This window comes from Hippocampus zosterae, chromosome 17, assembly GCF_025434085.1.
Source record: "Hippocampus zosterae strain Florida chromosome 17, ASM2543408v3, whole genome shotgun sequence".
Taxonomy (NCBI): domain Eukaryota; kingdom Metazoa; phylum Chordata; class Actinopteri; order Syngnathiformes; family Syngnathidae; genus Hippocampus; species Hippocampus zosterae.
This window is the reverse complement of record NC_067467.1, coordinates 13,572,284-13,643,509: the sequence shown is the minus strand read 5'-3', so window position 1 is coordinate 13,643,509 and position 71,226 is coordinate 13,572,284. Positions and strand designations below refer to the sequence as shown.

Genomic DNA, 71,226 nt, shown 5'->3' with positions numbered 1-71,226 from the left:
GTTGAAAAATATTTTTCAATGTGGATGCAGAAAAAGAGTATGGATTGTTAAAAAATGTTCTGCCAAAAAAATCAATGTATTGCTTTATTTGAATATGTTTTTTTTGCGATAATATAAATATGAAATGCGTCATCAATACATACTGAAAAGAAAAGTGCTCATTCGATACTTCCCTTGAAGCAAGTGAGTGCAAAAAGTGCTGAAGGTTTTCAATCATAATGTGAAAGTTTGCAATTGTACGCATAATCATTTGTTTTTTATTCACTTTGATTTGGTAAAAACACACTGAATTGTGCATTGAACTAATCTAATCAACTGGCATGAAAAAACTATGTGATGACATATAATTAAGTCAATGTTGTTATATTTGTTTATATGTGCGTGTGTGCGTGTGTGCGTGTGTGCGTGTGTGTGTGTGTGTGTGTGGAAGTGGTTCAAAGATCTGGATTCAAGTCTAAATTGGTTGTTTATAGTGTCTTTTCTGAATAAAAGTAGCTCATTCAAATCTGTTTTTGTTTATTTGTTTTGTTAAGGTATTATTCCTCTCTGTCAGTTGGAAGAAACAATGTGGTACGCTGTTGAAGGTATTTCCTGCTCACTGTGATTACAATCACCTTTAGTGTCCCTCACGGCCACCACTTTTACAGCCCCCTCCTGAGGAGATGTTTAACATCAAAAGAGGAACTGTTATCTCAAGTATCTGTGTTGCTGCCGTCACATCAAAGCTCAGACTTGAAGAAAATAGGGGTGGTGGTGGTCTGGTCTCATTTCACCACTCGCAACTTCTTCCAGCCACATCGGGCCAGATGACATGTGACTTTCTTTGTTTCTGGGATTTGCATGAAGGCGTAACTGCACACCTCTCATGATCATACTGTCTCTATATATTCTCATGACTGTTTTTTTCTGAAATCTGAAACAACTGCAGAAAAAATAAAGTAAACCCTTCGAAGGTACTGTTCATCGACTCCAGCCTGTATTTAGATCATGTATTTAGACCAACATCCTCATCATCCAAAATTTAACGAACATGCGGAGGAAGAGAAAGGCCTCTCTCCCCATACAGTTTACAATTAAGGAATATATTCTTGAAACAAGAAACCAAATGTTCTCTTTCCTTTTTGAAGCTTTATTTACGACTTTGTATGTGAAAGTCCATAGAAAGCTGTCAATTCTCACAGTTTAAAAAAAATCTTTAATCACAAAAATACACTCCTTATGTAAACATTTCTTACATTAGTTTAGAGAATATCCATCCATCCATACAACCATCCATCCATCCATCTTCTACCGCTTATCCGGGGCCCCGGTCGCAGGGGCAGCAGCTTAGGCAGGGATAGCCCAGACTTCCGTCTCCCTAGCTACTTCATCCAGCTTTCCCCGGGGGATCCCAAGGCGTTCCCAGGCCAGCTGGGTGACATAGTCTCTCCAGCGTGTCCTGGGTCTTCCTCGGGGTCTCCTCCAGCTGGGACATGCCCAGAACACCTAACCAGGGAGGCATTCGGGAGGCATCCAAATCAGATGTCCAAGCCACCTCATCTGGCTCTTCTCGATGTGGAGGAGAAGCAGCTTGACTCTGAGCCCCTTCCGGATGACCGAGCTTCTCACCTTATCTCTAAGGGAGAGCCTGGACACCCTGCAGAGAAAACTCATTTCGGCCGCTTGTATCTGTCACGTTGTGCCCGAAGCGACAGAGTAACCGCTTTGTGCGCAACAAACTGGAGATAAGTGGACCACCGAAATAGCAGACACAGAAAGGAATTTTGTCAAAAAAAATGATATTTATTAGAACACAAAATCCCCGTCTAAACGGACAACAGAAAATGCTGGTCAAAAACAGAACAAGGAAATAATTGTAACGAGGCAATAGAAAACGCTTGCGGGAAAAAACGGCGAGGAGAAAATTTAGGCACAGTACTATGATCACTCACGAGAGGATATTTAAGAACGCAAAAATTGTCAATAGTCTTCAAGGCAATGTTTTAACCGAGAAGGAATAGGCAATAGCAATGGGACGCCGTGGAATACTCCGGCAGTGACTTGACTGCCGGAGCGCCTAAATATAGCAGGTGCAATCGCCTACAAATGGGAGGCAGGTGTGCAGGCGGCAAGCAAGAACGCCTGGCCCCTGCTGTCAAATACGGAACGTGACAGTATCCAGCATCTCGTTCTTTCGGTCACGACCCATAGCTCGTGACCATAGATGAGGGCTGGAACGTAGATCGACTGGTAAATTGAGAGCTTCGCCCTTTGGCTCAGCTCCTTCTTTACCACGACAGACCGATACAACGTCTGCATCACAGCAGCCGCTGCACCAATCCGCCTGTCGATCTCTCGCTCCCTCCTGCCCTTACTCGTGTACAAGACCCCAAGATATTTAAACTCCTCCACTTGGGCAAGATCTCCTCCCCGACCCGGAGGGGGCACTCCACCCTTTTCCGACCATGGTTTCAGATTTGGGGGTGCTGATTTTCATCCCAACCGCTTCACACTCGGCTGCGAAACGCTCCAGTGAGAGTTAGAGAGCCCTGCTTGAAGGAGCCAACAGTACCACATCATCTGCAAAAAGCAGAGATGCAATACTGAGGCCACCGAAACGGACCCCCTCAACGCTTCGGCTGCACCTAGAAATTCTGTCCATAAAGGTTATGAACAGAATCGGCGACAAAGGGCAGCCATGGCGGAGTCCTACCCTCACTGGAAACGATTCCGACTTACTGCCGGCAATGCGAACAAAACTCTGACATTAGTGGTATAATGACCGAACAGCCCATGTCAGAGGGTTCGGTACCCCATACCCACAAAGCACCCCCCACAGAATTCCCCGAGGGACACGGTCAAACGCCTTCTCCAATTCCATAAAGCACATGTAGACTGGTTGGACGAATTCCCACAAACCCCCCGAGGACCCTGCTAAGGCTGTAGATCTGGCCCACTGTTCCACGGCTGGGACGAAAACCACATTGCTCCGCCTCAATCTGAGGCTCGACTTCCTGACGGACCCTCCTCTCCAGCACCCCTGAATAGACCTTACCAGGGAGGCTGAGGAGTGTGATCCCTCTGTAGTTGGAACACACCCGCCGGTCCCTCTTTTTAAAAAGAAGAACCCCCCCCCCCGGTCTGCCAATCCAGAGGCACTCTCCCCGATGACCACGCGATGTTGCAAAGGCGTGTCAGCCAGGACAGCCCCATAACATCCAGAGCCTTGAGGAACTCCGGGCGGATCTCATCCACCCCTGGGGCCTTGCCACCGAGGAGCTTTTTAACCACATCGGTGACTTCAACCACAGAGATAGGAGAGCCCACCTCAGGGTCCTCAGACTCTGCTTCCTCCAAGGAAGGCATGCTGGTGGAGTTGAGGAGTTCTTCGAAGTACTCCGCCCACCGGCTCACAAAGTCCCAAGTTGAGGTCAACAGCGTCCAATCCCCACTGTACACAGTGTTAGTGGTGCACTGTTTCACCCTCCTGAGACGTCGGATGGTGGACCAGAATTTCCTCGAAGCCGTTCGGAAGTCAGCTTCAGCCTCACCGAACTCTTCCCACGCCCGAGTTTTTGCCTCGGCGACCACCGAAGCTGCATTCCGCTTGGCCAGTCAATACCCATCAGCTGCCTCTGGGGTCCCAAAGGCTGTAAAGGCCCGATTGGACTCCTTCTTCAGCTTGACGCCATCCCTTACTGCTGGTGTCCACCGGCGAGTACGGGCATTGCCGCCACGACAGGCACCAACTACCTTACGGCCACGAATCAGTCTGGCCGCCTCTACAATAGAGGCGGGGAACATGGTCCACTCTGACTCAATGTCCCCCGCCTCTCCCAGGACATGGGAAAAGCTCTGTCTGAGGTGGAAGTTGAAACTCCTTCTGACGGGATTCCGCCAGACGCTCCCAACAAACCCTCACTATACGTTTGGGTCTGCCAGGACGGACCGGCATCTTCCCCCACCATCGGAGCCTACTCACCACCAGGTGGTGATCAGTTGAGAGCTCCACCCCTCTCTTCACCCTTGTGTCCAAAACAAGCGGCCGCAAATCCGATGATACAACCACAAAGTCAATCATCGAACTGCGGCCAAGGGTGTGTTGGTGCCAAGTGTACATATGGACAACCTTATGTTTGAACAAGGTATTCGTTACGGACAATCCGTAATGAGCACAGAAGTCAAATAACGAAACACCACTCGAGTTCTGATCGGGGGGGCCGTTCCTCCCAATCACACCCCTCCAGGTCTCATTGTTCTTGCCCACATGAGCATTGAAGTCCCCCAGCAGAACGAGGGAGTGGCCAGCGGGAGTTCTCTCCAGCACATCCTCCAAGGACTCCAAAAACAGTTGGTACGCTGAATTGCTATTGGGTGCTACTGTCACGGTTATGTTTCAGTCTGGCCAGCAGGTGGCATCAGCGGACTTTTGGTGCACACCTGCTGCCAATCTATGATTAGTCTCAGTCTGTATTTAAGGAGCCCTCTGACATGCACATATCGCTGGAGTATTGTATTTCGCCTTGCTACTACCTTGCTCATTGACTCCTATTGCTACAGACCTCGTCGTGTTTTGCTTTTTGAACTCTTGGTGCTCAGTATTTTGTAAGTATGGTTCTTTGTTTGTGATTTGGCTCTCGCTTGCGTGTAGTGGTTACATTGTTTTTTGTTTGCCTTCGCGATTCTTATTTTCCCCCTTGCCTTTTGTGCAAGCGCTTTTTGTTATTTGTTTTTTGTGCCCTCTGGTCCTTGTTTTGACCAGCACTTTATGTTATTACTTTGTCGCTGCCAATTTTTGTATATTAAACCCTTTTGCTATGGAGACCTTGTTTGGTGTCTGCATTTCGGGGATCCACTTCCTTATTTTTGTTGTGCACGAAGCAATTATCCTATCGCTTCGCGCACAACGTAACGGCTACTGCTTACACACAAACAACAGTCAGGACCCGTCACCCAACCCGAAGGTGGAGGCAAGCTACCGGTGTGAACCCCAATGTACAGGCACTGAGCCAGACCTTGTTTGGTGTCTGCATTTCGGGGATCCACTTCCTTATTTTTGTTGTGCACGAAGCAATTATCCTATCGCTTCGCGCACAACGTAACGGCTACTGCTTACACACAAACAACAGTCAGGACCCGTCACCCAACCCGAAGGTGGAGGCAAGCTACCGGTGTGAACCCCAATGTACAGGCACTGAGCCGGGGGGCAAGGAGTATGCCGACACCTGCACTGCGCCTCTCATCGTGAGCAACTCGAGTGGAAGTTCTCTCGAGAGAACGGGTACCAGAACCCAGGCTGTGTGTGGAGGTAAGTCCAACGATATCCAGTCTGAACTTCTCTACCTCGCACACCAGCTCCGGCTCCTTCCCTGCAAGAGAGGACATTCCATGTCCCTAGAGCTAGCTTCTGAAGCCGAGGATTGGACCGCCAGGGTCCGTGCCTTTGACTGCCGCCCAGCTCACACTGCACCCGACCCCTTTGGCCCCTCCCATGAGTGGTGAGCCCATGAGAAGGGGGACCCACGTTGTCTCTTTGGGCTAAGCCAGCCGGGACCCATGGTTGTAGGCCCGGCCACCAGGCGCTCGCCAACAAGCCCCACCTCCAGGCCGAGCTCCAGAGGGAGGCCCCAGTGACCCGCGTCCGGGCAAGAGAAACTGAAGTCCATTTGTTTTATTCTTCATAAGGGGTCTTTTGAGTCATGCTTTGTCTGGTCCCTCACCTAGGACCAGTTTGTCATGGGTGACCCTGCCAGGGGCATAATGCCTAGGATCATTGGGACACACAAACCCCTCCACCACGATAAGGTGATGGCTCACGAATGGGATTAGACAATATCTTGCTTGTAATCAGAACATTTTACAAATTTTTGCTAATTTTTCTAAGGGGCTAGTTTTATATGCTAGTAAGAATTCTAACCAAATTTTACTTACCATATTGGTATTTTTTTTTTTATTAAAAGTTTAGACAATTTTGATTTAAAATGTAAACGTATCTGTAGATCAAATTTTCACATGAACAGTGACCGTGCTTCTTGGTTTATGCCATCACAGCTCTGTCTCTGTGCAGCTGTACACTGGAGGATCAGAGGCAAGCTACACATTGATAGCTCTCAAGTACCACATGACGAGAATCCTCACTATCTGTTGCAATGCATGTTTATTGGAATATTTTTAAATGTATTTTCAAAAATTATTTAACCACATCGGTGACTTCAACCACAGAGATAGGAGAGCCCACCTCAGAGTCCCCAGGCTCTGCTTCCTCCAAGGAAAGCGTGTTGGTGGAGTTGAGGAGGTCTTCGAAGTACTCTGCCCACCGGTTCACAACGTCCCGAGTCGAAGTCAGCAGCGCCCCATCCCCACTGTACACAGTGTTAGTGGTGCACTGCTTCCCCCTCCTGAGATGTCGGATGGTGGACCAGAATTTCCTCGAAGCCGTCCGGAAGTCGGCTTCCATGGCCTCACCGAACTCTTCCCACTCTCTGGTTTTTGCCTCGGCGACCACCGAAGCCGCGGTCCGCTTGGTCAGTCGATACCCGTCAGCTGCCTCTGGGGTCCCACAGGCCATAAAGGCTCGATAGGACTCCTTCTTCAGCTTGACGGCATCCCTTACTGCTGGTGTCCACCAGCGAGTACGGGGGTTGCCGCCACGACGGGCACCAACCACTTTACGGCCACAACTCAGATTGGCCGCCTCAACAATAGAGGCACGGAACATGGTCCACTCGAGCTAAATGTCCCCCGCCTCCCCCGGAACATGGGAAAAGCTCTGTCGGAGGTGGGAGTTGAAACTCCTTCTGACAGGGGATTCCGCCAGGCGCTCCCAACAAACCCTCACTATACGTTTGGGTCTGCCAGGACGGACCGGCATCTTCCCCCACCATCGGAGCCTACTCACCACCAGGTGGTGATCAGTTGGCAGCTCCGCCCCTCTCTTCACCCGAGTGTCCAGAACACGCGGCCGCAAAGCCGATGATACAACTACAAAGTTGATCATCGAACTGCGGCCTAGGGTGTCCTGGTGCCAAGTGAACATATGGACACCCTTATGTTTGAACAAGGTGTTCGTTATGGACAATCCGGGACGAGCACAGAAGTCCAATAACAAAACACCACTCGGGTTCTGATCGGGGGGGCCGTTCCTCCCAATCACGCCCCTCCAGGTATCACTGGTATCACACGGTATCACAGTCAAATATTGCTTAATTTAAAAAAAGACCACAAGAGAACTTTTGAGACGTGTGAATATAGAAAATTAACGCAAACATATAATGGAAATGTGGCATACATTTATATTCAAATGTTGTTTATTTTGAATTATATCGTTTCCACGGGTATGTGTTTCTGATTTCTACTACAGCCCATTATTCAGAGAGTGGTCATTCTATGTTGCTTATTTTGGGTATGTACTGTAAAAAGAAATTTATCAGAAGGTTGCAATGACAAACTCTGACCAGCAGAGGGAAGCTTCACTGCCTGCCGTGCAAGGCCAAAGAGGAGTCTCGTATTTTAACACGTTCCGGGGGAGACGGGGGACATTGAGTCCGAGTGGACCATGTTCCGTGCCTCTATTGTTGAGGCGGCCAATCTGAGTTGTGGCCGTAAGGTGGTTGGTGCCTGTCGTGGCGGCAATCCCCGTACTCGCTGGTGGACACCAGCAGTAAGGGATGCCGTCAAGCTGAAGAAGGAGTCCTATCGAGCCTTTATGGCCTGTGGGACCCCAGAGGCAGCTGACGGGTATCGACTGGCCAAGCGGACCGCGGCTTCGGTGGTCGCCGAGGCAAAAACCCGAGCGTGGGAAGAGTTCGGTGAGGCCATGGAAGCCGACTTCCGGACGGCTTCGAGGAAATTCTGGTCCACCATCCGACGTCTCGGGAGGGGGAAGCAGTGCACCACTAACACTGTGTACAGTGGGGATGGGGCGCTGCTGACTTCGACCCGGGACGTTGTGAACCGGTGGGCAGAGTACTTCGAAGACCTCCTCAACTCCACCAACACGCCTTCGTTGGAGGAAGCAGAGCCTGGGGACTCTGAGGTGGGCTCTCCTATCTCTGTGGTTGAAGTCACCGATGTGGTTAAAAAGCTCCTCGGTGGCAAGGCCCCAGGGGTGGATGAGATCCGCCCGGAGTTCCTCAAGGCTCTGGATGTTGTGGGGCTGTCCTGGTTGACACGCCTCTGCAACATCGCGTGGTCAACAGGGAGAGTGCCTCTGGATTGGCAGACCGGGGTGGTAGTCCCTCTTTTTAAAAAGGGGGACCGGGGGGTGTGTTCCAACTACAGAGGGATCACACTCCTCAGCCTCCCTGGTAAGGTCTATTCAGGGGTGCTGGAGAGGAGGGTCCGTCAGGAAGTCGAGCCTCAGATTGAGGAGGAGCAGTGTGGTTTTCGTCCCGGCCGTGGAACAGTGGACCAGCTCTACACCCTTAGCAGGGTCCTTGAGGGTATGTGGGAATTCGCCCAACCAGTCTACATGTGTTTCGTGGACTTGGAGAAGGCGTTTGACCGTGTCCCTCGGGGAGTTCTGTGGGGGGTGCTTCGTGGGTATGGGGTACCGAACCCCCTGATACGGGCTGTTCGGTCACTATACCACCGATGTCAGAGTTTGGTTCGCATTGCCGGCAGTAAGTCGGAATCGTTTCCAGTGGGGGTAGGACTCCGCCAAGGCTGCCCTTTGTCGCCGATTCTGTTCATAACCTTTATGGACAGAATTTCTAGGCGCAGCCGAAGCGTTGAGGGGGTCCGTTTTGGGGGCCTCAGTATTACATCCCTGCTTTTTGCAGATGATGTGGTGCTGTTGGCTCCTTCAAACGGGGCTCTCCAACTCTCACTGGAGCGTTTCGCAGCCGAGTGTGAAGCGGTTGGGATGAAAATCAGCACCTCCAAATCTGAAACCATGGTCCTCAGTCGGAAAAGGGTGGAGTGCCCCCTCCGGGTCGGGGAGGAGATCTTACCCCAAGTGGAGGAGTTCAAGTATCTTGGGGTCTTGTTCACGAGTGGGGGTAGGAGGGAGCGGGAGATCGACAGGCGGATCGGTGCAGCGTCTGCTGTGATGCGGACGTTGTATCGGTCTGTCGTGGTGAAGAAGGAGCTGAGCCAAAGGGCGAAGCTCTCAATTTACCGGTCGATCTACGTCCCAACCCTCACCTATGGTCACGAGCTATGGGTCGTGACCGAAAGAACGAGATCCCGGATACAAGCGGCTGAAATGAGTTTTCTCCGCAGGGTGTCCGGGCTCTCCCTTAGAGATAAGGTGAGAAGCTCAGTCATCCGGGAGGGGCTCAGAGTCGAGCCGCTTCTCCTCCACATCGAGAGGAGCCAGATGAGGTGGCTTGGGCATCTGATTCGGATGCCTCCTGAGCGCCTCCCCGGTGAGGTGTTCCGGTCATGTCCCACCGGGAGGAGACCCCGAGGAAGACCCAGGACACGCTGGAGAGACTATGTCACCCAGCTTGCCTGGGAACGACTCGGGATCCCCCGGGGAGAGCTGGAAGAAGTAGCTCGGGAGAGGGAAGTCTGGGCTTCCCTGCTAAAGCTGTTGCCCCCGCGACCCGGCCCCGGATAAGCGGTAGATGATGGATGGATGGATGGATGGATGGAGGAGGAAACAGCAGTGTTGAACCAACGTTGAAAATAAAATGGAGTTAGAATTACATTCCCGTGGGAAAGTGAAAATGCAAATAATTGCCGCGACATCGTCAATTATTCAGCTTCATCGAAACTTACACAGTCAATGAATTGTAAAGCAACAAAACCATAACAACAGTCAAACTAGAGAAAGAGCGAAGTTAAAATATTTGGACTGGGAAATACGTCTGAGGGTACTGGTTGGTTAAGTACTACAAACGTTGCATTTTTATCATAATTCCAAAGAGTGCACTCGTGCATGCAATAGTTTAAAACATTGTTTGTTTATTTGCTTTTTTTGTTTTCAGCATTTGGGCTACTTTGGAACAATGCATTCGAAAATTAAGTTGCTTTGTGGATGGATGGATTGTTTATTCGTCATGTTATGGTTTGATGGTGGGTTTTTTTGGAATGTACAAAACTCTCAATGAAAGATAAAATTTTGGGACATTTGACATTGGGAGTTTGTTTGATATGTCCATAGAAAGACAAATAGAGAAAAACAACAACAACAAAAAGAAAAAACGGAAAAAGAACAGCAATTGTTACTCCAATGTGACTGTAGGCAATTTACATTCAATGTTCCTCATGAATTCTAATTAAAACATAAATCATTTGAGACATCTTCATACAGAATCTGAAAGTCCATATTCAAGCCCTTGAAGAGTAACAAGGAAGCAAAATGGGAATGTGCTTCAGTTGTACACCAGTTAAGGGATGAATTCCTCCTTTTCATTCTCGTTTCTCATTTCATTCTCCATTTTTCCATTTACATTTATGTAAAGTATATGACATTGACTCATAATTATTTTAATCTTGCAAAATTTTATTATTTTGATTGGTAGATTAATCTTACCAATACTAATTTGGTCAAAATTTAGTTACTTACTTAGTACTTAATCCATTTTAATTTACGTCCATCTTACATGATTCCAAAAAGACCTTGTCTTACAACTCGAGAAAAATAGATGTTCAATTGTTTCCTCCGCATGAAAGCAAAAAGCACATGGCTCCAACTCAAACCCAAATCGTTTTTTCAACATGGCTGCTGTGTAATAACCATGTTGAATTGTAAATTGCATTTCTTATTGTATGTATTGGTACAATGAAGGCCAAAGGCGAGAAGAAATACTTTTTTTTAAACTCATGCATACACGAATCAAAATCCTGTGGCCCCCATGGCCTATTAGGAAAAATACATTCCAATCTACTGTATTTGCGAGTACCTAGTTTCATATTTGAACAATAATTGAACAAAGTGTGATAGTTGACTTGACTGAATTCAAAACTAGTAATCCATTAATGTGTTGTGTATAAGTAATAAGTAATAAGATAAGATAAGATAAGATAAGATAACCTTCATTTGTCCCACACTGGGGAAATTTGCAGTCTACAGCAAAATTGGGGGGGAAGAAAAAAAACTGTTTTATTGCACAAAATAAATGTTTCAGAAAGTACTGTACATAGTTCAATAAAAGTATATTAAAATATAGCATTAGCAATCCTGTATATTTGTAGAATAAATTAGCAATAGTATAGAGAACACAGTATAAAGTGGCTGTGCTATTTACAATGGTTACAGGTTTTCATGTATGTTTATTCAGCAGCCTGACAGCCGTCGGTAGGAATGAGCGGCGGTATCTCTCCTTCTTGCAGCGCGGGTGTAACAGTCTCTGGCTGAAGGAGCTACCCAGTGCTGTCAGGGACGGCTGGAAGGGGTGGGAGGGACTGTCCATCATAGCTTTTAGTTTAGTCACTCCAGTCTCTTTCTGTCCCGGGCCGAGATGCTGCCGGCCAGCAGACAATGCCATAATGGATAGCCGAAGCCACCACCGAGTTATAGAAGGTCTTAAGGAGTGACCCCTGAACCCCAAAAGACCTCAGTTTCCTGAGTAGGAAGAGTCGTCTCTGCCCCTTCCTAATCAGGGCATCCGTGTTGGTAGACAGATCCAGTTTATTGTTTAGAAGAACACCCAGGTATTTGTAGGAGGTCACCCTCTCTATGTCCGTACCATGGATGTTCATCAGTGCAGGCGAGGACTGTTTCCTGCAGAGATCCACAACCAACTCCTTAGTTTTCCGGCGTTGATCTGGAGGTGATTCTTCTGGCACCAGTCCACAAAGTCCTTGTCAGTCTCTTGTACTCCCGATCGTTTCCCTCTGAAATGAGACCTACAATCGCAGAGTCGTCAGAGAACTTCTGAAGGTGGCAGATTGGAGTATTGTGCCTGAAGTCCGAGGTGTAGAGTGTGAACAGTACAAAACAAAAAACAAAAAACTGAACAATAATGCAATGAGATGATATGCCATGTCATAACAGCACTACAAGCGAAGACGAACTCCAAACAAAATTTGTTTGACACCCCTGCCAATTCTTATTTTTATTTACCTTGGGATATGATTTACATACTTTTAAATTATTTGAATTGTATTCAATTGTGTTATTAGTATATGTTTATATAAAGCGAAATAGATTAGTGTGCTACTTTTTTCTAATTTTAAAACACATTACTACTTTTTTATGCTTGAATAATGAATAATTATAGTCTGTTTGAGGATTTACGTATCCAACACCAAGCAGGAGCGAGATACAAGTGACAGTTGCAAGATGGCGGACACATTGACGCAATATTCAATCAGTAAAACGGTATCTAGTTATATTGCCGGGAACGTTACAACCAACCATAAGTCTTTGCCCATGCGTCACTTCCGGTATTGCTGTTGGCGGGTAGACCGTTTGCTAGCTCTGCTGCAGAAGCTATTGTATTATTAAGCATAGCCCTTTGGATGGACAAAGAACTCAAACACCACTGAACATTGGGTTGCTTTTTAGTTCCACCTGCTGGAGCCAGGTCTGTTATCAGCTTTAAACAGTGCCGGAATCAGCAGTAGTTAATTAACCCGACGAGAAGCTAATTCAAGATCGCTGAAGTTTTCAACGAAAAGGTAAGGCTTTCGAGTAGAGAGACACGCCAACGCCATGTTGTTCCCGGCTGCAGGGTCTGGCTAGCTCTTTTTTGGGGGGTCGGGGAGATAAAAGTTTGTTTCACAAGCCCGGTGCAATTTGCCTACGCTTGTCTGTGTTATGTCTCATTATGGAAATATGCAATGCTGCTGTTGGAGCATGTGAAGATTGATCGCAGCCACCTATCCTTCCTGATTCAATGCAGCATTTGTACTGCGCTCGTGGGATGAGGCTGCCAGTAGTTTCGTATGATTTAAATTTCAATAACATTTAAAAATGTTTCTGCTTTACTTGTATAGTGGGTTTTCATGTGTTCAAATATATTCAGTGAAAGGACAATCTAACGAATCATACTTTATACAGCGGTGTAACACGCTCTGATAAGATGAGATATCCTTTATTTTTCCCGCAATGTGGAAATTACAATTACAATCAGACTTCAGAAAGAAAAACGCTGGGTAGGGAAAGAGGGGAAAAACACGCTGGAACTATCCTCTTCGGAGGATAATTTAAGTCCAGGATAAAAAAAGACCCTAGCACATAAATAAGCATATAACAGTTACAACAAGTCACAAGACATAACATGTAATGAGGGGGAGGATGAATGGGAAGGGGGGGGGGGGGTGACCGCGACGCGGCCGTCCTGACCAGCTGCACGGGCACACGTGCGCTCTGCAGATCGAACCACGTCACGGGGAAAAAAGAATCGGAGCGATGAAGACGGTGATAACAAGGATGTGTATGCGCGTGTGGTTGTCCAGTTGTGTATGTGTATGCGTGTACAGGTCATAGCTGCTTCGTCGAGGTCTTCTCATCATGAAGACAGTCATATGCTTTTCAGTCCATGGCCGAGAAGGAGGGGGGTGGTGGTGGGGGCCCTAGATTCCATGCGTACTTCCATCCAGGGGAAAGACCAGATAGTGTTGTTTGTTTTGGAGGGACGGCCGGCAACAATTTCAGTCAGCCTTGAGTCCGTGGTCTGTATCTCTTCACTGGTGCCGATCAGCTCGAATCCGTAAAACTCTTTCCACAGCGTGAATTCCAACTTCTCCATGTTGTTGTTGATCACGCGGAGTCGCTCAAAACCGCAACAATATTGCGGTTGAGCTCAGTCCCCGCTTGAGTCTGAGTGTTGGACATTCGCACCAAACCATCCAGAATGACCGGCAGCCTCTTCACTTCCAATAAAGCCGCTCCCTTCAGTTGAATTTAGCGATAGAACAGAAAGTTGCCAACACCAAACAGCAGCATACCTGTTATCAAAAGGCCAATAATGTAGATGTCTTCCACATCCTCCACGGACAGTATTGCCAGGCACACCGGTCTCCACTTTCTCCATGGATCCAGGGCATATCCGGCAGCAAATGTCCCCGGAGGGCAAGCAGGCTCCCCACTGCCTGCTCTTTCCGTCGAAAAAATTTTGTCGATTGCATCGAGAGACCAGCCAACTAATTCCATGGTTAGTTCTTCGGATGAAAATACGGTAGGAGGCTAGGAAAAAGTTAGACAAAGACTAAGTGGCAAGCAGTGAGAGGGTGCGGGGTGGGGGCAGGAGCTGTGCAAAAAAGTGTCCGCCTTCGTCGTGTAAACATTCACGTGGTTTATTGGAGTTCATTCATCTATTTAGTACAGTAGACACAATTGTTTTAATACTTACTAAAGCAACGGCTTGATAAAAAAACACTTGAAAGGAATTCTCGGGACGTGACAACGAAATAAAAATGTGGTTTATTCCCCAAGCAGGACCAATATCACCGGAAAGAGATGGATTTAAGGAACAAAACACTGTTTAGAATTTGTTATTATGTTCAGAATTGTAGAAGTTATGATATTTTAAAAGCTTCAAATAGTGGGCAAAAAATGTCCCCTTGTTTCCCAATTCAAAACAATGGAATGACCTGTGACTGAGTGTCTGCGAAGCGGTGAGCGGCTAGTTAGAAATAAGAGCAAAGAGAGGCTTCCCGACTTGAGATGAGTATAGGGACCGACTACATCTGCCATAAAATCAATTTTTGCACTGCGACCCTTGTCAGCCTGTTTTTTTGGCTGCCGTATTCCCACATCATCACTGGCAAAAGACATTGTCTGTCTCCATTCATGGTTGAGTGACATAAAAATGACACTGTATCATGATTTTCCCGCATCGTCCAAATTTGATGACACTTTGTTCCCAAATACTAATTATTTTAGGATATAAAATGGCAAGCTAACTCTTTTGTCCGGTGAAAGATGAGTTATCCCGCCGTGTGCTCGATAAACATGGAAATACGATGTAAAAATCACCCAATCGAACACTATATCTAAAATTAGATGCGGAAAACACATTAACAAGCCCAGAGCGCATTTTCCTGAGAAGCATGAAACAGTAAATGAGTAAATCGCTTGCTGAGTTCAAAAAAATAGTACAAACAACCTTCATCAATCAGAGTTAAAATGATAAATTCTAAACATGAAATATAATGATAAATCAGAACTAAGTTGATAAATGGAGAAAGGTATTGAAATATCCATTATGAATACAAGAGAAAATTAATACAAGAGTGCCAGGTTGTGTATGTATAAAATCCCGATACAAACCAAAAGTTGTAAAAATATCACGGTTAAGGGTAAAGTATGAGCCTTAATGGAGACTTCTTTCTTCTTCCTTTCTTTCATTTTTGATTGATATAAAAATGATTTATTAGATATAAACACATAACACGGGGTAGGACTAGATACGTTTTTTTACATCTTCCTACTCCCTTGAACATAATAACTGTGTTGAATGATGACTGATTTCTCTTTGATTTACTTTATTTTTTGTCAAATTATTACTGTACATGTTTTATGTTCAATAAACCAAACAGACCTTTGTGACATGATCACACGAAAATGTGGTCATGAAGGATGTTGGAAACGAGTCAAATGTCACACGCCGATAAAGTGTATTGGGCCGGCATAGAGATACGCAAACCTTCAAAGCAACCCAAACTCAGGAGAATGTCCTCCTCTCAGGGTTGCGCACAATGCATAACTTCCGAAAAAACAAACAGATTTCCAGCAGCCAACACATCATGCTTAAACTGTTTCCGGCCAACTTCCTCTAATCACTATAAGGTTTAATAATATTAACACACAAAAATTGCGTCGGGTTGTTTCTCTCATTCCCATCAAAAAGGACAGTTGCGTGGTCTACTTCTACTGTCTGAAGACCTGTCACGTTTCCTAGCTTGAGAAAGAAAACAAAACTTGCCCTAACAACTCCTACCGTGGCAACTTGATTGAACTGTAAATGCAGCCCAAAAAAAGTGGCTGGCGATGATAACCATGTGTTGGTATTGAGTACAAGTTATATCATTTTAATGATGCTGCCTCAACGGTTTTCTCACCTGAGCTATTTTTTTAACACTTTTTATATTGTCTCTTCCAATTTCTTTGGATCACTCATGGCCTTCCTTGTTGCACGTCAAGATGGCAACCATAGCAGTAAAGAAGGGCAATACAGAGGAAGAGGAGGAGCAGCCGCAGCAGCAGCCGTCCGCACTGCCTGAAACTCCAACGGCAACCACTGAAGCGAAGACGTCACCAGAGGAAGAAGAGGAGGAAGAATATGTGGTTGAGAAGGTTTTGGACCGAAGAGTGGTGAAGGGCAAAGTGGAATTTCTGCTTAAATGGAAAGGTTTCTCAAAGTGAGTCCATTATTATATTTAAAGAAAGGCACACACGTGGGACATGAACTGTGTTTTTATAAAAAAAAAAAATAAGAGGAAACAAGTCAAAATATATTTTGATTTGCATGAAACCGAGTTGACAAGATTGTAACCAGTTCAATTTGTCTGCACCTGCCCCTTCAGTGAAGACAATACATGGGAGCCAGAGGACAATTTGGACTGCCCAGACCTCATTGCAGAATTCATGCGGAAGTACAAAGAGAAGGAGGATAAAAAGAAGGAGGGCAAGAGAAAAGTCAGTGATGGAGCGGGAGGACCGGAGGAGAAAGGGAGCAAGAGGAAGAAGGAGGAGGTAAGGGGGAGGAGCTTCATAGGGGTGATTTCTCTGTATTTTGATACAGGCCGTATTGGTGTCTCTATTGACCAATCGCGCTCATAGATGGTCGCTATCGGTGTCTGAAAACCTTGATCGGAACATTCCTAATGGAATTTAAAGTTGAGAGTTTCATTGTGGTGGTGTATTAAGGTAAAAAGTTGAGAATAGTCAATGTCTGAATATTTATGGGACTGAGATCACGAAAGATGCATCAATCGTTGAATCAAATTGCAAAATGGCTAAAGATTTTCACTTCCAATGTGAAACTGGATGTTTCATGTATTTGTTTTCCCCTTCTCCAGGGCGAGAAGGTCAGAGGTTTTGGGAGAGGTCTACAGCCAGAAAGAATTATTGGCGCAACAGATTCAAGTGGCGAGCTAATGTTCCTGATGAAATGGTGAGTCCTCTTTCATTTGCAATTGATAAATGTTGAAGTTATGCACTCCGCTGAAAAACGTTGAGATGGAAAGGCTATGATTCCTAAAATAACTTTGGGTAAATAAATGAAAACATTTAGTTTTGAAAAAAAAACTGAACTGGGTGACATAAGATTATACATCACGATGATGAAAAGTTGCCGTTGTGCCACTTTCTTCATATCGTGTCTATCGTCATTTGACAACTGCATTGTCACCTACAGCAAACTGAACGGCAGTGGAAGCTTGATTTGATTGGCTAAATCAAGGGCGCCCGACCTTTTTTGACCAAAGGTCGACATTTCAGGCAACCGACTGACCGCAATCAACCCGCGACTGCACATGCACGCATACACACACACGTGCCATGATGCGCAACATGCAGAATGGCCCCGAACACAAACGAAACAGAAAAACAAAGTCGATACAAGAGCTTGTGAGTTTGTAAAAAGGAATCCGTGCCTACCTTAATCGAGCCTACCTGACGCCGCATAATGGGACGCACTTTGGCAGCGTCTTCAGTGCAACGTCACTGTCGTTGCTCACGTGTACCGTTTTAAAACGCTTCAAATTCCCATTCTTTGCCAGTGCCCTCGAATTGTACATGAAACAAACTGAATGAGAGTAATAAAAATAACTGCCGACGGCGAACAATTTACGGTGATGCAGGTCACGCGTCGCCATCGGTTAAAGGTGACCTCCTTTGTAATACTACAGTAATCCCTCGCTAACACGGTTCACCTTTCACGGCTTCGCTGTTTCACTGGTTTTTTTTAGTGCCGTTTTTTTCATGCTTTTTTTATAAACAGTGCATTGTGTTCTGCATCCTGATTGGCTAAGGGACTGACCAACGTGAACAGTCTCCGCATCTCGTTTCTGTACAGCTTGCCAAATTTACCTTTGCAAATTTTTGGTCTTTGGTTTCATTGTATCAGTGGCGGATGCTGGTCTGATGCTGGGGTAGCTCAATTTCAGCCTACGTCAAAAACTGTGTCCGTTAATTTATTCGTGAATTCTACTCTCCGTTCCAAAGAAATGAAAAGGATGCCTTCACCATAAGATCGGTGATTGCCTCATTTCGCTGTCATTCAAATAGAGATTCAGCCTCAGACAAATCATCCAATCATCACGCAGAAAATCCGATAAACGCCCACTGTCCATAGACTCCCCGAGATGCTGAGTGTCCAATGGGGAGGACAAAACCAGCATTTATCCAATGACTCGTCTCGTTTCAATGCATTGGGACAACCTACACTGAACTCTCTCGATGCCCAGCGTCCACGCGGTCGACGCTCAGCGTCCACACAGTTTAAAGTACAGTGAAGCTGCGGGGATAAATGGGAAAAGAGTTGCATCGTAAACAGTAATAAGAAGCTGATTCGGAACAAAAGTTGAGCACGTTGTAGTGCATATTAAGTCAATGACATGTCCACACAATTGTACGTACACACATCTGATTTGATCACTTTTTGACATTTTAGGGGAAGCTGAGCATCCCTTGCAGTCTAGAGCAATCGCCTATTAACCGACTGAAAGTGCTTTTACAGTTTACATATACAACCTCATTCAGACAATACTGTTGGTATAAGTGGCAGTCCCACAAAAAAAAAAGCAGCATCTCGCCTTTTAACTTCCTCCTTTCCCCTTCCCCCCATGCTTTTATTTAACAGGAAGAACTCGGATGAGGCTGACCTTGTCCCAGCCAAAGAAGCCAACGTCATTTGCCCCCAGGTGGTCATCTCGTTCTATGAGGAGCGCCTTACCTGGCATTCTTATCCCACAGAGGAGGAGGAGAAGAAGGAGGAGGAGAAAAAAAACTAGATAAGTGGATTTGGGAGAGGGGGAGAAAGTGAGAAGGTGCAGGGTTTTAATTACAAATACAGTACATAAACATGTAGAGCTTAGTTTATTGTAACAGACACTTTGGCAAGTGATTCAAGTCTAGAGAGTGGGTGCCACACTTTTTGTTACGCTGGTGGGGTTTTTGGTTTATTTTGGGGGCAGGGGGTTTTTTTTCCTGTGATGTGAGAATCCAAACTTCCATTTATCGAAATATTCTCTAACTTGTGATGACAAAGAATATGTTTTAAAGTGTCAACCATTACATTGTTTCAAGTGTTCTGCTTTCTTGCCAGAAGTTGTGAATAGCCCCAAATGGTGATGCAATGAAACAATCAAAACTCAATCTCACGCACTATGTGCAGAGCTGTCAATTCACGTCGGCCAAGCTCTGGCAAACAAATTGGTCTCTTGACTCAAGGCGCGTGTGTGAGACAAATGAAGATGGCAGACATTTTCAAGATGGCTGTGAAAGATGAGCATTTTCACAACGTACCGTATTTCCACGACCATAAGGCACACTGAAAAGTCTTGAATTTTCTCCCAAATAGACGGGGCACCGAATAAATATGTATGCACCGAGTTCCAAAATCTGTTAATGCTGCGCGACTTCAATGAGCGCTCCGCTTGACAGACTGATGTTGCGCAGGCGTGCTGCTTATCTAGAGGAAAGTCGGACGTAACTGAGGACAACTTCATTTCTAAAGGGCCGCACAGCAACGAGACCGACGACCACGCGAGGGAACTTGCCCAGCTGTTCATTTCAGTTACAGAAGATGAGAATCCAAAAAAATAACACGAATACATTGGTAAATACTTCAATAAAGTACATTCAAACTCAGTTTTGTTCCCACTGCCTTTTTAAAACCATACACGAGTTAGCGTGCATGCATGAGACCGTATTTTTTTTTAAACTGGAGTGTGTTTTGCCATGCCTGCATCCACGACGGTATTGGCCCGAATATAACACTGTTTTTTGCATTGAAATAAGACTGAAAAATTGGGGGTAGTCTTATATTCAGGGTCTAGACATTATACCCATTCACGATGCTAGGTGTCAATGAAGCGAATGCTGAACTTGCCTCCCCAAGTCAAGTCAACTCAACAGTATTTTAGAGCATTTTCAAACAGCCATCGCTGCATACAAAGTGCTGTACATGTAGCAATTTAACATGCACAATAACATTGTTTGTTTGGCCCAGGCCAAAGTGAACCTCTGCCACGAAGAATAAAATAAAAATACCGGTAGCACGAAGAAGATTAAAAAATAGCGGTAAGAAGGAAAAGAGACGAAAATAATAGAAGGGGTAACAGAAAATGGAGAAACATGGTGACAATCTGGAGAAAAGTGGGTCGAAGATCGGCCAGGTTAACCGGCAGCCGAGAAGAAGTTATGTAATTTACATTTCAAAAACCAGAAGCCATTCATTTACGAATGTGATTGCAATTTAGATTTAAATGAGGCAAAATAACATGCTTTTTCTCTCAAATATATTGTTATAATCATTTGTTTCAGATGTACTGTAATTATTTTCTGTATAAAAATTAATTTGGTGTACAAAACGTGTTTTTCCAATCTTGAGTCTTGAAAAAGAGGGGGTTGTCTTATAATCAGGGCTGTCTTATATTCGGGCCAATACGGTAATACAAGTGAGCCTTGCTTGTATGATCCATACAGAAATAGCACCTGTATCTTTTGAAATACGGTGCGCCGTATGGTCGTGAAAATACGGTAAATCGCCTTGGTGTCATTGCCACCAGCTACCCTGTGCCCCTTTTTTTTTATACCAAGGCCGTGTACAAATGTCTAGTGGCCTAAACACAGTGACCACAAGTTAGTTGCTGTGTCGTTGATGCCATCATTTCCAATGTGGTGACTCAACTAAGCTTGTACTGTCTTTTTCACCCAATACGGTGCTTTGAAATGTAATCGTTTTTGCTGGGATAATGTGAAAGTTGGGTTTTCCCGGAGTCAAAACATGCGACAATTTTGTTATCAAACCTAACGCCAAGTCAATAACAAAAAGCTCACGTTTTGAATCAATGAATCTCCCAAGGTTGAATGACTGATGCCAAAATTTCCTGCCTTCCCATTTTAAAAAGCGAAGTCTGAAACACTGATATTCAATATGCACAGTGAAACCAAAATAAAAAAGTATGGTTGTAGCAAAGGGTACTTTTGAGTTCATGGTTAAAAAAGACTGGCCAAGCGGAACGAAGCTTCGGTGGTGGCCAAGGCAAAAACCCGAGCGTGGGAAGAGTTCGGTGAGGCCATGGAAGCCAACTTCTGGACGACTTCGAGGAAATTCTGGTTCACCATCCAACGTCTCAGGAGGAGGAAGCAGCGCACCACTAACACTGTACAGTGGGGATGGGGCACTGCTGACTTCGACTAGGAACGTTGTGCGAACCTGTGGGCAGAGTACTTCGAAGACCTCCTCAACTCCACCAACACGCCTTCCTTGGAGGAAGCAGAGTCTGAGGACCCCGAGGTGGGCTCTCCTATCTCTGTGGTTGAAGTCACCGATGTGGTTAAAAAGCTCCTCGGTGGCAAGGTCCCAGGGGTGGATGAGATCCGCCCGGAGTTCCTCAAGGCTCTGGATGTTATGGGGCTGTCCTGGCTGACACGCCTCTGCAACATCGCGTGGTCATCAGGGAGAGTGCCTCTGGATTAGCAGACCGGGGGTCCTTCTTTTTAAAAAGAGGGACCGGCGGGTGTGTTCCAACTACAGAGGGATCATACTTCTCAGCCTCCCTGGTAAGGTCTATTCAGGCGTGCTGGAGAGGAGGGTCCGTCAGGAAGTCGAGCCTCAGATTGAGGAGGAGCAGTGTGGTTTTCGTCCCGGCCGTGGAACAGTGGGCCAGCTCTACAGCCTTAGCAGGGTCCTCGAGGGTATGTGGGAATTCGCCCAACCAGTCTACATGTGTTTTGTGGACTTGGAGAAGGCGTTTGACTGTGTCCCTTGGGGCGTTCTGTGGGGGGTGCCTCGGGAGTATGGGGTACCGAACCCCCTGATACGGGCTGTTCGGTCACTATACCACCAATGTCAGACTTTGGTTCGCATTGCCGGCAGTAAGTCGGAATCGTTTCCAGTGGGGGTAGGACTCCGCCAAGGCTGCCCTTTGTCGCCGATTCTGTTCATAACTTTTATGGACAGAATTTCTAGGCGCAGCCGAAGCGTTGAGGGGGTCTATTTTGGGGGCCTCAGTATTGCATCCCTGCTTTTTGCAGATGATGTGGTGCTGTTGGCTCCTTCAAACGGGGCTCTCCAACTCTCACTGGAGCGTTTCGCAGCCGAGTGTGAAGCGGTTGGGATGAAAATCAGCACCTCCAAATCTGAAACCATGGTCCTCAGTCGGAAAAGGGTGGAGTGCCCCCTCCGGGTCGGGGAGGAGATCTTACCCCAAGTGGAGGGGTTCAAGTATCTTGGGGTCTCGTTCACAAGTGGGGGCAGGAGGGAGCGGGAGATCGACAGGCGGATCGGTGCAGCGTCTGCTGTGATGCGGACGTTGTATCGGGCTGTCGCGGTAAAGAACGAGCTGAGTCAAAGGACGAAGCTCTCAATTTACCGGTCGATCTACGTTCCAACCCTCATCTACGGTCACGAGCTATGGGTCGTGACCGAAAGAACGAGATCCTGGATACAAGCGGCCGAAATGAGTTTTCTCCGCAGGGTGTCAGAGCTCTCCCTTAGAGATAAGGTGAGAAGCTCTGTCATCCGGGAGAGGCTCAGAGTCGAGCCGCTTCTCCTCCACATCGAGAGGAGCCAGATGAGATGGCTTGGGCATCTGATTCGGATGCCTCCTGAACGCCTCCCTGGTGAGGTGTTCCGGGCATGTCCCACCGGGAGGAGACCCAGAGGAAGACCCAGGACATGCTGGAGAGACTATGTCACCCAGCTGGCCTGGGAACGCCTCAGGATCCCCCGGGGAGAGCTGGAAGAAGTAGCTAGGGAGAGGGAAGTCTGGGCTTCCCTGCTAAAGCTGTTGCTGTTTTGTGTAATTGCGCATCACCACAATCAGAAAAACATTTGGAAAGTCAGCCGTTGTGTGTGACCAGTTTTCTCTCAAATTAAAGAGTGTTTGTATGACAAGTTGTTTGATGCTTCCACTCTGTTAAGTGCCATTTACTTTCAAGCCACTCTAGTAAATATAAGTAACTCTTGTGTAAATGCACTTGTAGAAGCAACATGCGGTTGGAAATAGCCACGCCATTGATTGATTGTGCTTAATAGTTTACCAAAACGGGAGTTCCTATTGAGCATCCAGCAGTTTGTGGACACCATTCTCAACAGTCGTCATTCACAAAAGGGGATAAGGGCACCAATATTTCATTGAACGTTGTTTCTATCTGGGGTGCGCAGCCTATGTTCCACAGTTCACTTTGTACTTTTGACAATTAATTTGTGATGTCATGTGACATCCTTTGGAAAAACATTAAACAAATCACAAATGGACTTTCAGAAATAGTTGGCCTTAAAGGTCTGTTGATTTTTGTTTTTTTTGCACTGAAATAGCTGTTTTCAAATTATAAAATTGAAAGGCACCTCATGAAACTAATCAGCCCCTGTGCAACTGTATTTTTATACTTTCAATAAATGCTTTTTTTAAAAAAAATGCAAACATCTTTGTTGTAAATCAGTATTACTTCTGAACGGCCTTGATTCTTTTTCTGGTTATTTTGCATGTATCTTGCATTGTCTCAATTGACTGATTCACTTTCAAACAATAAAGTTTTTAATTTTCTGGACTGCGGATTCTGTTGTGTACTGTCAACATTTCAGCCCACTCCCGGTAAGCAAACTGCTCCAGCTGTGAAGGGTGCCTTGACCAGGCTGGAACAGAAGTTTAGTTGCTTCTGAGACCAAAACATGCAACTTGATCAAAATGATCGCATTTTTTTTGCTATCCAGAATCAGGTAATTATTTTATGCCAATTTTTCAAAACAATATTGGATTGGATCACTCTGGTCCAGATACATTGTTTTCAAGATATTGAAATCTGGATTACTCGTGCTAGAAATGGGGCAACCATTTTCATGTGGGCAACATCCAATATAGAGAACAACGGGTCGAAAAGCCGACAGTGGGTCACTTGAAGTGTCTTTGATTTTGAGACTACACAAAAGTAACAAACATCCACTTGGATTTGTAATTTCTTTAATAAACACTCATCTGAGTCACAGCAACAAATAAACATAATTTCATTTTGAATAAATTGGAAGTTTCTACAAAAAAAAGTCGATGGGTGGGGGGGGGGGGCTACATTTCCAATCGTTAACAAAATACAGAATGTTGTTTCTTGGAAATTACGAAGATAAATAACAGAAAAACCGAATTAATCATCTTGCATATTGTAATCTATCTAGGGGTTTATTTCATGGGGAAAGGATAAATAAATATATGCTCTTTTTACTTGGCTATATTAAGGATTTATCTGCTTCATCACTGTAACAGTTGAATAAATCAAGTGCAAACTATGAATACAAGTAAGTACCACAAATGATATAAATTTATTATGTGACCAAGTTTTGCAACATTTTAGTCCAGAAATGCACCTTGAAATACTACCCTGTTGGGATCAGGATAATATTTTGTTTTAATATGATATCCACCTCCTACTGAAACACTTTGAACACAAATTGAAGATTTGATCCACATTTAAACGAAGATTGGATTTCATGATTCCATTTCAGAATCCTTCTTTCCCTTTTGAACAACTCAACTTTCAAGATTCGACCAAATCCGTCAACCATAATCCTGTCATATTTTTGAACAACTTGCCCCTTTAAGACACCTTGTGCCAAATGTTGCAAATCTGCCCCAGAACATAACGGAACAACCTCCATTAATCGCACAGGTCGGCCAGTCTTCTTTTCTATGTCTGTCTTATTTTTGCAACAGCAAACACAAGATCGGATGTGACTTGCTCAAGCCCCACGCTGGTTAATCTCAAGTTATTTCAGAGAACACAGACCTTCAAAAATCAAAAACAATTCAAGTGGTCACTAAACTACGGGTTAAATACATGTTGAAATTGCCTCGACATAGCTTCACATCTCCTGTTATTTCAGTATGGACCATTTGATCTGCTCCTTGGCTGATTGCAGAACCTGGAAGAATCACAAAGAGGTCATAGGTGACATCATTCCGCATCATCATAGACATTTCTGTTTGTCTATGCTGCATTTCTTGACACACTTCAAGAGGAGTTAAGCGTCTATGTATCGCCATAACAAGCCCTAACCACTAGATGTCACACTGACCATAATTTTTATTCACTGAGCAATCGCCAAGACAGAAGAACTGAAGTGGACCCCTTTAAATTAGTACCAGTTACATACTAATAAAATTGAAAAAAATAATCTGACTCAATCTCTCGTTTGACTCTCGGCAACTCAATTTGCTTGGGAAAATCTCAACACACACTCACACCCACTTTGCTACAGTACATTGAAACACTTGAATATCACAAATGTGACTATAGCTGCAAACAAAGTGTACTGCTCTAACTCGGGACTGTATATCTAAAATGACAGACTGTGTCCACACTGATCTATTATTACAGTACTGCATAGAAGCCAAGTGAGCCTGACACCTGGCATTTTTTGATAAGGTGCTTCAATGTACAGAAGATCAAATAAATTCAGTCACCATGGCCAGAAGAAATGCAATTCTTAATAATGCAATGCCTTTTACACTGCAACTCACCATTCAAAAGTTTGGAAGTTAGTCATGACTTAAATAATTCTCAAACGGGATTAAAACAAAGTACATGAATTATACGACAGTGTAGATTACTGTGAGGTGAGTAAAGACTTACGTTAGTCGTCAGAGCCAATTTCTCAGTAAAGTGCTGACAGAGTTACAGAAACGGAAAAAACAGAAACATGAGGCATTTGGACAAACAAACAATCTCAAAATACTCTACAGGCAAGGAAAATACAAACACAAGAAACAATGAAAACATAGATTCCTGCTTTAGAGCAAAGAGCTACAGGCATAGGCAATAAAGAACGAAAGCATTCTGGAAGAGCGGAATAGAATAAAGCTATTGCAAGTATTAGGTGCCTGTCAAGGCGGCAACCCCCAAACTAGCTGGTAAGGGATACCGTATAGCTGAAGGAGGAGTCTGACCAGGCCTTGAGGGCCAGTGGGACTCCAGAGGCAGCTCACGGATACCGGCTGGCCAGGCGGAGTGTGGCTTTGGCGGTCACCGAGGCAAAAAGTCGGCCGTGGGAAGAGTTATTTGAGGCCATGGAAGCCGACTTCCGGGCGGCTTCGGAGAAATTCTGCTCCACCATCCGACGCCTCAGGAGGGGAAAGCAGTGCACCACTAACACTGTGTACAGTGGGGATGGGGCACTGCTGACTTCGACTAGGAACGTTGTGAACCTGTGGGCAGAGTACTTCGAAGACCTCCTCAACTCCACCAACACGCCTTCCTTGGAGGAAGCAGAGTCTGAGGACCATGAGGTGGGCTCTCCTCTCTCTGTGGTTGAAGTCACCGACATGGTTAAAAAGCTCCTCGTGGTAAAGCCCAGGTGGATGAGATCTGTGTGGAGTTCCTCAAGCCTCTGGATGTTGTGGGGCTGTCCTGGTTGACACGCCTCTGCAGCATCGCGTGGTCAACGGGGAGTGCGTCTCTGGATTGACAGACCGGGGCGGTGGTCCCTCTTTTTCAGAATGGGGACCGGAGGGTGTGTTCTCACTACAGGGTTAATCGGTCCTTACACCACCGATGTCAGAGTTTGGTTCGAATTGCCGGCAGTAAGTCAGAATCGTGTCCATTAGTGGTTGGACTCCACCAAGGCTGCCCTTTGTCGCGATTCATAAACTCGATGGACAGAATTTCTCGGCGCAGCCGAGATGTTGAGGGGGTCCAGTTTGCTGGCCTCAGTATTGCAGCTCTACTTATTGCACATGATGTGGTGCTGTTGGCTACGTCAAGCTGGGATCTCCAACTCTCACTGGAGCAGTTTGTAGCTGAGTGTGAAGCGTTTCGGATGAAAATCAGCACCTCCAAATCTGAAACAATGGTCAGAAAAGGGTGGAGTGCCCTCTCCAGGTCGAGGTTATGATCTCGCCCCAGGTGGAGGAGTTTAAGTATCATGGGGTTTTGTTCACAAGTGAGGGCAGGAGGGAGCGAGAGATCGACAGGCGGATTGGTGCAGCGGCTGCTGTGATGCAGACTTTGTATTGGTCTCGGGCATTATAGGTGGGTTACACCCTGAACTGGTTGCCAGTCAATCGCAGGGCTGTGTCCAAATTAACAGGTTAGGTCTTCCAAAGGGCACATTTTCGGCCGCATGACATCACTTCTGTCGCTACTCGACCGCATGCAGTGTCCAAATCCACATTAAGCCTGTGCAAATTCACCACTATTTATGTGGTCCATGGAGGTTATATAAGGAGCAGCCTTTAAAGGCGACCAAGGACCCAGCCTGCGAATTGTCTCTCCCGAAATATGGAAACCGTCGAGTTGTGCCAGAGGTGACATAATTTAGCTGAACAATACAGCTTTCGAAGGACACAACCTGTGAATTTGGAAACAACCATCACAAACAAACATTCACACTCACAATCACACTTCGGGACAATTCGGAGTGTTCCACACTGACCTTCCGTGCATGTTTTTGATATATGGGCAGAAACTGGAATACCCAGAGAAAACTAACGTAGACATGCAGAGAAACCATGCAAACTCCAAACAGGAAAGCCGGACCCCGGATTTGAACCCACGTCCTCTGCTCTGTGAGGCAGATGTGCTACCCAGTCTGCACCGTGCCGACCCCATTATGAACATGCGACGGAGAAATGTAGTTAAACTAGTAACGCAATGTAAAATGCTGCTCCTGACCAACACAGCAAGTTTAGTTGCATGTTTGCGTGTGTGTGTGTGTGTGTGTGTTACCTGTGCGACACTTTGTTCAGATAATGAACTTTCATCAACCTATAAAAATGAAAAGAAACAAAAAATGGTGACAGACAGAAAACCCCCCAGAAAATGTAAAGCACAGAAATCTTTACGAGGGTCATATCAATCATATTTATTGGCTTATATTAGCAGTCAAACTATTTCCACACAGGTTTGCATCTCAGGCCACCACATGCTCAAAACATAAAAATACCAAAGAATGTATTCATAACTACACACAATGATTGATTTATTGATTTGTTTTGCCAAGGCCTTAAATTACTATTTCAAGTGATTAAGTACCTCAGTGGTAGAAAATGACCAAACACTGCAGAGAGTAACCTTAAGTTAAGCCTGTGCGCGCGTAACAAATGTTGAATTTTCAGGGTTTGTTTAATATTGCAAACAGTTGCAAAGACATTTGCCAAACTTTCCCAAATAGTTTTAATGGTTGCAGAAGAGGCTTTCATGTCACCATCAAATTTTGAACATGATCTATGTTTCTTTGTGATATGGGGAAAAAAAGTGTTTGAGACCATTAAAATTGTCGGTGAACGTCTTTGCGACCTTGAACGAACCCTGAATACAAAAAATAAATAAATACATTCGCAAGGTGCACACACACTTGCAAACTTCGTCGCTCAGTGCGATGGCCTTTTAAGACGGAGCAATTTATCTTCGAGCATGTCTAGATGTTTGTTTTTTTTTCCCAATGTGATTTCACAAACCCAAGACGGTATTAAGAAGGGATACTCATCCCAAGTATTAACTTTTCAGCTTTTGTTAGTCATGGCACTCTATGACCATGCATCCATCCTCTGTCCACTGGACTACCTTTTTCACCCTGGTTTTCTCTGTCTAGAGCAGCTGGTTCTTGTCTGTTTGTGCCTGGAGGTTACCAGTGATGTGATCAAATAGGACAAAACCATAGGCTGGTTCTGACACAAGCTGATGCCAACCAAAGACGACAGGGAGAAGATAAGTTGTAGAGTTTAAAGGAAGGATAACAATAGGAAAAGAGAAGAAGCCAATTATGAGAGTGGGATTTTCAGAGCAAGAACTTACCCTGTAATTGACCTTTTGGAGGACTTGTTGTGCATCACTCTCCAGGATCACTCTGTAAAAAGAATAAACTTCAATTCAGGTACTTTTGTAGAATCATAGTCAAGACAAACCGATATGTATCCGACATTGTGAATGAACTGCAATATTTAGAAAATATCTATATTATTGTCACAGGCAGTTATGCCACCAGAGTTTTATGGGCCTATTGTTTATGTCGCAGATGCGTATTTATCCACTCGGTTCGGTTCGGGGATTAAACTTGCTTTTCTAATAGTGCCGGTGACCCAAAAACTAGTAATCCTGTGGAAAAGGCCATGTAGTGGAGAAATCTTTATTGCTTTGGTGTTTTGAACATCGACATGGGGCTAGAGCCGTCGAATCGGGACTCTCCAATGTATTTTCATGACTGTTGTTTTAGATCCAACAAGTGTACCTCGGAAAAGTTTTTATGGTTGTAGTATTGTTGATGTTTTGTGTTATGTGTTGTATTTTTGTTCTTTCATGTAGAATGTTCTATAGAGAGTTTTGTTATAGCTGCAGCTGTTGTGAAAGCACTATATAAAAGTATCTGTGTGTGTGGGGGGGGGGCAAAGATATTTATCCCGGATATCAGGATTCTTACCCCCCGTCAATGATTTCATCAACGATAAGAAAGGCGCCTTCCATGTTTTCCAGGAAACACCTACGCTCCACATTTTTCCTGTAGAAAACAACAAATTCATTCATTCAAATTCATGTTCATGAAAGAGTTGCGTAGGGTTGCTCTGATTTCTAACATTTAAGCAGTTTGGATACAGTTGCGAAATTCCACCAGGATCAGTTCACATTTTTGGCTAATGTACAGCTTGTGATGCACCTATTCTCCTCCAAGAGCTAATTACTTTGTCATGATCAAAATCAAATACCGTACATTGTCACTGACATACAGTAAAATACTCAGGTATAGTATTATTTAATATGTGGATTAATTACCTCAGGATTTGATTGAGACACTCATACAGGCAGTTGAGTACAGACATCAGCATCAACTTGAGGAAAAGAAAAAGATCAGTTTAGGATGACCTATTTATGGTGGTGTTAATATGTTACAAGAGGACAATCCGTGGAAATCCAACATTTTGGTTAAGCTCGTGATGGAGAAAGACAAACTTCATATTATTCATATTAAATGATAATATAGACAGGAAAGTTAAACTTCGGGAGGGCAGCATGACGAGATGTCCTTCAGTTTGTTGCCGTGTCTCAATTCATGTGAAATCTACACATGTGAAATCTACACATTGAATGTTGTTGTTGAATCTTGTATTTTGCATATCATGTGAATAAAAAGTGGTCAGCGGGGGTGCGAAGGTGGGGTTTTCGATCTGAGAGGCAACACGACTTGCGTTGCGTTCGAGGAAGTTCGCCCCCTTTGCTTATCAGCATTTTCAGGTATGTGTTTGTTTCTCTTCCTAGGATCGCTGGAGCATCTCTTGCCATATTTTCAAAATCAATGCTGTGCTTTTGACCCTTGAACACACGTGATTGATGTTTTGTCCAAGGGCTTCCTTCATCTTGTGGCCTGAGTATGTCACCAACTTGAAACTGGATGCACCCTGCCTGCGTGCATCCAGGGAGTTGGAAACAGAGTCAACCTACTTTGGAAGAACAAGAGAAGGGACTTGCATTTATCACCAATGTCTGAGTTGGAGGTGCTATCACGAGGGTTGGTGAGTTTGCTCACGGTGCAAAAAAGAACGTTTTGGTTATTTGAGCTCATGTGGATGAGTTTTGAGTCATAGGTGAAGAGGGCATGGATAAAGACGGATTTGTCAAGTGGAAGGTCGTCAATGTTTGCTTGTAGATAGCGTGAGTCAGAACGTATGTCAAAATGGCGGGTTCTGGATTTTAGGTGGTGAAGAATGTCAGGAGAGAACCAGCAAGCTGAGTATTAAAAGGAAACGGTTTCGTTTAAGTAGGCTAATTGATCAAGGCAAGTGGAGGGAGAGTTGCCTGAAATGGGTGGGGAGGGGTTTGGGGGGGACAATAAGTGAGGCTGAGAAATTTTGGAGCTGGATGGATGTGATGTTTCAGAAGGATACTACACATCTGTCTTTTGGAACTGGAGTGGGAAGGTGGATATCAAAAATGATGGCCAGGTGGTTGAAGATGTGGCAGTTGAGGCTGGTGAGTTGCTGAATGCTAGCAGACTAGATCCAGATGGAAAACAGGCAGGACAGCAGCCTCCAAGGACCGAGTTGGGACACTCCTGCTCTCATTGAAATAATAGGCAACAGTGTGTCCAGGGGACTTAAGGGGAAGCATGGCAGGTGGAAAGATTTTAAATGTAAGAGAAGACCGGGGGATCGTTGTACGGTCAGCAGCCAGTGCAGAGAGAGATGGAACCTCTGACAGTGGTGATTGATAGTCATTCGTGTGGCAGTGTCTGGATAGCGTGTTGGATGTTGTCAGCAAGCACTGAGCTACCTTGCTTGTTTGGGTGAGCTTCGTTTGTGTGGTAGAACGATGAGTGTTTCCAAAGAAGATTTAAATGATCAATGAAGCTCGAATTAGGCGGCCTTCACAGTGCAGAGGTACCGGGTTTAATTCCAGCTCCGGCCTCCCAGTGTGGAATATGCATGATCTCCCCGAGCTTGCGTGGGTTTTCTCCGCCATGCATGTTTACCAATAACATGCATGGCAGGCTGATTGGACGCTCTAAATTGTCCCTAGGTGTGAGTGTGGGTGTGGATGGTTGTTCGTCTCTGTGTGCCCTGCGATTGGCTGGCAACTGATTCAGGGTGTCCCCCGGCTACTGCCCGAAGACGACTGGGATAGGCTCCAGCACCGCCCGCGCGACCCTAGTGAGGATCGAGCGGTTCGGAAAATGGATGGATGGATGGATGGAAGCTCGAATTGTTGGTTCAACAGGCAGATAGAAGCCAACTGCTCAAGGAGAGGATCCTGCAAGAATCCATACTCACGGTTGTAAGGGCGGATTGGAATTGGGAATGCATCCTACCTCATTCTCTTGACAGCTTCCGACCACATAGAGGAAAAGGTCTATGCTGCTTTTATAGACAATCGTCATTCCCTCCAGGAAAGCTATTTCATCTGGGGGGGGGGTCATCAGAAAAGGGGGGGGGGGGGATAGTGAAAAATTAAATCATAACAAAATATACAGAGTATATATATGGTACAGAATATAAGGTACATTATGTATTAAAACAACAGTACTACACTGAATAGTTCCATGCAAGGTTGGCCCGTTTAATCACAAAGGCCTGAGCCTTTATTTGAAACCTGAACGGGAAGCCACCATGCCGCCTTGCTTAAATATGATCAGACTGAGCTATTGTTGTTTTATAAAATCATATCAAATTACAGAAATATTTTTTTGTTTGTAATACGGATGTGGAAATATATTTGCGTGTGTTGAATTTAATGACTACAATATCTGACAAAACCAGTGCAATATTCAATATAATTCCAAAAGGCAGCACGGTGCACACAAAAGCAGGAAGTGACAAATTGTAACCTACTGTCTGCTTTGTGAGTCTTGTTGAAAATGTTCTTCTCAAAGTTCCTTTGGTCCTTCATGGAGGGGTAAAGCTCTGGGTCATAATACTAAGATAGGGCAGACGGAAAATGGAAAGAATTTAAAAAATCAGTTGAGACCATTCACACCGTCACTGAGTGGGAACTGATACCATGGTGCCCGCTCACAAGTGTGTACTATACATTTGATAAGTTAGCCACCTTTTCAAAAATGCCTTTCAATATACAGTATAATTTATGAACATAGTTGGAGGGTACTGCATTGTATATATTCCAGAAACCTCTAGTCTAATATAGTACTATAGTATGGTAAAAATATGTTCAAAAATCAATCAGGCCACACAGTATTTATTACCCTATTCTCAATGTTTATTATGGTTTTCAGTTTACCTTTGAGAGAAGTCTGTTGCCATCGTTGTCAAGAATGAAAACAGCTTTCACTGTGTAGAGGGAAGGTTCCTGCAAAGAACCATGATGCAAAAGTTTCATTTTTGCATAGAGAGAGGAAGTAAAACATCAAGGATGCGAGAAGCATTCCTGCCACCCACACAAGTTTTTTTTCTGATCTCCATATAAAATTTGCTTTTCCATTTCGGCCATCTTCTCATGTAGTGTGAATGATTTTTTTTCGTTCCAAGTCAGCAGCATGACAACACTGAAGCTGGTTACGGAGAGATTGCACTTGACCAGTTTTCAGAGATTGACATTTTATAACAAAAGGATGAACATGCTTTGTTTGAATTGATATGAAACAAAAGTTGCGCTGTATGGCGTAAGAAGTACCGTATTGGCCCGAAGATAATACGGCCCCATTTATAAGACGACCCCCTCTTTTTCAAGATTCAAGTTTGAAAAAAAAAATACTTTTTGAACACTGAATTAATTTTTATACAGAAAATAATTACAGTACATCTGAAACAAATGATTATCACAATATATTTGAGAGAAAAAGCATGTTATTTTGCCTCAATCAAATCTTAATATCTGAACATTTAAATATGTAAACTAAAGTGCAATCACATTCGTAAATGAATGGCTTCTGGTTTTTGAAATGTAAATTACATCATGACTTCTCCTCAGCTACCGGTTATCTTGGCTGATCTTCGACCCACTTTTCTCCAGATTGTCGCTACGTTCCTCCATTTTCTGTTATCTCTTCTATTGTTTTCTTCTCTTTTCTTTCTTACCACTATTTTTTATTTTTCTTCTTCGTACTACCGCTATTTTTATTTTTATTCTTCGTGACAGGGGTTCACTTTGGCCTGGGGGGTCAAGTTCAGCATTCACTTAAATCAGGGGTGTCCAAACTTTTTGCCAAGGGGGCCAGATTTTATGTGGTAAAATGTCGGGGGGCCGACCTTGGCTGACATTCTTTACATTGAACAACAATATTGTTCAACAAATTTTAGTAAGCCAGTCTGTTTCACATTTCCATTTTTATTTTAATTTCAACAATCTTAAGAATTTCTTTTGGTTCATTTGAAACAGGTATGTCACATGCAACTGCTTATTCACTTGACTTTTTCTTAAACAGAAGTCTCCTGAGTGCAAATTGATTGATTTGAAACATAAAATGTATCACCATGACTTTTCAATAGTCACAAAACCTTTGACTCGAACAACAGGGAAATGAACAAGCAATACACATATCCACAACTGCAAGGATCATTTGAAATATGACATATCAGTCAATATAAACTCGTGAGTGATGTCTCGTAGAGTGCTACTGCCCTCTAGTGTCTAAATGCTATTACTCATTTAGTGAATGCTATTACTCATTTAGCCACTAGAGGGAAGCAGTACTCTATGAAACATCACTCACCAGTCTACGAGACCTCAGTCAATGCAACACGTGTTCCATTGCGACCAACCTGCGGGCCAGACGGCACTGATTTTATGACAGGGGCCGAGGGCCGGATGAAATTCGACCGCGGGCCGGATTTGGCCCCCGGGCCGGACTTTGGACATGCCTGACTTAAATGATATCTGGCGCCATCTAGCGTTGTGAATAGGTATAATGTCTTGACCCCGAACATAAGACAACCCACACTTTTTCAGTTTTATTTCAATGCAAAAAACACCGTCTTATATTCGGGCCAATACGGTAAAAACACACTATCATGGCTGGCCGCTCACTTTCGACATCCCGGTGAACCACACTGTAGAGAAGGAGACCAGCACAGTAGCAACGCGCACAATGGGGCACCAGAAGTCGACTTTTACGGTTGTGCTTGGTTGCCATGGTAATGGACAGAAACTGCCACCAATGGTGATTTTTAAGAGGGAGACTGCCTAAAGCAAAATTTCCAGCCGGAGTCATCCTTCAGGCTAATAAAAAAAAGGCTGGATGGACGAGGAGAAAATGAGTGTCTGAGTTAAGTGTACGTAAATAGACCGCATGGGATGTTTTTTTGCCACGCCTCACCATCCCTGTTGGTCTTTGACTCCATGCGCACCCATTTCACAGCCACGTGAAGCAAACAAACTCTGAGTTTGCCATCATTCCGGGAGGCATGACGGAGGAACTCCAACCGCTGGACATCGGTATAAACAGGGTGTTCAAAGTAAAGTTGTGAGCGGCGTGGGAGCGATGGATGATGAGGTAGCGAAAAGCTTTACTAAAACTTGGAGGCGGCGCTGGGCAAGTTAACCCACAATATGTGAATGGATTGTGGATGCTTAGGCAAGCGAACGTGTCTGCTTGCACTGTCCGTGCTTTAGCAAAAGCCGGCATCATTTCTGAGGACCCGCACGGCAACGAGAATGACTCGAGGGAACCTGGTGTGTTTGATGGAGAACTTGCCAGCTGTTTATTTTGGATACTTAAGATGAGGACTTTGATGGATTTGTGGCTGAGGATTGACGAAAGAAAAAAAAATAACACGAGTACACTGTTAAATACTTCAAAGTACGACCGAAATCACGTTTGCTCCCGCTGCCTTTTTAAAAACATACGCGAGCATGCATGGATACTACTATGTATATTTTTTTAACTAACGAATGTTTTACCGTGCCTGCTTCCAATAATACAGTGGAATTATTATTATTTTATTAAGATTGTATTGTAATGCCCTTTAATGTGGACAGAAGGATGGACGCAGTCGCTGATGCAATCTGTTCGATTTTAATAAACAAAAGGAGCAATAACTCAATAAACACACATTCATCGGAGTTGCTGTTAGCCCAGTGTTTCTCAAATAGTGGGGCGCGCCACACATTGAGCAGGAGCCAACAGTTGCTGTGTCCTGCTTCAAACATCGCTTCGAAAAGCTGTGCATTGCAAAACGTGCTCATTGTAGCCATTAATCCAGACATCATCATTGATTAAAAAAAAAAAAAAAGCACAAATACTTTTATATATTTTTGTTTTGCTGGTTAAAGTTTTTTTATAATATTGTTCTCCTGAGATGTTGGTGAATAGTTTGAATGCATTATTAGGTATTGATTTTATGTAATTTTAATTTTCAGGATTCGTATGGTTTGACATGGTCAGTCAAAAAATATTTATATTTAAATTAAGGATTTAATGTAATTTTTGAATTTCAAATGCACTTTAAATCTTTTCTGTTCCAGTTACTAAAGTTATTCTTTGTTGTAAGTTGGTCCGTATTTATTTTTTATTCTCTTATACGGTAATAAGGATACAGTGTTATGCAAAGGTGTTCTTTTACAATTTTTTGTTTTGTTTTCCTCTTCCATGACATAAAATAATTGAGAACCACTGTGTTAGCCACAACTCACGCCCATGCGCTCTACACTCAGAATAACGTCCGGAGCCAATATTCGCCCAACCAGGCTCGTCCCTTCTCTGTGACGTAGCACACATACAAGAAACAGATATTATAGTATACAGTAGTCACTCGGCTTTGGCAAAACGTGACAACAAGGGAAAAGTAAGCAAACGCCGCTACGACAAGTGTCTCTCAGTTTCTGCTATTATATTAACTTTGCATATTCACTCGGATTTTGCAAAACAATAAGGAATGACGTGGAAAAAGTAACATGCATGGCAAATCTCGCTTCAACAAATGCTGCTCAGTTTCTGTGTAAAGCATACAGAGTCTGTAACAGGCCGCTTCCAGTACAGAATTTTCTAAATAAAGATATTCTATTTCAAAACAAACACGGCAGCAATTACAACGAATAAAGATCAGATTATTTATTCAACCCAACATTTTGGATTGAAGACAGCTGGGATGGTCTCCATCCAGCACGCCTGCGACCTTTGTGAGGGTAACAGCCTCAGATAATGGATGGATGGAATGTAGTGACCGTTTTATGTTGAATCCAGATTCATACAGTATGTTGATGTAACAAAAGACTCTTTCACTTTTCCATTTGTCAGAAGAGCTTTTTAGACTCGGGACAAAGTTCTGTTATGCACTGACTAGCATAGATTCACAGTCAGAGTGTATCACAGAACTTAGACCAGACACTTACAACTTACTTCCAGCCTGTATTTAAGTTTACCTCAGGGGGAACAAGAATGAAGATGAAGATAAATAACATAAATATTTTTTTCCTCTTTTATTCACCTGAAGTAACATTCTCATGTATCAAACAGGACTGAGCTGTTAATTGTTGTTTTTTTTATACTGTTCCTGACATTTGGCATTAAACTTAGAGGAAATGTATCGTTATAATGGAAAATTCAACTCCATGTCATAATTTCTTTATCGTAATCATTTATTAAATCATCATGACAGGAAATTATATTTTATTCTATTATGATTTTGATAAATGCATTTCAGATACAAACCCAATTCCAATGAAGTTGAGACAGTGTGTCAAACATAAAAACAGAATACAATGATTTGCAAATAATGATCAACCTATATTTAATTAAATACATTACAAAGTAAATATATTTAATGTTCAAACTGACAACCTTTTTTTAAGCAAGAATTTTACACACAATTTTTACACCCTTCAAAGAAATTAGATGTATATCTGGAAATGAGAGTTGGCACTTGGTATTAAGCAGAGGTGGGACCGAAGAACTGAATCAATCTCTTATTCGTCAATGAACGCAACCTACAGCTTCTTGTTTATGTTCAAACTTAGCTTGTAGCAGACGTGTGTGACGTCTCTGATCCAGCGGCGAAAGTAGACTTTGATTTTTTATTCTTTCATTGATAACTGTTTCAAATATGAAGGTGTATGGAGGAATAGTTTTGATCGTGTTATCGTTCTTGTTTTGTTACATGTTCTACCTTATTCCATTTGTTATTTTACGTTAAATGTTCTGTAAAGCACTTTGTTCCAACTGCAGGTGTCATTAAAGTGCTATAAAAATAAAGTAAATAAGATCAATTGTTTAAACACACGCAATAAATACTGTATGTTTCCAGGTTTTAATATAGCAATCGTTTGATCGCTAGAGACCCAACCGGCCCTATACATATTGTGTTTTACAACATTCATTCATTCATTCATTCATCTTCCGTACCGCTTGATCCTCACTAGGGTCGCGGGGGGTGCTGGAGCCTATCCCAGCTGTCTCCGGGCAGTAGGCGGGGGACACCCTGAATCGGTTGCCAGCCAATCTCAGGGCACACATAGACAAACAATCATCCACGCTCACACTCACACCTAGGGACAATTCAGAGTGTTCAATCAGCCTGCCATGCATATTTTTGGAATGTGGGAGGAAACCGGAGCACCCGGAGAAAACCCACGCAGGCCCGGGGAGAACATGCAAACTCCACACAGGGAGGCCGGAGCTGGAATCGAACCCGGTACCTCTGCACTGTGAAGCCGATGTGCTAACCACTGGACTACCGGGCCGCCTGTTTTACAACAGCACCAGACTATATTTATAATTCCACACGTACTATTCGATGAAAAAGATAAGCATGCAGTCACGCTGAGCTTCAGTGAATGTGGGCAATTGAGAAAGCCAGCTCAAACAGTCCATTTATTTATAAAAATCTAAATCAAATGGTGCTAGTTAGGTTAGATGGCTGTGAATATGGCAAAGTACATATTTTCACTCATACATGTATTTATCATGTTCAAGCCATTCTTTCTGATGCACATATAGAGGGGCTTCTGACTTCGATGCGACAGCTGCTGCAATCCAGCTTCTAAGAGTTGGAATGCTTTTGCTGCATTTTCTTTTTCAAGTATTGGTATTTTGGAAATGAAATGCAATGATGGTGTTGTCTTGTATTTTGGAAAAAGTGGGGTCTACACTAAACAAAAGCAGCTTCGCTTCAAGGCCTTTTTGCACTGCATTTAGCAGAGTGCAATGTGCAGTCAACTAGCCCATTCACTATGAATGTGCTGTTGAGACGCAACGACAAGGCACTATGCCCCATCGCAGGGTTTCTTGACAACAAATGCATCGGTATTGAAATACTTTACATTTGGACAGCAGCACACCACAAATTTTGGCGGAGTTGTATCGTAATAAATCTTGGAGGAAATAATAATAAATGCCGTGGCAAGCTCTCAGAGACAAGACGGGTGACTTTATGTAAATGTAACTACTAATCTACCTCCACCACAATGATGGTACTGCGTTGGTTGAAAGTCATAGAAATTTTCATTTAGATTTCTTTTCACAAAAGAAATGTATTATGCTTCACATATATCACGTCTCCGTTTTCTCCTCATTATAAGCAAAGCCAGAGCTTTTAATGAGCTATTAAGTCCAACTTTGTGGGAAAATGCCACCGGCTGTCAAAACAGTACAGTATATAAATATGGACATCACTAAGCTGTCCTACGGCCCGGTAGTCCAGTGGTTAGCATGTCGGCTTCACAGTGCACAGGTACTGGGTTCGATTCCAGCTCCGGCCTCCCTGTGTGGAGTTTGCATGTTCTCCCCGGGCCTGCGTGGGTTTTCTCCGGGTGCTCCGGTTTCCTCCCACATTCCAAAAACATGCGTGGCAGGCTGATTGAACACTCTAAATTGTCCCTCGATGTGAGTGTGAGCGTGGATGGTTGTTCGTCTGTGTGCCCTGTGATTGGCTGGCAACCGATTCAGGGTGTCCCCCGCCTACTGCCCGAAGACGGCTGGGATAGGCTCCAGCACCCCCCGCGACCCTAGTGAGGATCGAGCGGTTTGGAAAATGGATGGATGGATAAGCTGTCCTATACTCGGTCTGATAGGAAACACAGCGAAAACCAAGTAGTCCAGTGTGAAACGGGTTTCAAACTATCACTAATAAAGCCCTTCATAGCGTATCGGTCAACATCGGATGGATGAATTTGCCTTCATGCTACGGGGTCACCAAATGTTCCAATATGTACTAAGTGATTCTGTGAAGAATGCTAACAGTTTGCTTGAAGATAGTCTTCTGCAAGAAATCGAGCTGGCTGACGCCCATGGATATATTTTTGGTGTATTTTTCATTGCATGTGCTTCTTCATTCCTGAACATTTTCACGTTGACATATGAAGTATACTGAATTGGAATACAGAGATCGAGAGACAGAGACAGAGACAGAGAGACAGAGAGACAGAGACAGAGACAGAGAGACAGAGAGACAGAGACAGAGACAGAGACAGAGACAGAGACAGAGAGAGAGAGAGAGAGAGAGAGAGAGAGAGAGACGCGGACGTGGCACAAACTGCTCTCACAAGTCACAAACTGCTCTCACAAGCAGACATTCTAACAGCTCGTGTTAATAAACAATCTATCCTGATACCAACGCACTTGTAGCTTGATGCAAAACATTTCCTGTCTTAGGAACTGTTACGTTCGCCCAAACACTGTGAATAAGTGGATTACGACTGTTGCGCAGCCATACTATGGCGAAGGAGTGCAAAAAAACCGCAACATAAGTTCGTCGCGATGTATCGGCAGTAGCTCTGCTCCTAATTTTGTGCGTATAAAGTAAGCGACACAAAAATAAAAATCACAGCTGTTCGTCTATCCAATTCAAAGAAATAACTGCTATACATTGTACTGAACTACGAGGTTGCTACCGTATGCTACCTGCCAACTACAGCTGTCGTGGGCAAACAAATGTTAGACGAGATAGCTATAGCATTAAATATACACATATATATGGCAACAGTCCACCACCAAAGTGAACCGCTCGTTCGCAGCCCCGCGAAACAACCGAGAGCCTCACCAGAGACTTGGAATCCATTGCCGACGCTCTCTTTCGTTCGGTGTGTTGACGTGGACACCTCTGAGCTGTCACATCACCTCGCCAACCGCTGCTAGTTTTTTCCTTTCAGGGCCGCCCTGGTGCGTTCCCGATCACGCGGCAGCCAACCAGATAAAACCATTTGCGCGAGGAGCTTAACAGGGGGCGCTCACGACCTCGCGCTATGGGCTTTTGGAAGAAGTCTTGAGTGCAGAATCTTAAATCACATTAATTTCGCTACAAAAGTAGGAAAACAGCGAGGTCAAATCATTCATGCTTGGTGTCGATTGAAAATATTTTATTTTGACATTAAAAGATGAGCACGAGACAGCAGAACAACAGTTGAGTGTTAAATGTCCCGATTGTGTTTGCAGTTGGGCACAATACTATGGTGACCATATAAGTGCAAAACAAAAACACAAGCAAAAAGAAAAAAAAATAGGGCAAAATATAAACGCACGTAAAAATGAATTACAACAAAAATACATACAACATTTTAAAAATGAATTGCAAACATAAAAAGAAATCGCAAACAAGGAAAAGGAATCGCAAACAAAAAAAGAACAAGCAGACAGGAAAATGCATACAAACGAAAAACAAACACACAAGAAAAAGAACTGCAAACAAAACAAGAAAAATGAATCCCATTATAAAAAAAACAACTGAACAAGTCCTTCTTGACAGCAGGCCATCCTTCAAAAGTATTTGCCTCACTCTGCGTGTTGATGCATTCATACCTGCTTGCTGATATTCCTGACATATGTTCTGCACTGGTGGTGCTCCGATCCCGCAGCTGCATGAACTTCAGGAGATAGTCCTGGTGTTTTATGGACTTTTCTTGGGCGCCCTAAAGACTTCTTCACAGCAATTGAACCTCTCCCCTTGTAGTTCAATTAAGCTTATTTTCATGGCAAAGAGGGACTTTGCAATTTATTGAAATCTATCTGATCACTCTTCAAAACATTCTGGAATAGATGCAAAACGCCACTAGAAAAAAATAGGCAGTCGACTTTGTGAAAATGTATACAATGATCCCTCGCTACTTTGCGGTTCGTTGATCGTGGGTTTAGTGCATCGCAGATTTTTACATATAAAGACTTTTTTTTTTTTAAACATATACAGTACATCACTGTACATGTTACTCTATGTGACTCGCTGTTGTTTTGCAGCTTCTCGCGGACTGTTTACGGACTTTAAAAAAAACTTAATTTTTTACATGTTTATGTTAATTGGACGCTACTTCGCCGATTTTCGTTTATCGAGGGTGGTTTTGGTCCCCATTAAACTGTATATGCGTCATTCTCAAAACTTTTGGCCATGGATGTATGCGTGCCCTGCGACTGGCCAACAACCAGTTCAGGGTGTTCCCCGCCTACTGCCCAAAGGCAGCTGGGATAGGCTACAGCACGCCCCGCGACCCTCGGAGCTAGCACTGGCGTCCCAAGTCGCATCTAGTGTGTGTAATGGTACTCACTTTTTGGAACCCCCATAAAAACCAAATGACAAATTTGAGCAACGTTCTGACTTTCCGAACGGTTAGAATGAACCAGTTATTTCCGAACACGCCCGAAACCTCGTTTTAGCGAGGACAGTACACAGGTTTTATCCGTCCATCCATCTATTTTCTGAACCGCTTTATCCTGACAGGAGTGGCAAGGGGTGCTAGAGCCCATCTTCGGGCAGTAGGTGGGGGACACCCTGAACTGGTTGCAAGCCAATCACAGGGCACACAGAGACGAACAACCATCCGCGCTCACACTCACACTGAGGGACAATTTTAGACTGTTCAATCAGCCTGTCCATGCATGTTTTCGGAATGTGGGAGGAAACCAGAGTACCCGGAGAAAACCCACCAGGCCCGGAGAGAACCCGCAAACTCAACACAGGATGGCCGGAGCCGGGATCGAACCCGCAACCTCTGAACTGTGAGGTCAACGCGCTAACCACTGGTCCACGGGGCCGCCTACTACACAGGTTTTTAAACTATGAGGAACAAAACCTTGATCATGAATAATATTCAGACTCACTCTAGCAGTTTTAGTGAGACACCTGGGATGACACACGGCTGTGCCACAGGCCTGGGAAATCATTAAATGGAGCCTGCCCCGGAAGCGACCTCACGGTGGAGATCTTCAGCCTGATACGCTTGTACTCTCAGTGGGGATCATTTAAAAACACAAATTGCAGCCTCGTTTCAACAGATGCGCCACTCCGCTTCCTCTGATCGCTGCTGGGCAATTTTGCGCTCGTCACTACTCACTCATACTCAAGTGCAGGATTAGCCAGTCAGTGCCTCGAGACAGAGAGCAAACTGGAATTCCAAAATCTACTCTGAAAACAATTCTTGGTGCAACTACAGTTTGCATTTGCATAATTTTGACATAGAATCACGAGTTGAAATGCATAAATGTTCCCTCGAATGCAGTCTGCATGAAAGGAAAAACAAAACCGGTGGTGATAAAACATTTTATTTGTATAGTACTTTTCTAAATACTCAAGACACTTAACAAGGAAAGAGAAAACATCGATGACATTAATAAAAAATAGAAATAAATTTAAAAAGAAAAAATGTCAGTAGGATTTTGGGATCTTTTAACAGAAATGTAACCGAGCTACATACAGGATCCATCGTGAAACTTTATCAAACTAACCTGGATCTCGTGACTGTCACATCCAGCTACAGATGTACAGTATGTGGAATTATTTAGCAAACTAGCTGCGAAAGGAAACTCTACCCTGGTGCTTTTTGAAAAATCATATAATAAGCCATTTTAGGGTAATGTGTGGGTCCTGAGCTACAGAGAAACCTTTTTTTCCCCAAATGCAATTGTAATGTGGGCAGAAACTGGCTCACAACAACATACTAGCTGGTACAGGCTCTGGAAAAGTACAACGTTTAATATATAAGTGTCACAAGTATAAATTTGTCTTAAGAGTGCTTTAATTTGAAAGGTATCTGAGTTCAATGAACAATGTTCTCTTTTGGATTTTAGGTACAAGCCACGAGCCAAATGTGACTTTATAATGTGTACATCTTGTTGAAATAAATGTACAATTTGTATAAAAGATTGATGGAAGGGCTAAAGTGTGAACAGACTAGTCTGGAAAGTATCCTTGCAACGACAGCAGTTCCTCAATATTTCTCTACGGGTAAGACTAAAGATGTATATTTCATTCAGTAGTCCTGATGTGAATAATGTACACTGTATGTACATTGTGGCACAAAGTCGAGGGGTGTAAGAGTGCTCAGTAACATTTTTTTTTTAATTGCAGAAGTTCAGAAAGAACAAACGGGAAAAGGTTGACCTGCCTAATCTTGAAAATATTGGGTTGAACAGGCAATGGAATATTTCCATTCAAATGTATTTGATCACCATAGAATTAGCAGAAGCATATATCATGTTCCATGAGGAGAGGAAGGTGTGGAGAGTCATTCTGAATGAAATCACAGATGTTAACTGATGACCAGTATGCATCATACACAAGGGGCGAGATGTAAAAAAAACAAACAAACAAACAAAAAATCTAACTATTCAGTAATTATCTCAACTAGTTCAGAACGGTTGCCGTTTTCCATTCCCACAAACATGTCCCAAAATGAGCTCACTCTGGCATTCAAACGGTGTTTGATGTCCTCAGTCCGTAAATGTTGGAAGCGGCAAAGTCGAGGGAAAGAAGAGTGAGGGGTTGTGTGTTGGATGAACTATGAAGAGGGACGCTGGTTCCTGAATGTTTATTGATTGTAGAGCGAGCGCTGCTCCCATGGCATAGCCTGGATGGTACGTGGCACGGGTGAAGGCTTGAGTGTTGTCGCTCCGTTCGGATGGAGGGAGTGGCCAATGGGGTTGATAGTGGTGAGGGGCCGCTGAGGTGTCAGGGAGAAAGTGTCCTGGTGCTTCGGCTGTGGTGGAAAGGGTCAAAGATAATGTCGAGAAAAGAAGAGTGACAAGAGGAAAAGTGGGTGATGGGCAGGTAGAGAGAGAGAGAGGGAGGGAGGGAGGAAGAGAAAGTGAGTGCATGGACAACATGATTTCAGGAAGGTCATTGCCATAACTTTAAAAAAAATCATCTTGTGCCTCAGTGTACACTGCTAACCTACTACGGCCTGGGCAGAACGCCAATAAGCATAAAAATTGTAACCCGAGTACAGAGTTAATTGAACATATACATGAATGAATACTATTACAACACGTCCTTAAGTCTGGTACGATTTCAAATTTGAATTTATAAAGTTGCGCACCAATAGGCAGTAAGATAGCAACCAGACTATCAAGGCGGGTAAATGCTTCAGCATTCTCCAGTGCTCAGTTATTTTCCCGAGTCGTGGCTGTTTGGCTCGCTGCTTTTTCCGAAGTGGTAGGAAGTGAACTCAGTCCCCCTGTACTGCAAAGCTAAAAAGTGCATAGTCGGCTTGACACCACATTTTATTATATCAATTATGTCTTTCCCTGATTTCTATCGTCGATGCAAATGAGCGTTAGAGAATTGGACTGTTTTTACACAAACCTCCCAATTGTAAAATGTTTACTTTCAAAAATATTTTCTTGTAAAATTACATTATTCCAAGTTATGATGCACAGCAATCTTCCCAAGACAATTTATAGGTTGCAAAGAACTGAAAACAGTCATTTGTTTTCTAAAAAAATGAAAACTAGTTGGCCGTACATTACAATTGTGTTTTTAATCTTCTGTATTTTTAACCAAGAAAAAAAATTACAGTGATAACGAAATAACTTTCATTGGCAGTTTAAAATTAGATATACTGTATACACACACACACACTGTGTATACATTTCTGCCTTACACACACACTGTGTATACATTTCTGCCTTCGACAACATTTCTTAGCACTGCAACATACACGTCATCGTTGTCCTTTGAGTCAAGGCGCCTTCGTCTTTTAAAGTGTGCGCCCTGTTTCTCAGTTCCTTTGCAGTTATGGCGTTCACCGGATGAGAGAAGTTTCAAGATAACTGCTACTCAGTGATGCTAAAAACACCAATAACCAGAAGTGGGCATCGTCAGTCCGGTGAGTCCGTCAGTGACCTGCCGACCAGCCCAGTCCGCCCGAGTTGTTTGAGAGTGTGTGTGTGTGTGTGTGTGTGTGTGTGTGTGCGCGCGTGCAGCGGAGTCTTTGCGGTGCAACTCCCACCATTACTGGCACCAATGACAGACACTAGTGGCTAGCCCACGACGACAGCATTTCTGGCCCTGGATCAACATCTCCTAAACACGTAACCAACGGCTTTCCATAGGCTGCACTGCTACGGACTTACAGTATGTGCACTGCTGCCTGAAGTCAGTGAATTGGCCTCATTTAACAACAAGGGTGACTGGGAATGGTTCTCTCATGCCACTGTGTAAAAAGCTGCATGGGGGGTGCATCTCCGGTGTTTAAGGCAGTGGTTCTCAATTATTTTCTGTCATGCCCCCCCAAGGAAGAGGAAAACATCTTGCGTGCCCCCCCACCCCCACCGCACGACTATAAATAAATACTATCATTTGTCTATAAAATTGTTATAAGTACACCTCTGCATAACACTGTATCCTTATTAACGTGTAAGAGAATAAAAAAAGAAAGAACTATGGACCAACTTACAACAAAGAATAGCTTTAGTAACTGGAACAGAAATTATTTAAAGTGCATCTGAAATTCAAAAATAATAAATCCTTAATTTAACAATAAATATTTTTTGACTGACCATGTCAAACCATACGATATTGAAAAATAAAATTGCATAAAATCAATAACTAATAATGCATTCAAGCTAATCACCAACATTATCTCAGGAGCACAATATAAAAAAAACTTTAAGAAGGGAAAACAAAAATATACAAAACAATTTGTGCTTTTTTTTAAAAATCAAAGATGATGTCTGGATTGATGGCTACAATGGGCACGTTTTGCAATGCACAGCTTATCGAAGCGAGGTTTGGAGCAGGACACAGCAACTCTCGGCTAATGCTCAATGTGTAGCCGGGACTTGTATTTCAGTTTACTGAAGTAACAGTCACAAAGCGGCATGATTCTTAGGAATATTCGTCACGTTTTTGCTGAAAAAAAAAAAAAAAAAAAAAAAACCTCAAGCATCTTATCAGCGTTATTGAGGTGTAATAAGTGACGCCTTAATTTATTTGGCTGTCCGCTACCAAAATTTTTAGACACAGTAAGCACATCGATCTTTCCTCGGCTGCCACCGCGGTCACATTGAAGCCAAAGCGCTACATACGCTTCGTCATATTTCCGCCCTGAGAATGCTCCCTGCGCAAACTCTGCCAATGAGAGCGCCATTGCCCCCTACCGTAGTGGAGGTGCAACTGCACGTTATTTTAGGACAATAAAAAAATTTAAAAGCATGTTCCCCAAGGTTAAACGTGCCCCACTTGACGGAGCCTCGCGCCCCACTATTTGAGAAACACTGGTTTAAGGTCAATACGTTTTCGAAATTCATCCGTATGATCTCTTTCTTTGCAAATATCGCATTTTGTCACGTGGAAACAAGCGACCATTAATATGAAGCAGCCACAGTATGTTCAAATTTGTTTTTATAACTAGATTTTGCTGCTGTGGCTTTAAATCAGGTTATTTTTTTTTTCAAAAAAATACAGAATATAATGCATCTCCAGTGAAAATCATTTCCATAACTCATACTGAACCCAAATGTATGCCATCAAGTCATTATTACAGCTCCATGGGAATTGGGATGGTTGTAATAATGTTGTCTATGGGGGTAACTAAGTTCAAGCCTTCATTCCCTGGCAGCAGATGCCCTGTGACTGACGCAAATACTCATAGCGGGTAGTTTGTGTCCAAACACTACATATCACCATGTTACTGGTGGACAGGATCATGTTTTAAGTCTTGAGTATGAATAAATTATTTTTCCCGATGTTAGTAGGCAGACAACAAAAAGCCGCTAGTCAGCATGTAGCAGACGGTGGTTTTCTCTCCTACCATGAGATTGGCGCTCAGCCTAGTGTATCCCAAGCTCATCTCCTTTACCTCAGGCACCAGGGGCTGGAGAAGAGAGTAGGAGGATGGTGCTGTAGTGCTGGAGGAGGAGATGTGTTTGGAGGAGGTTGAGCTCCTCATACTTGACTGGCTGCTCTGGGACGACACAGTGCTGGCTCGGCCCTGTTTGCAAAAAAATAATAATAAAAAAAACAACAGTGTGAATAGTTATCCATTATCAGAGAAAATATAATGAAATGAAAACCACGAACAAGTCCCGAATTTGTTTTCCCTACCTGGTGAGGATCAGGGACAGATTGGCTCACTCCACCACTCTGGCCTCCCTGGGACATAGGGGAAACGCAGTGAGAGGGCAGAGGTTCCTGTTGACTGTGTCCTCCGTGCTGCGATTGCAGTATGGAGGAGGCATTGTTCTGCTGTTGTTGCCGCTGCTGCTGACGGCGAGGTGTGGCAGAGAAATTTGAACGACGGCTGCCAGACTGAATGGGAGGAGGGATGAGAGCAGAGAACGATTGAGTGATAAGAAATGTGATAAAGCACCCTCTCCTTATCATGGAGTTTGTGTATATCAAGGATCCGATTTGTTTGTTTTATTCTATTGGGACAGCGCACATTAATCAACACAAGAATAAACAGTGTAAATGAGCCGGACTTAGCATCAATGCTAGTTTTCAGCCGTTGTCCCACGGTAGGTTTCTAGAATAGCACAGTGAGACACATAAAACTTTAAAACCACAATGACAGAAATAAGAACCAAATAAGTAAGACATAAAACAGACAATGCAAGCAGTTGCAATGCTCAATTACAAGACAATAGAGCAGGGCAGCCAAATCACTTACAGCTACAAATTTGCTGGCCAGAAGCCCATTGGAACGGGCTGGAGTCCGGGAACAGTGTTTAATGGGTGCATGTTTGATGTATTTTTAGTCAATTTTTGTTTGTTTGTTTGTTTGTTTGTTTTTTTGAAAAGTGGATTGTCATTACAGCAGCCCGGTGATCCAGTGGTTAGCGCTTAGACCTCACAGTGCAGAGGTATGGGTTCAATCCCAGCTCCGGCCTCCCTGTGTGGAGTTTGCATGTTCTTTCCGGGCCTGCGTGGGTTTTCTCCGGGTACTACGGTTTCCTCCCACAATCCAAAAACATATTTCCTAGTCGCCAACTTGTATGAGGTTTGGTGAGGGACCAGACGAAGCATGACCGAAAATTCCCCTATGATGTGCACCATATTTGGAAGGCACCAATTAACTTCCTCAGGCTCCTCATCACTTCACAGAAAGCCGTCCCCTTTCTGCCAGAGTGGACGCCGTTTTGCCAGTTTTCCATACCCTCTACTGTGAAGTTCCTGCAGAAGTTCTTTAGTATGGTTAACTTCTATAACAGCTGTTAGTGCACCCATTTCCCGCTGCCCTGGTCGCCCTCACGACAGATGCATCAGACTGGGAGCAGTGTGTGAGTACTGCAGTGGGTGTGTGGAGCCTGCCAACCACTGGCTTTCTTCACCATTGGGCTCCATAACGAGGGGAAGTACAGCTCCTTTGACCAAGAGCTCCCGGGCCTCCTCGTCACCACCTTACACTTGCGATTCCTGTTAGAGGGGCACCAGTTCACCGCCCTCATGGACTAAATCTCACTGACATTTGCCAAGGTAAAAACCTCAATGCCATGGTTTGGTCAACAGCATCGTTAGCTCGCTGCCATTTCTGAGTCGATGACAGACATCTCGCAGGGGCCTGGAAAGGACAATTACAGTATGTTGCGCACTATCTCTCCTGGTGGGTCGGCCGTTTAGCTGGGGCGTGATTGCACTCCATGGACGGCGACTGACAGACTGTGTCTGGAAAACCTCACGTTTGGTGACACCAATGGCATACTTTTCTGTGATGTTTCCAACAGCCGACCACACCCCACAGTGGTGTCTGGCTGCCAGAGTGCGGTATTCACAGCTTTTTCCACCCGGGTGTGAAGTTTATCTGACAGGATCGCAGGAGAGACGTCAGGACGCGAGCTTGCTCCTGCATGGCTTGCCAGCACTGAGGTTCAGCGCCATATTAGGGCCTCGTTGGCTCGGTTTCTAATGCTGGAGAGACGTTTTGATCATGTATATGCGGACCTGTTTGGGTCACTGTGTTCTTCCTGTGTATCACTCATCTCATCTCATCGTGAGAGGTCTGGACAGCAGTCGCTGAAGGTCTGGGGGTGAAGAGTCACTCACTGCACTGCTGCATGCCGCACGCGAGGCAACAGGCTCTGTAACAAGTTTTATCGTTCTATGAAGCTGCTTTGAGGGGCCAGTCCCATGGGCTGCCCTTCTCCCGTGGGTTATGTTTGGTCTCCAATCATATCCAGACCTCATCTGCTGAGCTGGTATACGGCCAGCCACTGCATGTGCCTGGGGAATTAATCCTAGATGGCCTAGCCCCCTGGTCGTGCTATATCCCAAGCTCAACTTTTATATGATCCACCATACCCCATTATAATTTACTTCAAGAGCTCTGCTATGTTCAAGTGCCAACTTTTGTGCACAAGTTTTTGCACAATGCCAATTTGAAATGATGTTGAGCTTTTTAATTAAGGGATGCAGAAAAAAAACATTGATCGATTCTTAAAATAATCAGTTCCAGCCGGAAAATGAATAATATATGTGCGTCTTTTGAATTTTCGATACCCTCATATTCAACACCAATATGACATGTTGTTCCAATACTGTGCAGCCCTGGTGAGCTTGCTAGTGAAAAATGGACCGGCTTGACAACACAGGTACTTTTGGAGCGGTAGAGAAGAACGCACGGCAATCAGAGACACGTGCCTTTCAGAATATGCGACTTACCATACCACCCTGCAAGAAGAATGTAATTTATTCAAGAACACAAATTGGCTTTTGACGAACGTCTGACGTCAAGTTGAATTGTTTTGGAGACATCACTGAAACAGCTATGATTTCTGAACACCATCTTATAGAGACCCACCTGGCTGGGTGTTGCAGCACTACAACGGTGTTGAGCCAGCTCTAGCATTGTCCTGTAACTCTTGGAGCAGGAAGGGCAGTCAAATCGGTTCGGCCCATCATCATGGATCCTCTGGTGGTTCCGGAGATACCGTGCCAAACGAAAAGCCTTCCCACAACGATCACACATGTAACGCTTCTGACCATGGATTCGCATATGGTTACGCAAAGACATGTAGTTGGTGTAGGGCTTGCTGCAAAAGTCGCATCTGTATTGTATAAAGAGAAAAAAACACGTTTAATGTTGAAGAGATGACTACAAGAGTATTGGTCAGTCTCACACATATTGAATATTGGTAATTATTTCTCCATGTAAAGAGCAAAACGACAATGATTTGAAAGATCTGACCCGTGTTGGCAGAGTACGGCTTTCCTAAAGCTTCAGGCAAGTTGAATTCAAGACTTTTTAATTCCATTTGAAACTGAAACAAAGTAACTTCTGAATATTGTTTATGTGCCACCCTGTCCAAAGTTGCTCGAGTACATAAATGAGATGCATCTGCTAGAAAGATTCCTGATTATATCTAATCTCTATTTTGTTGATTCTGCTATAATTGTGATTGCATGAGTCATTCGGTACATTCATTATTGATGAATGTTAATTTATTTTGAGATTTGAGTATATTGACAATGATAACATCCTACTAATGTATAAACTTTTTTTTTTAACTTTTAGAAACTGATTTCAGATATTTTAAGGCCAATTAAGGCCTGGTTTTTAGATTCATGGATTGATTTTCTGTTAAGGATCTACAGGAACCCTGAGACGAGGACAAATGTGTTCAACCCACACTTCATATACTTCAAATGTTTGAAGTGGGCTCAAAAATACAAGATTACTAATTTTCAAACCATTTTATTCACTGATGGATGGCATGTGACTTTGGAGTTCTGAATGGTTGTTTTGGATGGCCAACATGTCCCAAAAAGGCTGCGAAATCGAAATGATGTTGTACATGGGCGGCACGCCTCCGTCAGCGATCAGACAGACACACGCTCAAACATACGATGGGAACAAAGCAAAATACACAAGACATGATGTGTCCGCCCTCCTTCCCATACATGGGGATTTTTCTTTTCGGGACAGATTTATTCAAATTAAGGCCACTTACATGAGATTTGTTGAGAATATACATTCTGTAATTCTCCTTCATATATTGACATACTACCAGTTCACCTATTCATCCATCCATCCATTTTCCAAACCGCTTAATCCTCACGAGGGTCGCGGGGGGAGCTGGAGCTTATCCCAGCCGTCATCAGGCACTAGGCGGGGGACACCCTGAATCGGCTGCAAGCCAATTGCAGGGCACACAGAGATGAACAACCATGCGCACGCACGCACACACACACACACACACACACACACACACACACACGCACGCGCACGCACACGCACACGCACGCGCACACGCATGCACACACACACACACACACACACCTAGGGACAATTTAGTGTGTTCAATCCGCCTGCCACGCATGTTTTTGGAACGTGGGAGGAAACCGGAGCACCCGGAGAAAACCCACGCAGGCCCGGGGAGAACATGCAAACTCCACACAGGGAGGCCGTAGCTGGAATTGAACCCGGTACCTCTGCACTGTGAAGTCGACGTGCAAACCACTGGACTACCGAGCCGCCCTCCAGTTCACCTAATTTTTGCAATATCATATGTCGTCATGTCCCAACCTGCAGTCGTAAAAACAGTCTTGTTGATGTGTACTTATTTTTGCATATCAATGTGCCTTCTTGTTTTCAGCTGTGAGGCTGGGTATTTATTTTCCACTGCTCATGATCCGTTCCATAAACTAAAAGCGGCTAATAAAGTAGTGAAAATTTGAATTTTGTCCATTTCACATTTTTTAAAAAAAAAGTTTAAAACGGGATCTTCATAATTCCATAAATAGTTTTGACTCGCTACCTGAAGTCTCCAGTCTTGTGAGTGAGCTTGTGGTTGAGCAAGGAGCTGGCATGTTTGTAGGCGCAGTTACACAAGTCACAGACATATGGCCTCTCATCTGAATCCATGTCATCCGATGCGGATGTTGCTGGTACTGGCGCTCTGGATTCTAAGGAGAGACTGGAACTGGAGAGAGAGGCTGAAGAGAGACTGGAGCTTGAGAGCGCAGCTGACGATGACGGGAGCTGATCACACCAGTTGATGGTTGAACTCGACTGTCACAAAAGATTGAAATTGTTTAAGTGACTACAGCGTTTCCCCAACTTTTAAGATAATGAATCCAATTTTACATTACATAAATCTCACGGCACAACAACATACCTGGGGAGGGAAAAAAAGGCACAAAAATTATATGTTGAAATAATGATCTCATCTTAATGGGTGCTTTATTCCGCCACATCATAACCATTGTGGATATGACAGTTTATTATGTTTGGGTTTGGCAAACTACAACAGCCATGTAACTCATAGTCTCAAGTAGATAGTAAAGGATGAGCCCCGAGGCTCGAACAAACTTTTCGCACTGGTGTAAGCCATTTGGGTTTCAGAACAAAAGATGAATATTTAGCAAAAATGTAGAATTCCAGATGTTATTGATGGTGTTTAACAAATCAGGACAAAGCACCCACTTTACAATAGAGTGTGTAGTAGTGGATCGGACATTAAAGGAACGTGAAACGAATAATATAAGAATGATATTCCTAGCTTAAACCCTTACTTGCAATAATGACATCAAGCCTGCCACCTATTGTCATCACCAGATTGTTGCATTCTTCATTTGAATTTTTTCCCAGGCCTTTACCACAGCCTCATGAATCAGTTCTTTTTTTTGTTTTTTTTTTCTGCAGATTTATTCCTCCAGTCTCCACTTCAGGAGGGAAAATGCACGCTCTGTCTGTCATGTCAAACTCATTTTTGTCGCGGGCCACATTGTATTTACGGTTTCCCTTGACTGTGAATTTTGTGAAACCGTATAAATGTTTAACCACCTCCACATATTGCATACGCACCGAACAACAAATAGAAAAATAACTAGTTTTGACATCAGAAGTCAATCATAATGGATTGTTCAAACATTGTAATTATTACATTACATATGGCAATTTAGATTTTTGGGTTCAGACTTTAGCAACCATCATGGATGTTGACATGCTTGAATTGCTTCTGGGGGCCGCATAAAATGATATGATGCGGCAGATCGAGCCCCTGCGCCAGAACTTCTGACACCTGTGCTCAATTGGATTGACTCACTTAGCCAGTCTTCTGCTTCGTTCACACTGGACGCATTTTTAAGCATGAACGCAGGGGTGCCCATTACGTCAATCGCGATCGACCAGTGGATTGAGGACTGTTCCCAAGTCGATCCGAGGGGTGTAGAGGGAAAAAAAAACATTTGTGTCTCCCAGAGATGAAAGTTGACTTTCCTGAAAATTCCAGGGACATAAATTATATATATATTACACACACACACACACACACACACACACACACACACACACACACACACACACACCCTTTGTGGCTTCCGTTTTCGCCGAAATTTCGAAATCTCCGAAATATGGCGAGGCCATGAGAATGCGAGGCGAGGGTATTACTGTTGTGGCGACGCCACTTGCGCTAAGCGCGCCTCATCAGTAGGTAGTCAGCTTCCCTCTGCTGTGCGCGCGTCAGCGTGAACATGTACGCAAGTACGTCTTTTGATTTCAACCAATCAGCGCCAACGCAACCTACGTCACACACGACAACAGCTTAGCTAAGATAGCCGAGAAGACACTCGAAGTTGGACGGACACGTTTTTCTACCAATCTGCGCGTTTCCGTTTTGTCCAAATATATATTTTTATGGCAAAAACTGTATTGTCCACAGTGTCTTTTATTCGTTCCACTGGGGTTTAGCAAGTGTGTTTATAAAGAGACGTAAATTGTTTATGGAATACCCCCCCCTTAAATGGTATAACCCAAGTGGCAAAATGCCGCTTACTACTGTTGTTGCAAGTTGCCATTCGTTCTACTAAAGCATTAGTCAAACGCCATCATGTCTTGTGTCGTTATTACACAAACAAAAATCTCTTAACTGTTACAAGTGTTAGTGCCTCAATATGGCTACGCTCGTGAAAGCAAAACAACAAACTCAAACGTGTGTTCGTGCAATGTTGTCAACTAATATCTGGATTAATTTTAGGCAATTGTTCCTCAATTCTCCGGAGAAATTTTCATGAAAATCTGAAAATCCAGGAAAATCCGAAGGACTTTCATCTCTGGTCTCTGTGCATTTTAGTCATATATTTTTTGTGTTAATGCACACTGTACCCTAATAATTCTATTAATCTCACTTTCACAAAAAGTATTTAAAAAATAATATAAAGCAGGTCATCTTTCACCAACAGTGACATGTGACTGCGTCACCGGACGTTGTTAGCACTCAGCAGTCTGCAGTTGCAGCTTGTGATCAGAGTTGTTGCGCGATATCTTTTATCGTTATCATTACTCTCATTAAGAGTTTGTTTTGTATAATTCACAGAGGGGACGGGCAAAGAATGGGAATCTGGAGGGCTGAGCAAGGCATTTTAAAAACGGTACGCGTGAGCTACAATCGTGAACATGCTGCCTAAGTGCGTCGCACGCCTCCACGTCAGGCTGTTTCTTATGTGTGTGTGCATGTGTGTGTACATGGATGGGTGCGTATGCGTGCGTGCGCGGTAACGGGTCGATCGCGGGAGGTTGGTTGATCGAAAAGTAGATCTTCGGTCCAAAAGGTTTGGGCACCCCTGCATTAGCGTAATATAGAGTCAATGCAACCAGCACGCTGTGACGTGGTATGAGGGCAGGCGATGGGAAAGACAAATAATGCGTCATGGATCAGAAGAACAAGCAAAACACCTGCCATTGCACTATTTGCAGAACATTATTACATCGAAAGTCCATCCATTCATTATCTGAGCCTACTTAACCACACAAAGGTCGCAGTCGTGGAGTCAGCTGTCTTTGGGCAGCAAGCGCAGTCCACCTTGAACTGGGTGATTGTATTTGCAGTACACACTGTGGGCTTGACCGTGGCCAAGACAGGCCCGGACGGTGCGTTTGTTCTGTAGTCAAGCATTATTTTAAAATTTTATTTTAGGGCGGCCCGGTAGTCCAGTGGTTAGCACGTCAACTTCACAGTGCAGAGGTCAATTCCAGCTCCGGCCTCCCTGTGTGGAGTTTGCATGTTCTCGTCGGGCCTGCGTGGGTTTTCTCCGGGTACTCCGGTTTCATCCCACGTTCCAAAAACATGTGTGGCAGGCTGATTGAACTCTCTGAAATTGTCCCTAGGTGTGATTGTGAGTGTGGATGGTTGTTTGTCTCTGTGTGCCCTGCGATTGGCTGGCAACCGAAGACGGCTGGGATAGGCTCCAGCACCCCCCGCAACCCTAGTGAGGTGTTGTTTTATTTTATAAATACAATACGTTCATACAACAAATTCGTTTGGAGGTGAAACTAAGCAGAAACCTTAAGTGTTAATATAAGTGACTATATAGAAATGGGAATGCCAGTCGGATTTTTCTTTCGAATCATCCGTTGAATGGCGTATTACCAAGCTGACGTGTGATGAAGTTGATCATTTGATCTAAATGGTAATCGCTATGAAACATATTATGAAACAGTCTTAGTTATACTATGATTTACTAGTTGTAGACATGGTAACTTTATGGATAAAACATTCTTCACAAAGTGTACTAATACTAATGTCAAGTCAAGTCAACCGTATTTATAGAGCACTTTCAAACAGCCATCACTGCATACAAAGTGCTGTACACGGAGCAATTTAACATGCACAATAAACAGTAAGACAAATCGGTTATAAAGGCGGTAGAAAGCACCAAACAGTAAAACCAAGAACAAATCTAAGTCATGCTGAGTCAAATGCCAAAGAATACAAGTGAGTTTTGAGGAGGGATTTGAAGATGGGAAGCGAGGAGGCTTGCCGAATGTTCAGTGGGAGGTCATTCCAGAGAGAAGGACCAGCAACAGAAAAGGCTCGATCCCCTCTGAGCCTCAGTTTAGTTCTTGGTACTTCTAATAATGTCTGGTCCACAGACCTGAGGCGCCGGGCAGGTGTGTAGGGGCGGATGACCTCGGAGAGGTAAGGTGGTGCGAGATTATTCAGAGATTTGAAAACAAAGAGAAGGATCTTGAAAAAACTCTCAAATGAATGGAAAGCCAGTGAAGGGATGCCATGAATGTTAACTATCGGCAGCCCTACGGATGACATGTGGTAGATTCTTTGGTCAGATTGATCGTCGATTACACAGTGCATCGTCTTAGGGTTGCAAAGAGGACGTCAAGCCATATCAATACTATAAGTCTATACTGTAATAAGGTCATTTTTCAAAAGATTCATCACGTGATTTTAATCATTCAATTCCTCTTACATGCTTTCGTATTAATAAAGGGGGTAAGTAGCCATTGATATTAAGTTTATTTACATAAATAGTACACACACATAATCATGTTAACAGAGTCCGCTTTACTTCTGGCCCCTGGTATATACTGTAGCCAGATTTTGTGGTCTGCTGTATTCATGATGTAATATGAGTACGATAAAAGTGTTAAACAACATATTTTGATCCATTTATTTTATTGAATAAACCTGGAGTACCCGGCAGCTGATGTAATTATGTTCATTGTTAATGCTTAGTTTTCAAACATTTACCCTTTAAATATTAGACTTTTAAGTATCACAATTCTTGATTATGCATATCAGTCAAAATGTATAAATGCATTCCCATGACGAAACCCCAAATTTGTTACAGTGGTTTCCCAATGGGTAATCAAATGGAACCGGAAAACTGTTTCTGTTCATTTCTGAAATCCTCAGGCCTGCCATAGTTTCATCAAAAGGTTCAGAGAATCTTGAGAAATCACTGTATGGAAGCGTCAAGGCCGAAAACTAACACTGAATGCCCGTGACCTTTGATCCCTAAGGCAACACTGTATCAAAAAAAACGAATGTGTCAAGTATATCAGCACATGACTGAGGAACACTTCAATGTCAGTAAATACAGCTCAGCGCTACATCCATAAATGTAACTCATAACTCTACTAGGCAAAGCAAAAACCATTCTCAATAACACCCAGAAATGCCCAAATTCATCTAAGATGGACTGATCCAAAGTAGATGTAAATATGTTCTGTGGTCTGACAAGTCCATATTTCAAATTGTTTTGGGAAATTATGGACGTCGTGTCCTTCAGGCCAAAGAGGAAAAAAACAGCAGGCTGTTATGGATATTAAGTTGAAAAGCCAGCATCTGTGATAGTATGGGGCTGTGTTGGTGCCAATGGCATGGGTAACTTAACTAAAGTCACTGTTAATGGTGAAAGGCCCATACGGGCTTTGGAGAAATGTATGCTGCAATCCAAGCAATGTCTATTTCATGGACTCCCCTAATTATTTCAGCAAGACAAATGACAAACCACATTCTGCACGTGTTAGGACACTGTGGTGTTCTAGTAAAAGAGTGCGTGTACTCGACTGACCTGCCTGCCATCCAGACCTGTCTCCCATTGAAAACATGTGGTACATTATGATGCGTAAAATATGACAATGGACATCCCAGACTGTTAAACAGCTGAAGGTACAAGGATGGTAAAGAATTCCACCAATAAAGCTTAAACAATTTGTGTCCTCAGTTCCCAAATGTTTATTGAATGCTGTTAAAAGAAAAGGTGATGGAGGACAGCGGTAAACATGACCGTGTCCCAGCCTTTTGGAACATATTTAAGCCATAAAATTAAAGTTAAAGATTTATTTGTTAAAAACAATCAATTGTATCAGTTTTAACATTAGATATCTTCTTTTTGTAGTGTATTCAATTAAATACATGTTCAACATATTTTGCGTGCCAACTGCATTGGAATTGTATTATGAAATTTGTTTAGAAGGTAATTCTATGGAGCTGTCATTCAAAACATAGCAAATGTTAATTTTTACAAGCAATGCTTAGGTGAGCAACGCAAGTTGTGCAAGAAATTGATCGGAATGTCACTATTTTACATACTGTACATCCTCTAGACATTTTTTTTAAAATAAGATAAACCATAGCACATCATAAATCAAAACAATCAATGGTATTCATTGGTAACAGAAATACACGTATGACAAAGATTAATGCCCTTATAACTTCATGAAATGCATTTGCATCACATAACGCATTTTAGGAACCAAAAAGAAAACGACAGCAGCTGATCCCTGCTGTTTGATGGTAATAGTGGGTAATAGGGACCAGGACTGCTCATTAATAGCAAAAATCCATATAACTGATGCCCATTGAAATGCATCGGGAGGGGGGGAAGAGGGGAAATAATATTTTGTGTATTATTATTAATTAATCGGTCATTTGTATTTTTTTCTGCCAAAAATCAGCATCACCCTAAAAAAAATCCTATCCGTCGTGCCCTATACAAACACACGCACGTACGCGCACTTAAAAAAAATTTGAGTAGATTACCGGGTGCGGGTGGGTTGGGGAAATACCCCAGAACCCACAACTACGAACTGCAGCCTGGCATGACAAAATTCTTTTTGAGAGTCCCAGTGGGATTCCTTCCGCTCTTGTTTCCGGTTGGTCAAGCATCGTTTTGTTTCTTTGAGATCACAATGTTGCAGCCAATACTCATGCAAGCTTAAACCAAAATCATTCTGATTCCAGCTAACGGTCCAGGGCAAACTTTCTCATTTACTTAACTCTCTCACAAACAAAAATGTATAGTTCGTGCGCCACCTTGTTTAGCGGTGACTCCACAGCTACCAACAGGGTCCGTCTTAAATGTTAGCAATAGCTTGTCTCGATGATTTTCCACAACATTCGCCAGTTGCTACGTTATTCCGGACCAGGGGGAGTATATATTCACTTGGTACGGAAGATGCACTTAACGTGATGCGAGTTGTCTCCGTCTTGGAAACACGACCCACACGAGATTAAACCACTACACATTTATTGGAGCAAATACTCAATAGGCCACAAGCCGTTCCGGTGCCTTAGCAAAAGGCTGATGATGACCACACAAACTATAACGTATAGTTTGACAGATTGACGTGAGACTCACACATGACAAATATATGTCAATATTAGTACTACCGAGAAACAGATGTATTTGTTTCCTGTTATAAAAAAAAATTCTGATTCGTTCGCCAAAATTTTAGGCAGTGAGCATTCTTACGTCGTGTGGATCCTTTTTCCAGAATAATTGGGAGCAATGGCCAAAAGACTCTGTCGGTGTCACATAATTCACTCCATTTCTGTCGGGAAAATCTCCATGTGAGCTGCCGGTATTAGTCCTAGCATACATCGTTGCTTATAAGGTCCTTTGTATTTTATAAATAATAATCCAAGCCGCTTTGTCAGGATCTTCTGTAAAGAAAAATATTTCTTCTCTGAAATAAGCGTTTTGGCGGTGGACAAGTGGAGGAATACGGTTCACTACTGCCTTCTGTTGGACTGGAGTATAATAAAACAAAATTAGAAACTAGATTTCGAATGCAATCCAGATTGCGCGTCGAGTAAAAATTTGGATGCAGAATAAATATTACTATTTAAATTTCCTTCGTCACAGTACTTTGAAAATACAAACTGATAATTTGCCCTCATCATACATTGATGCAATAGCACAAAGATAAGAAATATTTTTTTTTTTATACTTGGTCAAAAATAACCCAAATTGGTTTCTTTTCAACCGAGCTCCTTTGTTATTACAGCCCCATCTCAACAGTCCCGTACTTAAATTTTACCCAGCTGGATGGGTTGTTCCATTAAATACAAACCCATGCGTTTGATACATTTAACACAACAGGTGAGAATTATTTTCCTAAAATCTTATTTCAAATTAACTGCAATTATGTGATGTTTCAAGATACGTGTTTTTTTTTAAATACTGTAGATATACCGTCACTAAATGCTGGATCAAATCAACTACGATTCTGGGTTGTTTCAACTACAATACATATTTTTTGTTCTGTAAGATACTGTATACAAATGCTTAGTCATATTAACCAATAAGCAAAATGAATGCGAGTATACATTACAATCTGTAATCATATGAATTGTGTTAGATTATCCATAACTATGAAAGTGTTCAACTACAAACCTGGAACAAAATATATGCTACAATTGCTCACCTGAAGCATACAGTATATTTTGCTAGAAACACTAAAATCCCTAAAATTAAAAAAAAGTGTATTTATGACACGTTGCCCACCCTAGGGCACTGTACTAGTCTCCTACAACAAGTGACGTGTGGTGTGGTTCATGTGTGGCATTACTTTCCTGGAATCAGATACTGTAAAAAATGAACCCAAAATAGATTAGAAAATATTTTAATTTTGACCTCCATTGAAACATGTCCCAAATGAGGTCAAAATTAAATGTTTGAATATTTGGTATCAAAACGTTTAATTATGTTTTAATTGATACAACAATGTTGGTCAAGTGATAGCAAGAAAAACAAAATAATATTTACCGGTAATACAAGGTGAAGTTTATTCTATCTGCGTTTGTTTTTGTGATATCTTTGAAAGCCCCGATTATATCATGACCTGTGTATCTGGTATCATAACTCCGTGTAGGATGTTTCTAACAAACCGATTTACTCGACTTTAAAATACTGGAGTGAAACAATGACCCCAGTATGATTGAATGGAAGAGATCGCCTGGGACTTCAAGATGGCGACGAAGTCTGCACGTCCCCAACCAGCCAAGCCCACCACCCTCCCCTCTCTCTCTCTCTCTCTCTCTCTCTCTCTCTCTCTCTCTCTCTCTCTCTCTCTCTCTCTCTCTCTCTCTCTCTCTCTCTCTCTCTCTCTCTCTCTCTCTCTCGATGGGCTTGCAGTGCAACACTGCCACATGCTGGCTGTGCCACCGTGCATACCAGACACAGCTTTTCTGATACGAAGAGTGATCAAATATATCACAAATATTCATGAAAAAATATTCCACAGACAGTTGGACGGCAGCAAGTGTAGGACACGGGTGTTAAAGAAATGGTTATTGGCGGTAGAAAGACAAACTGCAATGTCTCTTGTGTGAGTGAAAAGCCTGAGTTGACATTTGAAAGCTGAGGGTCCAAACCTGGGGTGGCTTCGTTTATTTCCTGCTCATCCTTTTTTCCTGCTTGTAGGAAATACGCACATCACGCTATTTTGATGAGGAAATAAGAGATCAGCGTGGAATGTGGGAGGAAACCGGAGTATCCGGAGAAAACCCACGCAGGCCCGGGGAGAACATGCAAAGTCCACACAGGGAGGCGGGAACTGGAATCGAACCCAGTACCTCTGCACTGTGAAGTCGACGTGCTAACCACTGGACTACCGCGCCGCCAAGAGATAATTATTGAATTGAAAAAAACAATAAAGGAAAAGCACAGACCACAGAACTAAAATGGAACATTATTATAATAATTGCTTGCGGCGCTTCAGTGAAACTATTGTGCAAGTAAGTAATATCTTCTTGCTTGGCTCTCGACGAAGGCGGATGCTTTTGCTTTCTGTTTCTGTCCCGGGTTGAGTGAACGCTGGCGCGTTTTTGGCTCCCGCTGCTCAACCCGTATTGTTTTGTGAATTTTTTTGTTATTGTAAGAACGTCCTTGGGTGTCTTGAAAGGCACTTATCAATAAAATGTTCGTTCGTTCGTTCGTCTTCCGTACCGCTTGATCCTCACTAGGGTCGCGGGGGGTGCTGGAGCCCATCCCAGCCGTCTCCGGGCAGTAGGCGGGGGACACCCTGAATCGGTTGCCAGCCAATCGCAGGGCACACATAGACGAACAACCATCCACGCTCACACTCACACCCAGGGACAATTTAGAGTGTTCAATCAGCCTGCCATGCATATTTTTGGAATGTGGGAGGAAACCGGAGCACCCGGAGAAAACCCACGCAGGCCCGGGGAGAACATGCAAACTCCACACAGGGAGGCCGGAGCTGGAATCGAACCCCGTACCTCTGCACTGTGAAGCCGACGTGCTAACCACTGGACTACCGGGCCGCCCCTCAATAAAATGTATTACTATTATTATTATAAGTATCGTGAGGGCCAATTCAGTTCAAATATAATTAATGTTAAAATACATAGTTCAAATATTAATTGTAAACCACACAAAAGGTATTCAAGACATTCAGGGGTGTTTGTGTTTATTCTTATGCGCGCATGGCAGAGAGAGAGAGAAAGCGAGAGAGAGAGGGAGAGAGAAAGGGAGAGAGAAAGAGAGAGGGGGAGTACTTTTAATAATTAATCAGTAGATCAAAACTTTGGGAGACTGTATATGTGAGATTTAGCTGATATGATTTTGGATGTGGCAAATTGTGAATATGCTTCATCCTTGGAGATGTATCATCTAGACCAGGGGTGCCCATTAGGTAGTTCCTGATCTACCGGTAGATCTAAGACAGGTCCCAAGTAGATCAGAGGAGTGTCGAGAAGGAAAAAAAACAAACAACCATTTGTGTGTCTTTGTACATGTCATTAATATATTTTTCTGTTAATATACACTGAACACTAATCATATTATCAGTCTCATTTTCACTAAAAAATATTTTTAAAATTATTCCAAAAACATGCGTGGCAGGCTGATTGAACACTCTAAATTGTCCCTAGGTGTGAGTGTGAGCGTGGATGGTTGTTCGTCTATGTGTGCCCTGCGATTGGCTGGCAACCGATTCAGGGTGTCCCCCGCCTACTGCCCGGAGACAGCTGGGATAGGCTCCAGCACCCCCCGTGACCCTAGTGAGGATCAAGCGGTACGGAAGATGAATGAATGAATGAATAAAGGTAAATCTTAAATTTACGGTGGCGCGTGATTATGTCACCGGAAGCTGTTAGCGCTCAGCAGTTTGCAATTGCAGCTTGTGATCATCTTTTATCGTCATGATTCTCATTCAGAGTTTGCTTCGTGTACAATTCACCAAGGGCACGAGCAAAGAATAGGAATCTAGGAGGGCCCAGGGAAGCACTCTAAAATGGTACGTGTGAGCTACAATAGTTAACAGGCTGCAAAAGTGCGTTGCATGCCTCCGTTTCAGACCGTTTCTCATCATGGCGTGGACGTGCGTGTGTGTGTGTATATATTAAGGGTGTGGAAATTAATCGATATTAATCGATACATCGATGCGCACGTGCGCGATGCGAGTGAATCGGCTCATTCACTGGGTACGACGCGATTGACGGGTGAAATCGAGATTCATCGCGATGCATTGGTGGGTATCGATAAAATCCGATTCAAGCGGCGTTTTATTCGTGTTAAACGTCACCTATCTGCCCTTTCCTAGGCGCAATGAATGCACCATCATTGTTTTGCGTTTTGTGTTGAATACGGACGGTAGCCGTGCGTCACATAGAGTCCAGTACACAACTAGCGAAACACTATGGAAGTTCGCGCAAGCAGCAGCGAGGAAACTACTGTATTTAATGCTTCCGCAACATTCAGATCTTATGTTTGTAAATACTACGGCTTCGAAAAGAAAGACGGAAAGATTGATAAAAGCTCCGTAATTTGCAAAGAATGTCGCACTACGAAGCCATACAACGGCAGCGCCACAAATATGCAGACCACTTAAAACGATGGCACCACATCACCGACAAGTTTCCCGCCCCCTCCCCCGCCTCCCCGTCCAGTTCCTCGTTGGACACCGGAGAAACTCTTGGCAAACCAGGTCAGGATCAGAAAAAAATCGCCTCTTATTTTGGGGGTCCCCTTGCAGCTCACTGTGACCGCGCAAGGAAAAACTATATATGTCACGTTGTGTCCGAAGCGATAAAATGATCGCTTCGTGCACAACAAGATAATGAGGTGGATCCCCGAAATAGCAGACAAAGAAAAGATGTTCCGAGAACAAATGAATTTTAATACAAAACACAAAATACCCGTCCGGGAGCAACAAACAGAAAACGCTGGTCAAAATCAGGACCAGGAATAAAGGAAGTAAACAGAAAACGCTTGCGAGAAAATGGCAAGGAATATAGTTGGTAACAATAGGAATTGACAATAGTAGATTTAACGACGCGCAATCACAGTCACAAGGCTACACGGCAACGAATAGATTAGGGCAATAATCGAGAGAATTGGCACGGCGTTGAATACTCCGGCAGTAAGTCAACTGCTCGAGCACAAAGATAAAGCCTGTGTAATCAGTCCTTGATGGGTGACAGGTGTGTCGGCGGTAGGCAGGAAAAGCCGGCCCCCTGCTGGCAAACACGGGACGTGACAATATATGGATGACTCTTGGACATTTCATTTTGACACTCAGTGAGAGTGGTCTGTGTACGCTACAATACACACAACAGCTTTGAGGCTGTGACTGCCGCATTATTTCAATTGTATTTTTTTTCTGTCCTATGGAGATAGATATTTCACGTAAGACAAGTGAGTAGTCTGTTTGTGTTTACAATACAGCAACAGTTGTGAGTCTCAGGTCCCAAATTGTTTCCATTTTCTTTGCACAAAACCCAATTGTGAAAGGGCTTAAATAAGTTGTTTTACACGTTATACTGTTTATAAGGAATAAAGTGGTCTACATTTTGCAATACCATACTGAACTCCATCTTTTTTTAAACTTTTTTCTTTGTGTATTTGCATCATGTTTAATTGCACAATATCGCAACAAATTGCACTGTATCGTATCGGATCGCATTGATTTGAACTAAATGTGTATCGCGTCGTATCACATCGTGAAGACGGTGAAACGTATCGCATCGTGTCGCCAGAAAATTCCACGTATCGTTTAAGTATCGCATTGCTGGTAGTGCATCGAGATGTGTATCGAATCGTCCTCAGTGCTGAGATTCACATCCCTAGTATATATGTGTATGTGTGTGTGTGTGTGTGTGTGTGAGCGTGTGTGTGTGCGCGTGCGCATGCGCGCGCACCGGTAAGGGTAGATCCCGTAAGGTTAGTTGATCGAAAAGTAGATCTTCGATCCAAAAAGTTTGGGCACCCCTGTTCTAGACCAAATTATAAATTAAACAATATTTATGTTCGTTTTAAATTTCCAAAGTGTGTATGGCTCACATTGAATCTTTTATTAAACGGTTCAAATGCCTCTTTAGTTGCCGACATTAATGTGTGATGTTTTTCCAACTTTCCTTACAGTGATGTAACATGACAGTCTAAACCAGTGGTGTCAAACATACAGCCCGCGAGCCGTAACCGTAACCCGAGGAGGTTTGATCAGGCCCGCAGGATAATTCAAAACTGAAAAAATGTATGAAAGACACGGAATGAATATTTTTAAAAGGGTGCAATTCATTCATGGAGTATCCGCTAGGGGGCACACTTTTTTGATCAGAGGAGAAGTCAACATTATTTTGATCATAGAAGACAACGGCAGCCTCAGTCAGTCACTGAGACAGACCCAACACATAAGACGCTATCAAGGACGTGTGAAGACTTTATTCATTACACTTTTAATAGCACTCTCCTTAGTTTGTAAGGTGTAGGCAGGGATTAAATTTAGATTTTATATGCACATGTGTAAATGGTGTAAAAATACCTTTCTTTATAAATCTCGTTTAATCTTAAAGTAGATTACTATATTTTTCAATACCAATTACGTATAAAGTTGTGTGCCTTTGTACAATCAGTGGGATCAGTTGTAATGCATATATGTGAATGATAAAAGTAAAATGCACGTTTATCTAAGGAAATCTAAAGTGCCTCATGAAATGTTTTGTAAAAGATATGTTCATTTAATGTCATTAAAATTTTCCGAATGTTCTTGTGCTTCTTCAGACAAAAACAAAAGAAAAGACATATTATGTTGGTTATTTATACAAGTGTATGGTATAATTTGATGGTCCGGAAAATGAAAAATGATCACCCAAGCATTAAGAGATTTTAAGATGTTTTCTACTTCATGATGACACTCACTACAAAGCTGGTGTCACTTCACGAAATAATACAATACAATACAATACATGCTGATTTATATAGCGCTTTCACAACAGCGGCAGCTGTAACATGTAAATAAACATGTCGCCCATCAAATACAAAATAGACAACATGTCTTGCCACATTACACAATGCCAAACACATTACACAAATTGTATATGCATACACAAACTCAGTAAATGAGCCAGATTCCCATCACGCGTTGAATCCATGCCAAATGTTTTTTGAAGAATGAAATGTGTTGATTTAAAACACACAAGGATTTATTTATGATGAGAACCCGTCTAGAGAAATATGAAACAAAAACACTGACCAACAGAGGACACAGAATGGAAAGCCTGGCAGTTCCATGTTTCGTGTTCTGATATCTTAGATGTGAAAGGAAAACGAAAGGGAACTGCCACTCTCAATGGCAACAATTCGCTGAATCCGCCATCAATTATTCAAGGCCTGCCGCCAACTGCTCGGTGATCTTTTCCATTGTACGGGGACTCCAAAACCACACGACAAGGGAGGGCGAAAGCCAAGACCTGTGGACTGCAATAACATGTCAATGTGTAGATTGGAAGGAGCAAGTGATTTATGCGATGACAAGGGAAACGGTATTGTTTGCCAGCCCGCAAGTGAAACAAAAGCTGAACAATTGCTGGGTACTGTATCATTTAACCCAAGGTGCCCCAATAGGAAAGCAGCAATCAAAGTTCCGAGGCACCAAACCCAAAGAGTGAGCTACCACTTGCAGATTCCCCTTCCGGCATTCGCCGTATCGAATGTCAACACTGGTGTAAAGAAGATCTGCACTAATGGGAGAAGCGAGAAATTGCCATTGACAAACTCATCAGGGGAGAGCACGAACGCAGCCCCCCACTGCCAGAAATTTCGCAGTTGAGATTTCCCCAATTGGGGAATTTGCAGGTGTCAGCACAACCACAGTGCAATGGCTAAGCCTCACCCTGGGTGACCCACCTACTTGATCATGGCATCGCCCCTGCCAGGTAAGTATGAGTTGGACCCGTCACCAGGCCAGGGTCTTTAGCACACGCACCGTCTTCGGTCACGGGCACATCTGCTGAGACACGTGCGAGCAGTCCAGGGGTATGGTCGTTTTGGAATTGTCATTGCGGTTCGGCTTTTATCGATCAGATCGAAGTAAAAATGTTTAAAATCAACCACAGTGGCTCGCATGTTACTTTGGACCGAAATGAAAAAGAAGGACATTCCTTTTCGCTGTAATTATCATTCGTTTGAATTAGCTTTATACACGTTCCATGTCGCTTCATTGAGTTGGCGTTTTGGGGAAGGGCTTTCCTGTTTCTATTTTGTGAACAAGAAACGGGGGCGGCGGGATTCTTCGGTTTTAGGTAGGTCCAACGTCTTCGTTGACAAAAATGACCATGGGGAACACACATCAACACAAACTCGCTGGACGAGGCAATTTCCGCAGCTGCCTCGCCAAGCTGATCGTCTCCGTGGAGACGGCCTCGGGCGTACCAGTCTCGGGCTCGGGAAGCAAGAGTAAGGCGCCGGTAGGAACGCGAGCGTCCGAGCCAGTTTTTCGTCCACGCGACAGTCCAGATGAGAGTTGTTTTGGGAATTGGCCGTCAACGATTTCAGACAGCCTTTGGCCTCTGACTCTCAATGGCATCAATTCCCTGAATCCGCCTTCACTTTTCCAAGGCCTGCCGCCACCTGCTCGGCGCTCATTCCCATTGTGAGGGGACTCCAAAACCCCACCGCAAAGGAAGCGGAAACCTTTAGAAGAGGGATTTTTAAGTCATGTACCCGTTTCCCTGGACAGCAAGGATGCCAGGCATTTTTCTTGGCCGAGAGTTTCTGCCCCTTCAAAACACATCGCGCTTTTCAGACTGCAGGAAGGACGGGTGAACTTCCTCCAGGTGTTGGCAGCGAGCATGGATCAAGGGCCTTTCCCGGACGCCACTGAAATATTTAACTTCAACCGAGAGGGAAATGCACTGTTCCTGGATGTACTGAAATACCAGGTCAATGCGTGGAGTGGAAGGAGCAAGCACCTATTCCATCTCCCGACTTCAAAAATCAATTTAATATATGGTCCCAAGATAAGGGACGTACCAAATATTAAACTGATAAGAACAGATACTACACTTGATCTTAGCCAAAAGGCCGAGAAGCGATAAGGGCAAAGCGGCACAGGGGATGACTTCATTGCTGACAGCGCGGGCTACAGTGACGGTGACAAACGTCATATAGCCACAGCGAAAACGATGACTTGCCAAACAACTCCACACATTTATGCAATCGCTGGGGCAACGGTTTTGTTTGCCAGCCCGCAAATGAAACAAAAGCTGAGCAATTGCTAGGTACAGTATCATTTAACCCAAGGTGCCCCAATAGGACAGCGGCAATCAATGTTCCGAGGCACCGAACCCAAAGAGTGAACTACCACTTGGAGTTTCCCATTCCGGCTTTCGCCGGATCCAATGTCAACACTGGTGTAGAGAAGATCTGCACAAATGGGAGAAGTGAGAAATTGCCATTGACAAACTCATCAGGGGAGAGCGCGAACGCAGTCGCCCACTGCCAGAAATTTTGCAGTCGAGATTCCCCCATTTGGGGAATTCGCAAGGGTCAGGCACAACAGCAGTGCAATGGCTGAGCCTCACCCTGGGTGACCCACCTACTTGATCATGGCATAGCCCCTGCCAGGTAAGTATGAGTTGGACCCGTCACCAGGCCAGGGTCTTTAGCACACGCACCGTCTTCGGTCACGGGCGCATCTGCTGAGACACGTGCGAGCAGTCCAGGGGTATGGTCGTTTTGGAATTGTCATTGCGTTTCGGCTTTTATCGATCAGATCGAAGTAAAAATGTTTAAAATCAACCACAGTGGCTCGCATGTTACTTTGGACCGAAATGAAAAAGAAGGACATTCCTTTTCGCTGTAATTATCATTCGTTTGAATTAGCTTTATACACGTTCCATGTCGCTTCATTGAGTTGGCGTTTTGGGGAAGGGCTTTCCTGTTTCTATTTTGTGAACAAGAAACGGGGGCGGCGGGGTTCTTCGGGTTTAGGTAGGTCCAACGTCTTCGTTGACAAAAATGACCATGGGGAACACACATCAACACAAACTCGCTGGACGAGGCAATTTCCGCAGCTGCCTCGCCAAGCTGATCGTCTCCGTGGAGACGGCCTCGGGCGTACCAGTCTCGGGCTCGGAAAGCAAGAGTAAGGCGCCGGTAGGAACGCGAGCGTCCGAGCCAGTTTTTCGTCCACGCGACAGTCCAGATGACAGTTGTTTTGGGAATTGGCCGTCAACGATTTCAGACAGCCTTTGGCCTCTGACTCTCAATGGCATCAATTCCCTGAATCCGCCTTCACTTTTCCAAGGCCTGCCGCCACCTGCTCGGCGCTCATTCCCATTGTGAGGGGACTCCAAAACCCCACCGCAAAGGAAGCGGAAACCTTTAGAAGACGGATTTTTAAGTCATGTACCTGTTTCCCTGGACAGCAAGGATGCCAGGCATTTTTCTTGGCCGAGAGTTTCTGCCCCTTCAAAACACATCGCGCTTTTCAGACTGCAGGAAGGACGGGTGAACTTCCTACAGGTGTTGGCAGCGAGCATGGATCAAGGGCCTTTCCCGGACACCACTGAAATACTTAACTTCAACCGAGAGGGAAATGCACCGTTCCTGGATGTACTGAAATACCAGGTCAATGCGTGGAGTGGAAGGAGCAAGCATCTATTCGATCTCCCAACTTCAAAAATAAATTTAATATATGGTCCCCAGATAAGGGACGTATCAGATACTACACTTGATCTTAGCCAAAAGGCCGAGAAGCGATAAGGGAAAAGCGGCACAGGGGATGACTTCATTGCTGACAGCGCGGGCTACAGTGACGGTGACAAACGTCATATAGCCACAGTGAAAACGATGACTTGCCAAACAACTCCACACGTGAACTAGTAGGCGTTTTGCGGCTTACATGTCAACTAGTAAGCCTCAAAATGATCTGACTAGTGAGCTAGTGAGCGTTTTGTGGCTTACATGTTCACTAGTAAGCGTCAAAATGACCTTACTAGTGAACTAGTGAGCGTTTTGTGCCTTACATGTTTTCTAGTAAGCCTCAAAATGACCTTACTAGTGAACTAGTGAGCGTTTTATGGCTTACATGTTCACTAGTAAGCGTCAAAAAAATCTTACTAGTAAACTAGTGGGCGTTTTGTGGCTTACATCTTCACTAGTAAGCCTCAAAATGAACTTACTAGTGAACTAGTGGGCATTTTGTGGCTTACATGTCAACTAGTAAGCCTCAAAATGATCTTACTAGTGAACTAGTAGGCACATTTATAGCCTTACATGTTCACTAGTAAGTGTCAAAATGATCTTACTAGTGAACTAGTACTAGTACAAAGCCTCCGCAACATCTGGTCATCGAAAGCCATCACTACGACCACCAAGCTACGCCTCTATATGTCAGTGGTTATCCCAACAGCGATTTACGCCTGTGAGACATGGATGAAGACAGCCAACATAACCAACAAGTTAGATGTCTTCCATCGGCGTTGCCTGAGATCCATCCTGAGGATCTCATGGAGAGACCACGTCGCCAACGAGGAGGTGATGAAGAAGGCAGGAGTGGCTGAACTGTCAGACATTGTCTCTGAAAGGAGAAGGAAAATGATCGGCCACGTACTCCGACTGCCAAGAGAGGGACCGGCAAGTGTGGCCATGGACTGGATGCCAGAGGGTAGAAAGAGGAAGAGAGGTAGGCCAAAGAAGACGTGGAGACAGACTGCCAAAGAAGACCTCAGTGAGATGGGTGTCAGCTGGCATGGACCAAGAATGGTCGCCAGTGACCGGACCAAATGGAAGAAACTTGTCGCCCAATGTTCCAAATCGGAACTAACTAACTAACTAACTAAC

At 43.8% G+C, this 71,226-nt stretch overlaps 3 protein-coding genes, 3 non-coding genes and 1 pseudogene across 10 annotated transcripts; 1 reads left to right on the top strand and 6 right to left on the bottom strand.

The window, feature by feature from the left end:
* The first annotated feature begins 12,298 nt into the window (after positions 1–12,298).
* On the top strand, positions 12,299–19,114 carry LOC127590270 (chromobox protein homolog 1-like). 2 transcript variants are annotated; one of them, XM_052049798.1, is made up of 5 exons: positions 12,299–12,549; positions 16,019–16,236; positions 16,402–16,570; positions 16,897–16,991; positions 18,681–19,114. In XM_052049798.1, exons 2-5 carry the CDS (start codon positions 16,019–16,021, stop codon positions 18,829–18,831), a joined length of 633 nt encoding a protein of 210 aa, XP_051905758.1. In that variant the 5' UTR covers positions 12,299–12,549; the 3' UTR covers positions 18,832–19,114. The 2 variants fall into 2 exon arrangements, with proteins under 2 accessions (XP_051905758.1, XP_051905757.1); XM_052049797.1 differs by lacking the exon at positions 12,299–12,549 and having other exon boundaries at positions 15,972–16,236.
* Positions 19,115–23,464: 4,350 nt separating this feature from the next.
* On the bottom strand, positions 23,465–40,620 carry copz2 (COPI coat complex subunit zeta 2). Of its 3 annotated transcripts, XM_052049805.1 has the most exons (10): positions 40,453–40,620; positions 32,759–32,827; positions 32,353–32,437; positions 31,833–31,924; positions 29,804–29,859; positions 29,454–29,531; positions 28,832–28,883; positions 27,764–27,802; positions 25,673–25,705; positions 23,465–24,962 (listed from the first exon to the last, which is right to left on the bottom strand). In XM_052049805.1, the coding sequence occupies exons 1-10, from the start codon at positions 40,468–40,470 to the stop codon at positions 24,915–24,917; spliced, it is 570 nt and encodes a 189-aa protein (XP_051905765.1). In that variant the 5' UTR covers positions 40,471–40,620; the 3' UTR covers positions 23,465–24,914. The 3 variants fall into 3 exon arrangements, with proteins under 3 accessions (XP_051905765.1, XP_051905767.1, XP_051905766.1); XM_052049807.1 differs by lacking the exon at positions 25,673–25,705; XM_052049806.1 differs by lacking the exons at positions 23,465–24,962; positions 25,673–25,705; positions 27,764–27,802 and adding an exon at positions 28,462–28,714.
* Positions 40,621–42,922: 2,302 nt separating this feature from the next.
* Positions 42,923–59,845, bottom strand: LOC127590233 (zinc finger protein 646-like). 2 transcript variants are annotated; one of them, XM_052049742.1, is made up of 6 exons: positions 59,608–59,845; positions 52,368–52,621; positions 50,411–50,657; positions 47,719–47,922; positions 47,426–47,605; positions 42,923–44,371 (listed from the first exon to the last, which is right to left on the bottom strand). In XM_052049742.1, exons 1-6 carry the CDS (start codon positions 59,734–59,736, stop codon positions 44,204–44,206), a joined length of 1,182 nt encoding a protein of 393 aa, XP_051905702.1. In that variant the 5' UTR covers positions 59,737–59,845; the 3' UTR covers positions 42,923–44,203. The 2 variants fall into 2 exon arrangements, with proteins under 2 accessions (XP_051905702.1, XP_051905703.1); XM_052049743.1 differs by having other exon boundaries at positions 47,474–47,605.
* A 7,315-nt stretch (positions 59,846–67,160) lies between these two features.
* Positions 67,161–67,324, bottom strand: LOC127590493 (U1 spliceosomal RNA). Its single transcript, XR_007959628.1, has one exon. It is a non-coding gene; the product is annotated as a U1 spliceosomal RNA (small nuclear RNA).
* A 960-nt stretch (positions 67,325–68,284) lies between these two features.
* LOC127590522 (U2 spliceosomal RNA) lies at positions 68,285–68,475 on the bottom strand. The gene has a single exon (XR_007959654.1). It is a non-coding gene; the product is annotated as a U2 spliceosomal RNA (small nuclear RNA).
* Positions 68,476–68,849: 374 nt separating this feature from the next.
* On the bottom strand, positions 68,850–69,014 carry LOC127590494 (U1 spliceosomal RNA). The gene has a single exon (XR_007959629.1). It is a non-coding gene; the product is annotated as a U1 spliceosomal RNA (small nuclear RNA).
* A 960-nt stretch (positions 69,015–69,974) lies between these two features.
* LOC127590556 (uncharacterized) lies at positions 69,975–70,144 on the bottom strand (annotated as a pseudogene).
* Positions 70,145–71,226: the final 1,082 nt, after the last annotated feature.

Bases quoted from the DNA above. Each gene is read 5' to 3' on its own strand.
- LOC127590270 (XM_052049798.1), top strand. From the start codon at position 16,019: ATGGCAACCATAGCAGTAAAGAAGGGCAATACAGAGGAAGAGGAGGAG. The intron at 16,237-16,401 runs GTGAGTCCATTA...CTGCCCCTTCAG, and splicing joins AAATGGAAAGGTTTCTCAAA to TGAAGACAATACATGGGAGC. The intron at 16,992-18,680 runs GTGAGTCCTCTT...TTTATTTAACAG, and splicing joins CTAATGTTCCTGATGAAATG to GAAGAACTCGGATGAGGCTG.
- copz2 (XM_052049805.1), bottom strand. The intron at 31,925-32,352 runs GTAGGTTACAAT...CCCCCCCCCCAG, and splicing joins CAAGACTCACAAAGCAGACA to ATGAAATAGCTTTCCTGGAG. The intron at 28,884-29,453 runs GTAAGAATCCTG...TTCTTTTTACAG, and splicing joins GATGAAATCATTGACGGGGG to AGTGATCCTGGAGAGTGATG.
- LOC127590233 (XM_052049742.1), bottom strand. From the start codon at position 59,736: ATGTATGCTAGGACTAATACCGGCAGCTCACATGGAGATTTTCCCGAC. The intron at 52,622-59,607 runs GTAAGAATGCTC...CTTTTGTGACAG, and splicing joins GGAAAAAGGATCCACACGAC to TCGAGTTCAACCATCAACTG. The intron at 50,658-52,367 runs GTAGCGAGTCAA...TATACAATACAG, and splicing joins CACAAGACTGGAGACTTCAG to ATGCGACTTTTGCAGCAAGC.